The sequence below is a fragment of the Neovison vison genome, chromosome 5 (genome assembly GCF_020171115.1).
Source record: "Neovison vison isolate M4711 chromosome 5, ASM_NN_V1, whole genome shotgun sequence".
In the NCBI taxonomy this organism is placed as follows: domain Eukaryota; kingdom Metazoa; phylum Chordata; class Mammalia; order Carnivora; family Mustelidae; genus Neogale; species Neogale vison.
The window spans coordinates 83,947,473-84,008,313 of NC_058095.1; the positions used below are offsets into that span (position 1 = coordinate 83,947,473).

The window sequence follows — 60,841 nt, forward strand, 5'->3', positions numbered from 1 at the left end:
TTATCACCTGGGAATGTCTCCTGAACAGTATAGTTTAGCCTGCTTTTGAACGTTATAAAAATGGATTCCCAGAGTCAATTCATGCTGTTTCACATAGTTGCAGTTTCATGTAGCTGTAGTTTGTTCATTTTTGTTGCTATATAGTATTCCATTGCTGTTTGGTACTTTTGTTTCTGTATAGTACAGCACGATTCTTGGAATTATTGTCTTCATGATGGAACTGGGGTGGTTTTGAGCTTTTTGTTCTTACAAAATGGCCAAGAACATTCTTATAATGTCTCTGGATACCCTTGATCAAGATCTCCTATCTCTAGGGTATATACCAAGCAGTGAGATTATTGGATCTAATGTATACATATCTTCAACTTTATTAAATAATCCTAAACTACTTTCCAAAGTGGGTATACCAGTTTCTGCATTCACCACAAGTATTAGAGAATTCCCTTTAGTCTACCAACAAATGTCAGTTTCTAATTTTTGCCAACCTAGTGAGTATAGTTTGTTACAAACCAATCAATTAAAGCCAATCACTATGGCTTTAATGCATTCCCTGGTTGGTAATGAGTTTGAGCACCTTATATGTTTATTGGTCATCTGGATTTTTTCATTTTACAAGTATTTATTCAATTATTTTACTCATTTTCTATTGGGATGTCTGTCCTTTTCCGTATATATCCTGGATACTAGCTTTTGTCAATAACATGCATCATAGATATTTTTTCCCACTCTGTGGTTTTTGTCTTTCTTTCTTTAAGGTGTATTTTGAAGGTCAGGTTTTTTTTTTTGTGTGTGTGTGTGCGTGTGTTTTCAATTTAAATCTAGTCAAATTTATCAATCTTTCCTGGTTAGTGCTTTTTATAGCATGTGTTCTTTATTTATTTACTTTTTTAATCTTGGGATTTGCTTTTTATTGATTGATTTTTTTTCTTGGTGCTCCAATCCATTGATCATGAAGATAGTTTATGATGTTACATCCACAAAGTTCTAGGTTTGCTGTTCACATTTCGGTCTTTGCTCCACTGTGGTGCGGGAAGAGTCCAATTCACTTTTCCCCGGTACAGATCACTAATTATTTCGTGAGCACTTACTGCAGGGCATTTTGTCTTCCCCTCAGCTTTGCAGAGCGTCTTCTGTCTTCACTCAAGGGTCCACATACACGGGTGCATTTCAGAGCTTGCTTTTCCTTTATAAAAAGTAGGATACTTTGCTAATAAAGATATGCTTTTGCTTACTCACTTACCTCCTGTACCACTCTTAAGAGTTGTTAACTTCTTCATTGCGTAGGAAAAATGCCTCCGCAAGCTCGTGTGGCTTGTGCTCATCCCTGGTGATCATTTCCCAAACCACCAAAGACCCACCAAGTTGAGTATCCCTCAGAAGCTCCGCCCCGCGGACGCCAACGCCCGCCTTTTTCTGAGGACGCAACCCGCAAGCGCGGCCGGGCCCGGGCTCAGGCGCCGCACAATGAACTGCGCCTGCGCCAGCGAACGCCCCTCCCCTCCTCCCCCGGTCTTCTATAAAGCCTCGACTTTCTCCTCGCGAGAGAGTTCGTTCTCATGCTCGCTGCCGGGGTCGGAGGTCAGACGGAGCGTCTCGCGGGCCGTAGGAGGAAGATGGCGGTGGAGTCGCGCGTTACCCAGGAGGAAATTAAGAAGGAGCCGGAGAAACCGATCGATCGGGAGAAAGTATGGGGTCCGGAAAGAGGTGGAGGTGGGCCCGGCGGGGCGGAGAGCGCGGCCTGTGTGCGGAAGGCGGCGGTGTTTTGCTCCCCGGGCAGTTCGGAGGCCCCGGCATCTCCTGAAGGAAAGGGAGCTCCGAACTCACAGTCGTTTTCTTTAACTTCTGCCCTTCCTTTTCCTCCTCTCGCTCTCAGACGTGCCCGCTGCTGTTACGTGTTTTCACCACCAATAACGGCCGCCACCACCGAATGGACGAGTTTTCCCGCGGAAATGTACCGTCCAGCGAGCTGCAGATCTACACCTGGTGAGGGCGCGGGGGTGGTGGGGGCGCGGGGGCGCGGCCGTTGGGGGTTGGGAGGGTCTGGCAGTAACATTAAATAATTCCCTGTGCTAGTGGAGAAATATCCTCTCGACTTTGCTTTCTGTCACTTGGGGTCTTTGGGTCCAGCTCCCGGGAAGTTAGAGATTTTAGCTGGTAGGTAAAAGGGGATTCACGCCATCCGGTAATACTGTTAGGTTTAATGTTCAAAAGTTTTGGGTTGTGAAGAATTGATACCCCCAAGATTGCTATCACTGTTGTGGCTGCCTGGTACAAATACAATATGTAGATAAATAAAATGCAATAGCTGCCGTTAAGGGGCTCATAAATAAGTGGTACTGGAATAACATGGTAAGGAGGAATCATGGGATATTTATCATCAAGAGCATTTCTGTGTAATACTAGGCCTTGGGTGCATTAAAAAAATAAATATAACCAATTGGTTTCTGATCTGGTGCTTAATGGAAAAGCTTTTGATGTGTGTTTCCTGAAGACCTGCCCCTTAAAGTTTATTTCTTACCTGTAACTTCTATACCCCCAAGTCTGTCTAGGGCCATTACATATTACAAGCGTATCTTTAGAGCTGCATATATTTCCCGAGTTTGACATCATAATAGCTGTTAGTAGCAGTGAAAGGATAATAAGGTTTAAAAATATGTCTTGTGGTAGAATTACATTCACATTTGTGTAACCATTACCTTTTACCAAAACTTTTTCTTTTACCCCCTGGCAGAAGTTTTGTACCCAGTAAGCAATAACTCTCCATTTCTTTCTTGCCCCTGTTAGACTCTGATTTAGTTTATATCTATATGAATTTGTCTGTTCTAGATATTTGTGTCCACTTGTGTAGTGGACTCATACAGTATTTGTTGTGTCTGGCTTATTTCACTTAGTATAATATTTACAGGGTTCATCCGTGTTGTAGCATGTAACACAACTTCATTCTTTTTTATGGATGAATATTCAGTGTGTATCAGTGTACCACATTTTGTCTACCAATTTTTTTGTTGATAGGTACCTGAGTTTCCATTTTTTGGCTTTGTGAATAACGCTGCTATGAACTGGGTATACAAGAATCTGTTTTGAGTCCTTGATTTCAATTATTTTGGGTATAGACCTAGAAATGGGATTGCTGGATCATACTGTTATTATATGTTTAACTTTCTGAGGAACTGCCAAACTGCTTTTCACAGGAGCTGCACCATTTTACAGCCCCAGAAGGGTGTGTAATTTTAAACTGTGAGCCCAGCATAGTAAAACTTGATTCTTTTAAAGATTGGGAACCTATTTGTCTTTTGTAGGTACTTGTTAAATTTATGTAGTATGATTTTAGTTCAGCATCATTCCAGGATAAAGTTCCAGAAAGGTTGATTTAACTTAGGAGGAAGAACTGTTACTAATGTATTGATGAAAACCTCTGTTTGGAGATTAAAGTGTATACTTCTTCCAGCAGTGAGAGTTCTGTTTGCTAGGTGCTGTGGTTAGATTCAGAGGGTATGAAGGAAAGAAGGTACTGCCCCTCCCTGCAGTAAGTTCAGTCTAACGGAGAAAGCAGATGAATAAATAATAATTAGGTAAAACTTTAGGGTGAAGATGGCAGAGTGAGATTGTTCTAGAAGTCCTCTATTCCTAATCCAGAAAAAAAAATGCAGAAGAAATTCTGCCCTAAATTGCCCTATCCCTAAACTGCAACCAAATAAGGAAAGGCAACCTTGTGTTATACCTCAAAATGATGGCCAGAGACAAAGATTCTAAAAGATTGAGTGGTTGATGTGACAGCACAGAGCCCTGCCCCCTTTTCCAGAAGGAGTACTGAAGGAAGATTAGTGAACAAATCTTGGGAATTCTCTGTTTGTAGAAGTAGACTGAGAGACTAAATAGGCAGTCCTAAGATAATCAGAGAAAAAGGAGTGAAGTCCAGAGGAGCCTAACAGAAGCAAGTTGAGTTTGCCAAAGTTCAAGGCACTCTGTGGAGTTGGAGTTGGGGGAACAAGCCAGACACCACAGGAGTGGTCAATCTCCTGTGCTTGGGTGGTCATTAAACATGTTTAATAGAAAGAGAATTACCTAGGTAGCTCTATCAGGGTTCAGCTTGAAAAATGGAACCAGTAGGAGATCTCTATGAAGTGATTTATTGCAGAGAATTGGCTTACATGATTCCGAGGGCTACCTCGGTAACTCTTAAGTCCCCAATCTGTGAGGTGAGCTCTAAGGAAGGGCCAGGCAGGAACTTTTTTCTTTTTTTTTTTTTTTAAGATTTTATTTAGTTGACGAGAGGGAACACAAGCAAGGAGAGTGTGAGAGGGAGAAACAGGCTTACTGCCAAGCAGGGAGCCTGATGCCGGGCTTGATCCCAGAACCCTGGGATCATGACCTGAACTGAAGGCAGAGGCTTAACACGGGTGCTTAACGGCTGAGCCACCCAGGCATCCCCAGGCAGGAACTCTTTTTTTTTCTTTTCCCCAGGCAGGAACTCTTAAGAGCTAAGGCTCCCCATAGCAGCTTGAATTTCTTCTGCAGGGAAGCCTCTGCTCTCCTCGTAAGCCCTTTTCAACTAATAGAATCAGGCCTACTCTGATTGATTGAGTGAGGCTTACTCAGATTAACTGGGGTGATTTAAATTTAAAGCCAACTGGTTATAGACTTTGACCATATACACAAAATACCATCTAGTAACACTTTGTTATTATGATTGAATAACTGAGGTTCTAGCTTTGCCAAACTGACACAAAACTGAGCCTCACATTGGCAACACAAAGACTTCAGTCCCAAGAGAGCTCTTGTATTCCTTATTGTGTACTCTAGCTTTGGACCAGTGGTCAGAAAGCAATACTTGGCACTCCCAACTACTGATCTAGGGAGGTGGTCGTCAGGTTGGAAGCTTGTAGGAGATTCACTGTCAGAACTGATAACAGATGTAAACCAAATTCTGCATGTTCACTAGGAACAAGATGACAATATGGGAAGTGTTTTTAGAAAGGTAGAAAGGACCCTTTCTTGCACATATCATGTAAGGTGTACCAGGGAATAGCTGATGCAGAGTAATTAGCATCAGAAGATTGGGTTTAAAAAAATCAGTCTTGCCTCAGACTTCATTGGGACAGAGTTAAAATAGCCAGAAATTTTTGCAGAACAGAGTAGAACTCTGACAGAGTAAATAAGAATTTACAAAATTAGGTGGTGATAGGGGTAACTGAATCTTTATTGAAATTTTATAATTCCTTCAATTTTACTTGTTTTTTGTTCTGTTAAATTCAAGTAAATGTGAGTTTTATTAAAAATACATGTAATATTTGAAGCATGAATTACACTTATAATTATATAAAATAATTACCTTAATAATTGCATTATTCATTATTAATAATAAATAATTACAATTATAATCTTAGTATGTATAATATGCTTGATAATCTTAAGATTTTTTTCTGTAGTATTGTGTATATGTAAAAAAAGATGCCTACAAGTGATGTTAAATATCACTGGTTATTTTATTTATTTATTTTTTTTAAAAGATTTTATTTATTTATTTGACAGAGATACAGGTAGGCAGAGAGGCAGGCAGAGAGAGAGGAGGAAGCCTGAGCAGAGAGCCCAATGCAGGGCTCGATCCCAGGACCCTGGGATCATGACCTGAGCCGAAGGCAGAGGCGTTAACCCACTGAGCCACCCAGGCGCCCCTCACTGGTTATTTCTGATTGGTGAAATTTGGGATATAATTTACTACCTTTTTGCATATGGCTTTCCTGCCTCTTTAAGAAACATGAAGATCCATCAAGTGGAGAAAGGCAGTCATGCACAGCTTCTTACCCCTTCCTTGCATGGCCATGTAAAAGTGACCTGGGGCCCAGAAGGGTCTTTTCATTTGGTTTTTTGTTCTTGTTTTCAAAGATTTTATTTATTTATTTGATAGAGATCACAAGTAGGTAGAGAGGTGGGGGGGCGGCGGGGAAGCAGGCTCCCTGCTGAGCAGAGAGCCCAATGCGGGACTAAATCCCAGGACCCTGAGAGCCGAAGGCAGAGGCGCAGTCCACTGAGCCACCCAGGCGCCCCTGTATTTTTGTTGTTGTTTGTTTGTTTGTTTTGTTTTTTTGCAAATAGTTAAAGAGCTCTCACAACTGTGCTGGGTAAATGTCTTTGGGAGTATCTTTCCCTATTCTGGGTTTGATGTGATCTTTGTTCTGCCTGTGTGCCATTGTGTGGGACCTGACCTGCAGTATCTGTTCTCAGGGGTCTTTACCTGCAGCTCAAGAAGGGTACTGTCTGGGCAACAGCTACAGGGGGAGACCTGCTGGCCATGGGGGACCCACACTTCATGAAGCATATCTTCTGCTGTCTTTTCTCAGTGCAAGTAAAGCATTGTTCCCTCTGTTGTCTCTGAGTTGTGTCTGTCTTGGCAACCCCAGCACCTGCAAGCTAAGGCAGTAGGTTGATATTCTGGGATTGCTGCTCCTAGTGGAAGGCATTTTGGGGCTCTTGGCTATCCTCCAGGTGGTTGGTCTCCTCCCTGGGTGGTGGTAACAGGTGTCACTCATGTGACAACAGCTTTACACAGAAACTTTAAAAAACTGAGATGAAGATGAATCAAAGGCAGTTAAATAATAAGGTGTAGAAATCTGTGATGATGAAAAATGGAGAAAATTATATGCTCTGTATTTAGGAGGTAAGAAATAACGGGATGGACATGGGAAAAACTTTCAGGTTTATGGCCTGAGCAATGACGTGAGTGATAATAAGAGGTTTTTTTGTTATTTTTCTTTAAGTAGGCTCCACACCCATTGTGGAACACAACATGGGGCTTGAACTCAAGACCCTAGCTGAGGTCAAGAGTCAAATGCTCAACCAACTGAGCTATTCAGACGCCCCAGTGATGTTAGTTTTGATGGTACTAGGAGAGAGTCAGGGCATGTTTTGGGGAGAACACTTGGAGAGTATCTAGTGTCCCTTGTTTTCATTTTATGGGCCCCCTATAGGCAAAGTTGTTTCAGTTTCACATCATCCATTTCATTCTTTCAGTTGTCATGAAAGAAAACTATAAAAATTTACACTATTATAGTTTGTTAACTTTTTCCAAGATGCTCATGTTTAGAAAGATTTTTTTCAAGTTGTGCCATATTAGCTCAAAGGACTGTTTTAAGTTCTGAGTTCAAATAAATATTTGCAGGGCAAGAATATGTACTGTGAAAGGAAACTATGCTTAGTCCTAAAGAAAATTTCATGTTTCATTGATTTTATGGCTCTATCTAATGTAAAACTCTTAAGATTCCATCTTAGAAAGAAAAAATACTACATCTTAATGAAAATGCTTTCTTGGCATTGATTTTAAGATGCATTCCAACTTCAGACATGAAAGGTGGAAAAGTACATGCTTTAGAGATAAGGAAATATAATTTAATTGGATTACTTTGGAGTAGTTACTCTTAAAAAAGTAAATCACTATGCCAATAAGATGTTATATAGCAACGAAAGATAGCAAATATAATCCCTGAAGTGCCCCCCCCTTTTTTGATAGGTATATTTATTTTTTTCTTTTTTTTTTTTTATTATTAATATATAATGTAGTATTTGTTTCAGGGGTACAGGTCTGTGATTCCATCAGTGTTACACAACACACAGGACTCACCACAATACATTCCCCTCCCCAGTGACCCATCACTCAGCAGCCCCGTCCCAGCCCCCTACACTCAAGCAACCTTTCCTGAGATTAAGAGTCTCTTATGGTTTGTCTCCCTCTCTGGTTTCATCTTGTTTCATTTTTTTCCTCTCTTCCCCTATGATCTTGTTTCTTAAATTCCACATATCTATGAGATATGATAATTGTCTTTCTCTGACGTATTTTGCTTAGCATAATACCTTCTAGTTCCATCCATGTCATTACACAGAGCAAGATTTCCCCCTTTTGATGGCTATGTATATATACCACATGGTCTTTATCCATTCATCTGTCGATGGACATCTGAGCTCTTTCCATAGTTTGGCTATTGTGGTCCTTGTTGCTGTAAATATTGGGGTGCGGGGTGCCTGGGTTGCTCAGTGGGTTAAGCCTCTGCCTTTGGCTCAGGTCATGATCTCAGGGTCTTGGGATAGAGCTCTGCATTGGGCTGTGTGCTCAGCAGGGAGCCTGCTTCCCCCTGTCTCCAGCTGCCTCCCTGCCTACTTGTGATCTCTCTGTGTCAGATAAATCTTTAGGAAAAAAAACAAAAAACATTGGGGTGCAGGTGCCTCTTTGGATCACTACATTTGTATCTTTGCGGTTAACAGGGCACTTGTTGGTCAAGGCTAGCTCTCTTTTCAACTTTTTTGAGGAATGTTCATACTGTTTCCCATAGTGGCTGCACCAGCTTGCATTCCCTTTTAGCACTAATAGTCTGACTTTAATGTATTAACATTTCGATCATTGGGGCTGGTAAGGGGAGTTTATGGGGCAGATAGGATTATTAGCTGCTTTAAAATCCAGCATGGGGCACCTGGCTGGCTCAGGTAGAGCATGTGACTCGACCTCACTATTGTGATATGAGCCTCATGTTATGTGTTGGATTACTTAAAAATAAACTCTTAAAAAATAAAATTAAAGTATAAGACCTTGACAGCTGTAATTCTAACATGTCACAATTCACACATAATTAACTCATTGATATCAATATTCTTGTTATATTATTGTTATATTATTGATTAATCAAATATAATGTTTTCTTTTAAAAATTCAGGATGGATGCAACTTTGAAAGAACTGACTAGTTTAGTAAAAGAAGTCTACCCAGAAGCTAGAAAGAAGGGCACACACTTCAATTTTGCAATTGTTTTTACAGATCCTAAAAGGCCTGGCTATCGGTAGGTAACTTAATTTTTAATTCCTATAATCTCTTTTGTTAATAGATAGGGATAAGCCCTCACCTTTAAATAAGTCTCTGGTTTGGGGGGGGATATAAATTCTATTACTCTGGCTTAGCTTAATGCAGTAATTAATTTTTAATTGTGCCATAAGATACGGAGCAAATCCAGTCCCATGTTTACTTTGCAGTGTGTATTTAGTTTCATTGACTTGTGATCCATTAACAGTTGGGTCTCCTTTTCCGCAGAGTAAAGGAGATTGGCAGCACCATGTCTGGGAGGAAGGGGACTGATGACTCGATGACCCTGCAGTCGCAGAAGTTCCAAATAGGAGACTATCTGGACATAGCAATCACACCTCCAAATCGGGCACCACCACCTTCGGGGCGCATGAGACCATATTAAATTTTATTTACTATTTCTTGAATTATTTTTCATTCAGTTATGTAAAATAAATTCTTTTCCTCCCCTCGTCATTGCCATTAAGCCTTTAAAGTCTAAACAAATTGTAATGCGTCTATTTAGGAATTAGATTTGGCTGTGCTTTGGTATGGATATTAATAGAAAGTCTGTATGTTTCTGGTCCTTCCATAGAATACAAAGAAAAGTGCTCTTAGCATTCTTTGTAAAACTGTATTGTTAAATATATGTGTGCAATCAACTGGAGTGTGAAAATTCATGAAGGCATGGGAACAGGGTTTAATGTAGTATTTGGGGTTTATGCTGAGTAATGGAGGATGGTATTATTTAAGGCCAAATGGGGCTGACTAAGAGAGCCTTGGGATGAATTAGAGGGTGAGTTTGTGGCCTGGACTGTTGCCTGCAGTTAGAACAAGGATGAGGTGGCATTTTGGAATAGCATGAGCTGAGGCAAGTTGAAGAAGCTGTGTCTGCTCAAAGAAATGGACCTGCCTAAAAATAAGGTACAGCGATGTAAAAAGAGGAAAGTGGGTGCCATGGTGAGGGCTTTTTATGTTTGAAAAATGGGGAGAATAGGGCATTTTGAAGACGAACCAGTATAGAGGAAACAAGGGTTAGCACTTAGGATAAGTTGGGAAGGTTTACTTCGAAGATCTGAAAATGGAGGGACAAAAGAGGAATCCCAAGATCTGGGAGCAGAGCCAGGGATTTGGCGAAGTTGAGTAAATAGAGGCTATCGACACTTGGAGTTACCAGTGCCGGGGATTGGCTTGTATCCGTGTCTGGCGAGTCAGCGTGCGTCGTGCTTAAGACAAGCTGGGCTAAACATTTCTGCACCAGCAGCTTGGCAGCCTTGGACCAGTTACATGAATCTCTTGGTATTTATTTGTAAAATGGAGAGGACAGCCCATGGGATTGTGGCGATTAAATATTTCTAGAGGCTTGACCTGTAAGAAACAGTAAATATTAGCTAGTAGCCATAAAGTAGTCAAAGCTGGATCTGAATCTTCTGTGGCTCTATTACATTCGCCTCTTGAAGTTTCTAGAGTGTGGCCAGAGTGTAGTGAGCCTAAATTACCATAGTCTGTTACAGTAGGAAATGAAAAACTTATATTCCAAAATGAACAAAGAGGTGCGAGCACTGATTTTCAGTCAGATTCCAGTCATTTTATCTTGTACATAGAGAAGCAGCCTTTTAAATGTAATGGTTCTGTGGAATTGATGTCCCTTTAGCAAAGCCCATCACCAGGCGGCAGAGAACCAGCCCAGAACCTAGATCTAGTGCCTCTTCTCTGAAGTTCACCACAAACCCTTAGATTTTTTTCTTTCAGATTAGATAGACTTGAGTTCTATCAGTCATAAAAGTAATTTAAACCATTTTTTTTTTTTTTTTTTTTTGAGGAACCATGGTTATCTTCCTATTTGTGGGGAAGAAACTGATTTACTATGCAGAGAAGAAGGTAGGAACTAAATACAGGACCTTTGTAAGCCAGTTTTTTATATGGCATGAACTACAATGAGGGCTCTCCTGTAATTCCAGGTTATTCTCCCAGTAATTTTAAAGTGGTTTATTTGCCTGGTTCCAACATGGAATTTTTCCTTTAAAGATTTCAGTCTTCTACCAAAAGTACAGTTAAAGACTACCTGATGGATTTATTATTGACCGTAATGCTAAGAATCAGACGACTTGTACTTAGTCCTTATTTACCTCTGGCTTTGGTAAGTATGGCTTATAGGTAAGTAACTGAGCTGTTTCCTCAAATATAAAATAGAAATAAATGGTCACCGTGACAGTACCATGCTCAGTGCTTAGTGTCCTGACTGCCTTGTTTGCTCAGAAGGTATTTCTGGAGTTGAAATTTTCCCTTCGGAGTATGTGTTCTAGCTCATGTGTTGCCTATAATTTGCCTATCTTTTGAGTTTCCTCATAGTATACGTGAACTTAGTGTTTTGAGTTATTTACCAGATCTTCAGTAGCGAGTCTCACTGTTAAAATTATATTTGGATTTTACAAAATGTGGCTGTGGGACCATTACATCCACAGTAATCGCTGGCTCAGGTGATGTTTGAGATGGTGGCATGTGCTCATGTGTGTGAGTGCACACATGCATGTGAGGGGGAAGGAACTATTACACTGTTAGGTTAGGTTTAGAATTCTAAAAACTTAACTGTTATTCTTCAATAAAGAGCTGAGTTCAAACTGCCTCTTTCTATTCAGTCAAATTCCAGACTTGAGTACTTCTCAGACTCCCAAGAGGGTCACACCCTGAAACAGTTCATCAGAATTACAGTTAGTGGGGTGCTGTGCTGGGCATGAGGAACTTGACAGTGTTTCCCCTCAATGAACCTTCCCAACCAAGCTGCAAAGACTAGTTCCCATTTAGAGGTGAGATTGAAGCCTGCTTTAACAGGTCACAAGTGGGTCACATGAACCTAGGTACTGAACAGATGTTGAAATAATACATTTTCAAAAGTGGTGTTCTTTGACGGTTTACTTGATCCTCAACTCTGCACCCTGGCTTCCACCTGCACCCCCCCCCCCCCCCCGGTTACTGTTTGTTTAGGGAAGTTATCCTCTGTAACTGATTTCTGCCAAGGTGCATTGTCCTGAGTATGGACTGGTTTCAGTTTTTATACAAACCAGAACATGTGTCTTAAATGATACGGTCTCTGCTTCCAGTTGGAGGGCCAGAGCTGCCGAAAGAGGTCTGTGTTCAAGTTGTGTTCTTTTGCTTGCATACAGGTTGTTTTACCAACAGCTGTAATTTCTTGGGAGCCTGCAGTGGAACAAGCTTGAAGGAAGTATGTTTATTTATGGATTTTCATCCCCCCATACCAAGCAAATAAGCTAATGTCTAAAAAGCAATTTTAATACTTAATACTAAAAAATAATCTTCCTAAGCAAAAATGAACCCGGGAATGTTATGCATAATTTACTGTAGAAAGGTGTTCTTAGTAGTACCAGCCACAAAGGCTTGTTGGGAGGAGCTGATGAAATGGTGTTGAGTGTGCCTGATGGTGAATATTCAGTGAAGAGCAATTTACAAAGCAGAAAAAAGGCATTTGGTGCTTCCTTGTTTTGTGCTTTCAGCTGTCAGAATTTCCTGTCCAGGCTAGCAGCTCCTAAGAAAATTTCAGATAGGAGTTGATGAGATTAAAGCAGTTTCCACTGTGAATGAGTTGAACCTCCTGAGGCATTTTCAAAATCTGCAGCATGACGATTGGGAACTGTCAGAATTTGTAGGATTCCTGATTAACACTTTTCACTTTCCAGTACTGTACCATGGGATAAAATATATTTAGAAAGTGCTTCCCGGTAGTACTATGGGCTTGGTGTGGTACACAGATAAATCTGACCCAGATACAGGTCCTCCTCGGAAAGTCTTACAGTCTAGTCATGGATGTATAAACATGATAAAAGGTGGAGGGGAAAGGGTCATGCCAAAGACAGTTGCTACTGAAGGTGGCATTTGAGCTTGCTGAACTCCGTCCGAGAAGTTAGGTTGGATTTATACTCCAGATACAGATCTAGCATGAATAAAGGCAGGAATGTGAAAAAGGAACAGTCCCTAGAGCACTGAAGTACTGTTTTGACTGGAGTTGAGGATAAAAAGGAATGTCTGATGCTACTGCAATAATCTAGGTGAGAATTGCAATGGTGGTAGAGGGAATGGGGGAGGGAACAAGTCTCAGAGATCTTAGGCCGTCAAAAAGATCTGTGGCCAAGATCTGGGGTGGGAAATGGGGCACAGAAAAGTTAAGTCAGTCATTAAAGCCATAGTGTACTCATCTGAAAAGTTGGGACCATAGTACCTACTTCATAAGAGTTGATCTAAGAATTGGTTAATCTGCATAGTGTGCTCTCAGTGTTTGATGTTACCACGAAATCATTCAGGAGCTTAAGTTGCTAAGTCTCTGCATATTGAACAAAAGCAAACAAGATCCTTGCCCTTACTGAGTTTTTGGTCCAGTAGTAGATAAAAAAATTAAAACAACACAAGATATTTTCTAACAAATTCTACTAGGTATTGTGAAGGATAATAGGGAGCTCAGAACTAAGCAGGAGGACCTTTGGGCCAGGGAAAGTTAACAAAGTGACATTTAACCTGAGACCTGAAACAGATCAGCTAAAACTCCTTTCAGATAATAAGGAAACTCCAGCTAGCATAGTACAGTTTAGGAAGCATTTAACTGCGAAGTCTCCAGCTAGCGAGAGCTGGCTGTGGGCCCAGCTAGATGCTAGATGATGAGACTCCAAGTTGTCACACCTCAGCTCACTCTTTCTCTTTTCTGGGGTCCATTCCCATCATGGTGAGAAGATGGTGGCCAAGAGCTCCAGGTGTGCGTCTCTGTGCCCCCAGAAAAGAAGTGTTTCCCAGCAGTTCCCAAAGTCCAAGAATTGGCTCTCACTGACTTAATGGGTCATATGCTCATCACTGATCACACCAGTCAGGGATGGTGATACTGCTTGGTGGAGCCTGGAGGAGGGCTGTCAGTTCTTCAAGGAAAATAATATTTTTTTCCTTTAAAGGGCTAGTAGTGGTGGGCAGACAAACCTCAGGCATCTGGGGGCAGATGGATGAGAGGGTGTTAGCTAAGCAGAGCAGGTAGGGAAAAGTAGCGGTGTGCCTGAAGCCCCGAAGCAGAAAAGAAGGAAAGGAAAGGAAAGTTGGCCTGCGGGGCTGAGCACAAGGTGCAAGAGAACATGGAGAAGTAACCTAAAGGTCAGATTACATAGGATCTTGGATTTCATTTTGAGAGCAATGTGGAGACACTCCAAGGGCTTTAAGCAAGGAACAGGCTTGCAAGATCCTAACTTGATAACCTGGAAGCATCATAGTTACAACAGAAACTAGGATCATAGCAGAAAAGCGGGAAGTGTCAGGGAAAGAAAAGTTTTAGACAAATGGAACTTGGGGGGCCATCACAAAACAATTTGGGGATACTAGCAGACAGCCAGAAATGTTTACTACAGCATTATTTATTTCTCATTTTAAAATACCCCTTGCTCTTCATCCCACCCCCCTTTTTTTCAGCCCACTCTAGACCTCTGGTCCTAGGGTCCTTAGTGGACCTAGTGACCTTAGTGCTGTCAATCAGTTTCACCATGTCCAGTGGTCAGTTCTGTTTTTCCACTTAGATTCTCAGCAATATTGACAGAATTGATTACTCTCTGAAATACTTTCTTCCTCCTTCACTGGCCTCTTCTCAACCCCCTTTGCTAGACTGCTCTGCCTCTTTCCATCTTCCAAAGTTAGGAGAACTCCAGGGTTCAGTCCTCAGTTTGCTTTGAATCTGCCCCTCCCTCCTCAAGCTGTCTCGTCTGCTCTGTGGATCTCCGCACATGTAGCTATGGAAAACCGCGAACAAGAGTTTGACGGCAATTTGGACTCTGTCATATATAAAGCTGACCAGAGCCTTACCTTGAAAATAATTTGTTTTACACTATACTTAATAAATATTCTAACCACAAAGGAATTCCTAAAACAAAGAGCAAAGTTTTGTTTTAGTGATGATTTTCTGACAAGATGAAAAGCACAATGTGACAGGTTTTCACAATGAACTTCCAAGATACCATCATAACAGAAGGTAGTCTTTATTTATTTTTAGGATTTTATGTATTCATTTGTCAGAGCACATACAGGGGGAGGAGTAGGCAGAGGGGGACACAGGTTCCCTGCTGGTGAGGAGTCCCAAATGGGACTTGATCCCAGGACTCTGGGATCATGACCTGAGCTGAAGGCCGACCCCTAACCAACAGCCATCCAGGCATCCCAAAAGAGGGTAGTCTTCACTGCAATGGATTTCCCAAACCTAAGCCTTTGAAGCACCTTGTCACAATACTTGCAAACTGTTTCTTTTCAACATTTTAACTGCTCTCTGCAATAGACCAGGTCCTTATTTTCTCTTTGGCTGTAATCTGGAGTTTACCAATAATACTTGCATGAACTTTGAACTACTTCCTGCTTATACTTAAATGGGAAGGATCCTGGGCTCAATGGACAGGGCAGCCTGAAGCTATCAAAAAGCTCGAGAGGCAAAGGTCTCCTGCCTCTTGGGCTCTCAAGTAACAAGCCACAGAAGGGCACCCAGCCCAGGAAGAGTCATCAGAACCTTCCAGATAGAGGCTCAAGGTCTGCTGGGTAGCCAAACTGGAGAGGGCGCTTGGAGAGGTCAGCAGACATGTGACGGAAAGAGCTGATCTGAGAGGATAAAACTGACACGAAGTAAATAGCTGGGAGTAAAAACAAAAAAAACACATCCTGACGGGTGAGTCTGTTTCCAACTCTCTGAGACCTGCTCTACAGTTGTCCAGACCTGCAAATTCCTCCCTTTTCCTCAAGTTATTTGAGCTGCCTTTTGTGGACAGAGAGTCTTTTTTTTTTTTTTTTAAAAGATTTTATTTATTTATTTTTCAGAGAGAGAGGGAGAGAGCGAGCACAGGCAGACAGATAGGCAGGCAGAGGCAGAGGGAGAAGCAGGCTCCCTGACGAGCAAGGAGCCCGATGCGGGACTCGATCCCAGGACACTGGGATCATGACCTGAGCTGAAGGCAGCTGCTCAACCAACTGAGCCACCCAGGCGTCCAGAGAGTCTTAAAAGCACTGCTGAAATAAATGGTGTGAAAGGCTCTTGGGGCAGTTGTGAGAGGAGACAGGACAAGGGCAGAGCCAGAATCAGGGAGGAAGCCCAGCTCCAGCGAACAGCAACACCACCTCACCATAAGATCAGGGTGGCCCTGCTCGAGTAAATTTTAAATTTTTAAATTATTTGCCCTGCTTCCTGATATTACTCAGCCATTCTGTCAGATTAGGCAGGGTAAATGTGAAATCAGTGAAATACTAATGATCTTTGAAAAGTGAATAACTGATTAAGACCAAGGTTAAACTAAAGCAGATCTCAATAAAAAACATTATGACAGGGGCGCCTGACTGGCTCAGGCAGTAGAGTATGCTGCTCTTGTTCTCAGGGTTGTGAGTTCAAGCCCCACACCAGGCATGGAGCCTACTTAAAAAACAAAAACAAAACAAACCATGTTATCACACCAGTGTCCATGATCATCTTTAATATGGGTTGGTTTTTAAGAAGGGGGAAAATGTAAGGCAATGTGAACAACAAAGTCCCGATCTGCTTTCAATTTTCTGTTCAGTTTCTATTGTGGGTGGATCCATTAGAACTTTTGCAAAAAGATGCAATTTTTTAAAAAAATCAAGCATAATTTATAGACACCAATAAAATGTTATAATATTGTGGCTATATACTTTAACAATAATAAAATAACTGGGTATAGATTCCCAATGATGTCATCCAACCTGCTCATGAAGTCTGAATTCCAGGGTTAACAAGCTCTGTATCAAAAGAGAGAAGGCTGTTAACCTAAGCTGCGAAATGTCAAATAAAACTTTTTTACTCCCCCCCACCATATGAATGTTAATTTTTAAATGTTCTCAAATAACACAGGTAATTTCTTTAGAACGGTAACATACCTTCACCAGTTTTCTTTGTTGCCAACACCTCGGATGTTTGGTCCTTCATGTTTAGTGGGGAGCCCTTTGCTGGGTGGCATGGCTTTCACTGCTACTGGAGTTGCTAGGTTTGAGTTGTATTTTGATAAAATCTGAAACAAAACATACTCCTTTTTACCAAGTCATTAAAACAACACAACAAATTTGTAAGGTCTTTTAAAACATTCAAGAAAAGCCAAGGAAAATTGAAAGATACGAGTTTTTGAAACTAATAATTTTTCAGCAGCACAGACAGACGTTAAACAGCAAAGAAAAGATGGAGTTATGAGAAATTGAATTTGGAGGCTTGATTTCTAAAGCCTTTTAAAATGTACTCTAGGATTAATAGGAGTAAGCAGCAAATCATCCCTCAGAGCAAATTAAGCCTCTACAAAGTTGTTAGGGAAAATGTATGTGGGAAAAAGGCAAGATACATGCTCAAAAGATCATCAGCTCTTAAAGATTATAAAGAGTCTGAAATATCACCTATGATTTTTTTCATTAAATACAAGGTTTCCCCTCTTCCATGTAGAAATAAAGAGAAGGATCAACCACAGTAAAGTGGAATCTCAAGAAAACTCCTTAAAGACAGAAAATGCCCACCCTACTTCTTATAATGCCCAGGAAAACAGAAGACAAAGAAAAAAGGGTAACAAATACTTTGTTGATTTTCACAGGATGAGTCTGCTCTAATGGCATTTAGGTATTCTTCCAAGTACTTTCATCCTTCTCACAGCTCTACCAAACTAGGTCAGTTGCTAGAATGGTTCTTAACAATTCCACTTGCCTAAGCCATTCCACCAAGCACTGTACTTCCATTAAGGAGGGGAGAATGACTGGTGGTTATTTAACAGAGCTGGCAGTTGGTGTACAGACCAGGAGTAGACTAGAGGGAAATGATGATATACATGATGATAGATGATATTCATGTTAGATGATATTCTAACATTTAAATCAGTTTTTCTCAAACTGAGGTCCAAGATGTCTTGGGTTCAAGAAATGCTGATCTAAGTGGTTCAGGATACTCTACCCTAGAGAACGGGAGGGTAAACGACATTTGTGCTTTTTGCCAGCCATACCTCCAGTGGAAACAATGGCCAGCATGGCAACTGTGGTTGAACAATTATTACAAAATATTGTAAGAATACATTTCAGAACATGAAGTTAGACAGAAAATACAGTGTGAGGACATAAAAGTATGATGAAGTCATGAGCGTGTACTCAGCTCAGAAGAGCTTCAGCCAGGTGCTCTCAGAAGGGCACAGAATTTAGATTTTCTCAGTACACAAAACAGCACATTAGCCCACTGAGAAATAAGACCGTTTATATACAGTTTCAGGTCTTCAAATATCTAATTTTGAAAAGAATGTGTCAGAGAAAGAAATAGCATGGAAAAACAACCTGGAGAACATCTTCTGGAATGGTAGTTACTTCTGGAGGTGTAGGTGTTCTCAGCAGATTCTCATAAGAAGAAATTACAGGAGAAGAGGGATCCGCAAAACTCTCAAAACACTTGTCTGAATTTAAAACTAACGATGTACAGTCTTTCATTTCCAAATCATTTGATGAAATATTTGTTTTTGGTAATGGATAATCTGTGCCCCCCTATTGAACAAAAATAAATCATTAAATTATGATGGTATAAAATACAGTGAACAAAAATTGAGTCAGTTTTAGTTCTGTTGCACGAAAGTGACATAGAAGTAAGCACAAAAATGACCTCTTCTTCCTTGACTAAAGAAAATTGAGAAAACAAAGAAGTGGCATAGGAAGGACAAAATACCATCCTTTGTCACTAATAATGGCTGAGTTACAGCTTAATATGAAAACTAAACAGGCTTGACTGATCTAGATTTAGATCGATCCACCCACCAGTTTCAGGCAACCAGCTGGGCCAGGTGAGAGTAACGGCACGGATGAGCACAAGTGTTCCACACACCCGCACTCTCAAGACCAGGAAAGCCCATCTGACGCAGCTTAGCATGAAGCTCACACTAAACTCACCAATCCAGTAGATCCCCTCATTTCCCTAGGGTCAGAGTTAATAAAGAGGGTGAGTCACATCCGTATATTTAATTTTTTTTTTATAGATTATTTATTTGATAGAGATCACAAGTAGGCAGAGAGGCAGGCAGAGAGAAGGGGGAAGCAGGCTCCCTGCTGAGCAGAGAGCCCGACATGGGGCTCGATCCCAGGACCCTGAGATCATGACCTGAGCTGAAGGCAGAGGCTTAAACCACTGAGCCACCCAGGGGCCCCAGGGGCTATTTAATTTTAAATTCATCAAATTTTTAAAAATAAAAACTTAGCTCCACAGATATATGGTCACATTTTATGGACAGCATTACAGTTTTCTGGACAGTGCAGTCTTCTGCACTGGTTGTCTTTTAAGTATTCACAGCAACTTTAAAAAAGGGTTGAGATATGCTTAAAGTAAATTTGTTCATTGAGAAATATTTGGAAAAAGCCTAAAAAATCACCTGTAAATCTATCACCTGTAAATAATCACATTTTGATAGTTTTCATTCTTTTATTCTTTTTCCTTGAAATAAAGTATATTGTGTGTTTGTATATCCATATGTATGCATGTCATTTTCCATCATTAAATATTTCTTGAAAATATTCTTTATATGTTCTTATCTGTTCTTTAAAACATATAGTGTATTTCGCTTCTCCATTACCACTTGACATTAGATTTTTCCCATTCTTTGCTCTTATAAATAATGCTGTTCTTTCTTCTATAACTTCATTATTATAATTCTTTGTGCCAATGTGCCTTAGAATAAATTCTGAGATATGGTCAAAGTGTATGAAAAAATTTTAAAGCTTTTGCTATACACTGCTAAATTCCCCTCCAGACAGGGCACCTGGGTGGCTCAGTCATTAAGTGTTTGCCTTCAGCTCAGGTCATGATCCCAGGGTCCTGGGACCGAGCCCTGCATCAGGCTCCCTGCTCAGCAGGAAGCCTGCTTCTCCCTCACCCACTCCCCCTGCTTGTGTTCCCTCTCTTACTGTGTCTCTCGCTGTCAAATAAATAAAATCTTTAAAAAATAATAAAAATAAATAAACTCCCTTCCAGAAATAAGTAAAAATACTCGTAAAGCCTGCATTAATCTAAGTGTGTTTTTTTTAAAGTGAAGTATAGTTGACATACAATAATCTAAGTTTTTAAAACAGACTGTTGGAGTCTAGAAACAGTAGTATATAGGAGTCATCAAGAAATAGATTAGAGCTTTCAATGTTACGGAACCATACCAGAGCTATATTGTTCTTTGTAGGAGGAATTTTCAAACCAGGAGTGCAGAATGTAGGTGCTAAGGGAGAATCTGCACAGTCAGCATCTAAAAGACACAAACAATGGCATGAAAAGATATATTTGAAAATACAGTTGAAATGTTTATTTCAACTTTAGGTTATAAATGTAGTCAAGATAATTTGTGCACTTTATTCTTAATAACTTAAGAAATAGCTATAGTGTGTGCTTGACTAGACAGGAAGAAATAAAACTTATTTGCTTATCTAGTTATCATCAGCACTAATAAAACCTCAGCAAGGCTGCAAGATATAAGAACAATACATAAAAATGAATAGTTCTAGCAAAAGAGCAACAAACTATTAAAAACATAATTTGAGAAAAGCCACCATCTGGGTGGCTCAGTCAGTTAAATGTCTGCCTTCAGGTCAGGTCATGATCCCATGGTCCTGGCATCAAGCTCTGTATTGGGGTCCCTGCTCAGTGGAGAGCTTGCTTCACTCCCTCCCACTGCTTGTGTGCTCGCTCTCACTCTCCCTCTTTCTCTCAAATAAATAAATAAAATCTTAAAAAAGATTTTTTTTTACAACAACAAAGAAGACATGACACCTACATGTGACTCTATTAAAATCTATTATTTTTATGGAGAAAATAAAATTTCTGAAGAAGAAAAAGGAGGAGAAAGAGGGCAAGGAGATGTGCCTTCTAAGACTTCAACTGGGTTTTTCTAAAGCAGTAACTGAAGCAGTAATTGACTATCAGAACTTCTAGAAAGAGATCCCAGGAACAGAATCATGGGTATAGAGACATTTATACCTCTACCATATATAGTATCATGAAAGAAATCTTAAAAAGAAGAAAAAAAAAAAACAATGAGGGGCACCTGAGTGGCTCAGTTGGTTAACCCTTGGTTTGGCTCAAGTCATGATCCATGGGTTGTGAGATCAAGCCCATTTAGGACTCTGCACTCAGTGGGGAGTATACTTGAATATTCTCTCCCTTTGCCCCTCCCCCTGCACACACACGCAGTCTCTCTCTCTCAAATAAATGAACAAACCTTTAAAAAAAAAAACCAAAAAGAAAAATTAAATGTTAGAAAAATGACAAGACTGGCAAAAATTTATGAAGTCTAAAAATCATCAAGTGCTGGAAAAGATGGAGAAACAGAAATGTAAACACTGCTGGTGAGAATCAGAACAGCCACTCTCGAGTGGCAAGTTAGCATTTTCTAGAATAGGGGAAGATGTGCATCCCATCTGATTTAGAGGCTCCACTTCTAACGTGAGTAACTCGTGCGTACAAGGAACAATTTCATCAGAGCACAATTTTGTCAGAGCACTGCCTATAATAGTAAAAAAAACAACTACTCCTTAATAAGCAAGTAAATAAATAAAATACGGTTTATTCATACAACACTCAACAATTAAAATGGATGAACTGGATTTACACGAATTGAGTGAAAAAAGCAAGTGGCAGAAGAACACAAATTGGATGTTGCAACTTAAATGAAATTTTCAAACAACACAACTCTAGAATAATCATCACTTTAGGATAGGAAGGGAAGGAGAATAACAGAGTAAGGATTTAGCTTTAGGTATAACATGAAGATCTGGAGCAAATTCAGTAAGATGCTAACATATACCTAATCCAGAATTTCCAAGTACATATCCAAACACCTGGGATTCTAAGACCAGCATAGACAGAAGTTAAGGGTACAGGGTCTAACGTAGGAGGCACTGAAACAGAGCATGGTGTATCAAGCCAAGAGCCTGGAAAAGCAGTGAGGTATGTGAAGCAGAGACCGGAAAATACCTGCCCACCGGCGCCAGCTCCAGCGGAACAGGATGAAGTCAGCCAGGCTAAGTGTTAAGTCTTCAGAAAAGACTGAAAATCAGAATATCAACTCTACCAGTGCAGTGCTGTGGGGTTCTAAGTTCACCCTAGGAGTCCAGTGCAGGCATCCTGAGTCCAGCAGTTCACCTAAAAACCTGTGTGCAACTGGTAAACCGTGGGGCCTTAGCTGGGGTGAGCATGAAACAGCTCCACAGGACAACCTGTGACTCCCAGAACTTCACTGAAAACAGTGTCACCAGAAGAGGAGTTCACAGTTAAAAATTAAAGTCTTGTGAGGAAAGGCAAATCCAGGAAAGAACAGAGCAAAATAAAGAGAAGTATCAACACTTTAAACAGTCTTCCAGATACATATATTTAAAATATTCAAAGAGATAAAGGAAGGCACAGAAATTACGAGGCAAGAGAACAGTAATATGGAACGGAAAAAGAGCAGTCACATTTGAAAGAAAAACGTATAAAACAGAAAATATCACCAGAGTAAAAATTCAATAGATTAAAATAATAATTTAGACTCAGGGTAAGAGAAAAATAGCAAAATGGAAGAAAGTTCTAACTAAAGCATAAGGTAACAGAGACAAAAGGAAGGAAAATATCAAAGGGAAGTTAACCTGAAGAATAACATTCTAAAATACTGAAGAATAACATTCTAAAATACAGTGTACAGGAAACCCAGGAAAAAATTAGGGGAGGAATTAGGGGAGAGGTAATTTTGTTAAAGAGAGAATCTCAGAGTATTTTCAAAAATTAATGACGTGGGTCCTTAGTTTGAAAATCATACCAAATTCTAAGCATAATAGATTTTAAAAATAATGTTTTAGGGGCGCCTGGGTGGCTCAGTGGGTTAAAGCCTCTGCCTTCAGCTCAGGTCATGATCTCAGGGTCCTGGGATCGAGCCCTGCATCCAGCTCTCTGCTCAGTGGGAAGCCTGCTTCCCCTCCCCTCCCTCTGTCTGCCTACTGGTGATCTCTGTCAAATAAATAAATAAAGTATTTTTTTAAAAATATATATATATTTTAAAATTATAGAGAAATGTAGAATGTCAAAGATATTGACAAAAATCTTACTACCAGGAAGAAAAGACCAACAATCTACAAAGAAAAGCGAATCAGACCCACAGCATTCTGCTTATCAGCAATGGATACCAGATGACAATGAAATAATTTCTTTATAAAATATTGAAGAAAGTCAGCTGTCAACCTATTGTCTATAACCAGTTAAATTATTGTTAAAAATGAATGAATGAGAAAGAAAAATTAAAAAACGTCTTCAGACACAAAACCAGAGATGACTTCTCGCAGACTAGAAATAACATCTCTGAAAGAAGTGCTGATGGATGTACTTTAACAAGAAGAAAACTAAACCCAGAAGGAATGAGTGGGATATAAGAAGCAAGAGAAAGTAAAGAAAATGGTAAACAAGTTACTGAACTTTCCCAGGTATGGACTGCAATAATGGTACTTTTGTGGCCTAAGAATAGGGTCAAACTAAAATACAACAGCAACTCTCTTAACAAGGCTCCACTTAACCAAAGTACTAGTGGATAAACCTGAGCTTGCCATTCCTTTCACAAAATACACTGCCTGTGGTTACTGAAGACTTTCAGTCAGGAAGCTATTCTTTAAAAATCCATCCCACTTCAGAAGTTACACAGATATTCCCCTCTTTCATCATTTTCTAGAAGTTTGCCTCCACTGGGAATTAATTCTGGGTCTGCATGAGGTGGTGGTCGACTCTCTCCCTCTCTTTGGTACAGGCAGGCTCTTTCCAACAAGCTGAGGTCTAAGTTTACTAGAAGTCATTTGTATTTTTTTACTTCTGTGTATGCCAGAAGTACCTGATAATTTAATAACATATGTAATAACACATTTCATATTTAATAATTTAACAACATTTAACTTAATAACATGTCAGTGAAATTAGTACGAAAAGAGAATTTTTCTGAAAATATGTTTATAAATTTGGAAAGACCTGATGAAGACAAGTTACTTCAAAAATATGCCAATAAATTTATATGGACAATTGTAAATTTAAAAAATCACAAATGCTAGAATTTTTACATTTTTGTGAAAACTAATGTTTTCATGTTTCGTGGGACAAATATGAAAACACTACATGAAAATTTTCTTTCAGATCTTGTAGTATTTAAAAAAAACATTATTTGAAATGGTAGCTAATGTATTCTGAGTGTGGTTTATATAAGAAAAATAATGTAGAATTCTAATCATTAGGCTGATGCTAAATTTTAAAAAGGTACTACTGAGGGCAGCTGGATGGCACAGTCACTTAAGCATCCGACTCTTGGTTTTGGCTCAGGTCGTAATAACTGGGTTGTGATCTCAGGGTTGTGAGATCAAGCCCTGAAACCAGCTTTGAACTCTGCGTGGAGTTACTTAAATTTCTCTCCCTCTCCCATTGCCCCTCCCCTCTAAAATAAATAAATAAATCTTTTTAAAAAAAGTACTATTGGCTCTGTATCAAAAGTTTGGTAACTGAATACACACACACACACACACGTTTTTAGTAAACTTGTTAAAAACAACAAACCGAGATACTGACTATAATCAGGAAAAATATGAAAAACATACCAGAGAATTATATCTTTCTACAGTATGAAATCATGTTGCACCTGATGGGATGATACTTTATATAATTCAGTGTCATGAACTAAAAAGATGCAGATACAGAACCATTTCTTTACAAAGATAACCTAGAAAGAGGATAGCTGAGAAGTAATGTGATCGTTATACTTACCATTTTTTTTCAACTGCTGGAGGCCAGGAGTGACAAAGAAATTATCACTGGTCATTGGTTCTGGTTCAGTGGCCTCTTCCCTGGTGTGAATCATAGGGAAATTATAAGTTTAAAAAAAGTTAATATTGAACCTCTGGGAAAAAAGTTAATCTTACTATATATCAAGAAGTCTGGACAAACATTCAGTTCTGCTTTTAGAAACAGAAGTCCCATGGAACTAATCTTTTTTTAAAATTTTTTTAAATTAATGTATACCCACGGGTCAAAAAAGGTTATACACCATTTTGTATCGACAGTTGTGACTTAGAAGCAGGTTAAGAAACTCTGACCTGGGAGGTCTGGGTGGCTCAGTCAGTTAAGGGGCTCAGGTCATAATCCCAGGTCATGATCGAGTCCTTCATCAGACTCCCTGCTCGGTGAGGTGCCTGGTTCTCTTCCTCCTCTGCCTACTTGTGCTCTCTCTCTGTCAAATAAATAAACAAAAATCTAAAAAAAAAAAAAAAAAAAGAAAAAAAGAAAAGAAACTCTTGACTTAAGGGCAAGCCACAAGTTTAACTCATTAGTTCAAATATAGGAATTATATAGCTCATGGTTTCAAAACCATGAAGTGGAATTTTGCAATCATAACCAGACATAGATTAAGAACTTTTCATTTTTTTGGACTAAAAAGACTGATCCTGTCATCTAGTTACTAAGGGTATTCCAGTCAATTACCCAGATGTCTGAAATATGGTTATAAAGAGGAGTGTCATCAAGTATTACAAGCTGGTTCAATTAACCAACTGTCCTAGCATAATTTTTTTTTTGAAGATTTTATTTGTCAGAGACAGAGAGAGAGAGAGAGAATAAGCTAGGAAGCGGCAGTCAGAGGGAGAAGCAGGCTCCCCACTGAGCAAGGAGCCCAATGCAGGGCTCAACAGCCCCCACCGGCCAAAGGTAGACAATTAACTGAGCCACCCAGGCATCTCTATCCTAGCATAATTTACAGAACATTCTTATTCAAAAACACCTTCTTATATAAATTATATAAATTTAGAGTTGGTTCCTGGGCTATTCTATTCTAGTTACAGATCTATTCTGGGACAGTTTTATACTGTTTTACTTATTATAGCTTTATATATTTTCATATTAGGAGGCCAAATTCCCTCATTATTCTTATTTTTCATTATTTTTTTAAGTTACTCCTAGTTTCTATTTCTTCCAAATAATTTTTTTAATAAGATTTTATTTATTTGACAGAGCTAGAGAGAGAGAGAGAGAGGGAACACAAGCAGGAGGAGTGGGAGAGGGAGAAGCAGGCCTCCCGCCAAGTAGGCAGCCCAATGCAGGGCTCGATCCCAGGACCCTGAGCTGAAGGCAGTTGCTTAACAACAGAGACACACAGGTGCCCCTATTCTTCCAAATAAATTTTAGAATCATTTTATCAAATATCCCTTTCTCCTTAAAAAATCCTAATGAAGCTTTGTTATAAATGCATGACATCAGTAAGTTAATTTGTTGTGATTAAACATCTTAGCAATATTCAGTCCATCTTCAGATGAAGAAAAACATTACATTCCCCAATTTCCCCTTTATATAATTCAGAAATGTCTTACGGTTTTTATCACACAGACCTTTTTCCCTATCACCGATGTTGGTATTTTATTTTGGTTTTTTCCACTTTGTTTAGAAATTATTATTTTTTAAAGATTTTATTTATTTATTTGAGAGAGAGAGCAAGATCCAGGAGAGAAGCAGAGGGAGAGGGAGAAACACACTCCCCACTGAGCAGGGATCCTGATGTGGGGCTCAATCCAGGGACTCCGGAATCATGACCTGAGCTGAAAGCAGATGCTTAACAGACTCAGCCACCCAGGTGCCCACAAAATTATGTTTTAATAAAATAAAGGAAAGCACATTATTTTACATGGTTATAACTGTATAAAATATATCAGTCTCTTTCTTGAAACTTTAGATGAGTTTCTTGAGTAGCCCAGGTACAAAACATGGCCTAAACATTCTTACTGGCCAGATATCAAGAATGACATTAAATGATGGAGACAGATAGCTTCATTATTGAGATACCCATAGTTTATCATGTTAATGAAGTATTCTATTTTGACTTTGACCAAGCATTTTAAGTGAGGAATGAGTGTCAGATTTTCTCAAATTCCTATTGGTATCTATTGAGATTATCCTTTCTCTTATAAAGTCATTAAAATAATGTATTTTATGAGTTTCCAAGTATTAAACTATCTTTGCATTCCTAGGATAAGCTTAACTTGAAAGTTGTTCACTACACTTTTAATATTCTGCTAAAATCAATTTGTGAGTATTTTAATTGGGATTTTACATCCATATTCTAAATTAGAATGGCTATACTTTCCTTTTGTGTGCTTTGTCAGGGTTAGTATCAAGGGTATGTCAACCTATAGTTTAGTTTATAAACTAAACTATAGCAATTTTCTGTCTTATTCTACTTTTAGAAAAAGAATTTTTTTTAGTCTATGCTCCAATAAAACTTTATTTACCAAAAAATGGGCAGCAGGCTGGATTTGGCCTGCAGCAGTAGTTTGTAGACCCCTGATAATGAGCTCCTCTTAAAGGCAATTATTTTTATAGCATCTCATTCTTAAGGCAATTTATAACTTTGTTATCCACTCTATTCCACTGACTCAATGTGGTAAGCAGCAATGGGTATGGTTATATGCATTTTACTAGTGAGGAAATGGAAAACGGAGGTTTTATGAATCTGAAGAGTCCAGGTGAAATGCTGGGACCCACAATACAATGTATATCCCCTCCTCAGGAAAATAACTTTTTATGTAAGATGAAATGTATATATTCTATGAAATTATGAAAGGATTCATCCAGAAAACCATCTGTGCTCAGAGCTTTTTGTAGTTCTTTGATAGCTTTTTCGGTTTTCTTCTCTTTTGGTCTGTACAGGTTTTCTATTTCAAGCTGATTTTGATAACTGTGTATTATTTCAAAAAATTTTCAATTATCTGAATTTTTCATATTTCCCAATACTATCCCCTATAGTATTTCTAATAGATTAAAAAATAATAAATATAGCCCTTCGTTCCTAATTCTGCTATTTGCATTTACGTTTAAGTATGAACCAGTTCTTAGATTTATCAACGCTACTCTTCTAAAAATCTTTTATAATCACATTTTATCTTTGGTGTTTACTCCCTTCTCTTTGTCCCACAACAAAGATTTTTGAGGTTTTTAATTGACTCCTTAGGTTGAATGTTTATTTGACTTCTCTAATAATTACAGTTCTTAACGATACGGATTTATCTTTAGCTCTTGCTTGGCTGCTTTAATACGGGGCATTTTCATTTTCATTGTAACTCTTTAAGTACCACTTCCACACTATTCACTCCACAAAAATGGGTCACTGAGCTTCTAATTCATATTAAAATACCTACACTCAAGAACACTTCTACCGGGACCTCTAGATCAACATGGAAACACATCCACCTTTAACCGAGGCTGCAGGTTTTCCTGTCTTCATTGTTTTCCCAAGCATCATCACAGGTAACAAAACCGAAGTCTGTGAATTATCCTGGATCCCCAAGTCTTTCCCCACATCTCCATGCAAAATCATTCACAGGTTCTTACTGACTCTACCTCTTCTCTATCCCTCCAAATGCCAAACCCTATCAATTACTCCTACAGCATCTAACTGGAAATCCAAGAGCTCACACTTTACTTATGGAATTGGTGATTCAGGGAAGTTTGAAATGTAAAGTTTATTTGAAGGGAAGTTACAGTCTGAAATGTCATATCTCTTCTAGGAAAAATCAATAATACAAAAGATTTAGAAAGTCAGATAAAATGTGCCTTTTTTGAAAGTGGCTTACCTTTTATTCTCCTTCATATTTTTAAGTCCCATTGTGTAGTCTTCATTTAAACAGGCAGTATAGTCAGAGATACCGAAGTGTTCTAATTTAGGAGTTACACACTCAAAATCATCCATCTTCAGAGCACATTTTGGAGTTTTTAATACTTTAACTAGTGACTGTTTAGAAGATGGAGTTAAATTTTTTGGCTCTTCCTCATGGTCATTTACTGCCTGTGGAGGGTTTGGTGGAACTTGGGATATCATGTACCGTTCAAGTCCAAAATCGGAAAGTTGCGGACTCCGTGGAGACTTCTCAGAACCAGAAGTCCTCGGAATAGCAGGATCAGATAGACTGTCCTTCACATCAGGCATTTGAAAATTTTCATGCTTAGTGGACTCTGATTCAGAGTCAATGATTTCTTGTTCATCCACTGTGAGGAAGAACCAAGGAGGTCATATTTTGGTCAAACATCAAACCACAAAATTCCATGTACTAAAACCATATAAAACAGCTCCATTTGAAATGTCCCAAATCAGCAAAGGTCCTGATTCCCTCCTTAGTATCTAAAGTTGGTTTGTTTTTTTTTTTAAAGATTTTATTTATTTATTAGTCTCTAAAGTTTTATTTCAATTGTTCCTTTAGGAAATTTCTGACATGTACCTCTTGTGTAGCCATATCCCATTTGGAGGACATTTAAGAAGTAAACTAAAATGTTAAACGATGAAAAATCAATGCAAATAAAAGTCCAATATCCTTACTTTCTCAGTTACTGTGATTTACCCATCTCTCTTAATAGATTGTAGAATCCTTTTACCATTTATGACATTAAGCACAGGGTGGAATTAACGATGATCTAGATTTAACATGAAGTATAGTATTATTTTAGATTTTTCATTTATAGATGCCTAACTTAAAAAGGAAAGACTATTACACCAAGATAAATTTTTATCCTCAGTCTGGAACACATGTAACAAAAGTCTGGTTGAGGAAAATGACAAGAGAGCATTAGAAAGACATATAGTTTCTCAACCCTGAGTAGGTTATATCTGGCTCCAGACCCCATATGCCCAACCACCACCCTGAGCATTTCAGACTAAATAACTGAGAAACAACTACACTTTTCCACCACAGTCCTTTGCCATTCCTTGCATACATTAATGGTTTGGGGTTTTTTTTTTTTAAGATTTTATTTATTTACTTGACAGACAGAGATCATAAGTAGGCAGAGGGACAGACAAAGAGAGAGGGAGGAAGCAGGCTCCCCTCTGAGCAGGGAGCCTCACGTGGGGCTCGATCCCAGGACCCCGAGATCATGACCTGAACCGAAGGCAGAGGCTTTAACCCTCTGAGCCACCCAGGTGCCCCGCAAACATTAATGCTTAATGAATTTAGTGTGGGACCCAAGTGGCAGTTAAAAGGTCTGGGATTGCACTATGATGCCAAGAAAGATTAAGAAAGAGAAATAACAGGTTTTAGTGCAAGACAACAGAAAGTCAAAGAGGATAACCAGAAAGAAGATAACTGGATTTGGCCAGGATCTGGGCAGAGATTAACTTAAGAAAGGAAAGGGCTTCAGTGAGATAACAAGGTATGGAGAACGGAACAGGTGTAAGAAAATGCAGGACAGATGTAAAATGTGTAGCATGTAGTGGAGAAGAAAATGAACCAGTAATTAGAAAGGGTACCAGAAAGGAAGAAAAAATGGAGGAGTTGAGATGAAGGAAGACAAATAAAAATGTGTTTAGACACCTGCCGCCCCCCCTGCCGGGACAAGTGTTTGAATGTTTCACTCCATTTAATTTTTTTTTAAGATTTTATTTATTTATTTGACAGACAGAGATCACAAGTAGGCAGAGAGGCAGGCAGAGAGAGAGGAGGGGAAGCAGGCTCCCTGCTGAGCAGAGAGTCTGATGTGGGGCTCGATCTGAACCAAAGGCAGCTGCTCAACCAACTGAGCTATCCAGGCACCCCTGTTGCATTCTTTTTAAGAATAAAGTATTTGGGGAAAAAAAAAAAGAATAAAGTATTTGGGGGCACCTGGGTGGCTCAGTGGGTTAAAGCCTCTGCCTTCGGCTCAGGTTATGATCCCAGCCAGGGTCCTGGGATAGAGCCCTGGATCAGGCTCTCTGCTCAGCAGGGAGCCTGCTTCCCCTCCTTCTCTCTCTGCCTGCCTCTCTGCCTACTTGTGATCTCTGTCTGTCGAATAAAAAAAAAAAAATATATATATATATATATATATATAAAGAATAAAGTATTTGTACTTTTCTTGTTATGAATTGGAACATATTTTTGCAAATCGGATAATGACCTTTTTTGTTTTTCTTCACTTCATCTTTTAAAGGAATATCTGTAGTTAAAATGGGGTCTTTCAGGGGGACCTGGGTGGCTCAGTGGGTTAAAGCCTCTGCATTTGGCTCCGGTCATGATCTCAGGGTCCTGGGATCAAGCCCGCATCAGGCTCTCTGCTCAGCAGGGAGCCTGCTTCCTCCCTCCCTCTCTGCCTGCCCCTCTGCCTACTTGTGATTTCTGCCTGTCAAATAAATAAATAAAATCTTTAAAAAAATAAAAATAAAATGGGGTCTTTCAGACATTGGTACAGATCTGTCTCAGAATCCTTTGGATCCAAAGGAATAGAAAAGGGATAAATTTAGGCTATACATTTTCTAGTCCAGCTAAGAGATCCAACAGACTGGAGGAAGTGAAGAGGAGCACATTTTTTTCTTTCAAGATAGGATTTTCTTTGTTTTGACTGGTAATAGGAAATGAACTAGGATAGGGTACTATTTTTGTATGCATGATAAACAAGGATGTGTTAAATATGGAGTATGTACCATACCAAAAAAAAAAAAAAAGTTACAGACTTTGGTTTCTTGACTTTTGGCCCCTGGAAGAGCTGCTGATTTACTTTCTGTTTAGGCATCGTGCTTTCTGTTAATTTGGAGAAATGTTATAAAAGCTACCAAAAACCTTTTCGTGTATTTATCACAAGGTTATCACTGATGAGATTAATAAAATCATCATCATATCAGTGCCTCTTGGGAGATATTATCATTCCCACTTTGCAAGTGAGGAAAAAGCAATTCAAAGAAATTATCCAGGGTCACACACATGTAGTAACTGGTGGAGCCAGAACTTTAATCTATAGCTTGTTTACAATTAAGTCAACTGAATTCTTTCCACTGCACCGTGCAGACTGTTCAATTTACCTTCCACACATATCCTCAATATACATTCGCTGAATTTAATTAATGGTTTACTTATGTACAAAGATCATTCTCTTCACAGAAACAAAGACAATGAAGCATACTGAAATTAGTCATTCATAGGTATGGGCCTAACAGTACTTAACACAGGGTGATTAACACGCCAGGTACTATTTTAAACAAATTGTATCTCATTCAATCCTTATACAACCTCAGAGATAGATACTATTAAACATCTCCACTTTACAGATGAGACACTGAGGTACAACGCTCAGTAACTGGTCAAAGATAATACAGCTAATAAATGACGGAAATAGAGATTTGCATTCAGATTGTGGGTGAAATTCTAAACCACCATGCTATACTAACCTTCATTAAAACTGTAAAACTTAAAAAGGCCTTTTCAATTTATAATGCCCCAAATTTCTCATTCTACAGAAGAGAAAATTGAGAAGAAAAAGGAAATAGCATACTTTAAGATTCGTCCCTCAGCTATTTACTGGCAAAGCTGACTAGAAACCAACTATCCTGAAATCATGTAGATTTATATCTTGTACTCTTCTTTTACCTAGTACTTTGGAAAGGAGAGCAAGGACTGTCTTTGTTTTACACCACCAATCAGCACTGCATCCACCACGGTGATGAATAAATAATGATCATGCATGACAGTCATAATGGCAGAGCTAGAACCAGAAAGGATGGCCAAGCCCAGAGTAGTCATATTTAATCATGCAGGCTTCCTTCTTTAATACTAAACAAATACCATAAAATACAAGTTGTCCACACCTGAATCTTTCTTGACACGTGGATTATATCCATACTTCTGGAAAAACTCTCTTATTTTCATGATATCCACTGAATTTTTTTTCATCAATACTTTTGTTGCCTTTATGAAACCAATGCTTTCTTGACTTTCCAAACTTGCTTGATCAAGAAGAACAATGACATCATCCTTTTATAAGGAAAAAAGTACATTATAATTTCTGTCTTTTGACTAAGTCTATTTAGATTTTAAAAATTATGACACAAAGATGATACATTAATATTGCAGAAGCTATACCTTTAGAGTCTGGACTTCTGAATGAAGGTTATATAAAATTCTCATTGGATAATCTTCACAGTCTTCAATATGAATAGAGAAAGGAAAAAGTGCAAAATAGAAAATATAATTTAGTGTTGTTTCCCAGAATCATAAAATCCTTGTCAATATTTACTCATAATTTATCCATCAATTACAAAAAAAAAAAAAAGTTAAGGCCTTTCTTTTAAAATTTATGAAATTATAACATACAAAAATCATAAGTATATAGCTTCATGAATTTTGAGAGCAAACATACCCTACATAATCAGTACTCAGATCAAGAAGGAAAGAAGGGAAGAAGGGAGGGAGAAGGAGAAAATGTAATTTGACTTAGCAATTTTTTTATGGTGAGAAACTTCTGGTTCCTAGTTTTAAAATCTTTGCCAATGACAACACTTACATTTTCTTCTAAGTGCTTTATTGTTTGCCTTTTGCATTTAGAGCTCCAGTCTACCTGTAGCTACAAGCTACAATACAATCTAATTGATTTTTTTAATATAGCAAGAGGTAAGGATCAAGATCCATTCTTATTTTCCATATGAGTGTCCAACTAGCCTGACACCATTTATTGAAAAGACATCCTTCACCCACTGTACTGTCACCTTATTAATCAGTTGCAGTATGTATAATATACATCATGTAAAAGCAGTTTTCTAAATAATTATATTTTTCTTTCTAAAACACACCTCCTTTGAAGATGTCCCTTAATTGCTAAAAGGAGACTAATTTTCATTTCAGAAGGGCAAGTCAACACAATGGTGATACCCACTAGAATGACTATATTCAAAAAGACAAATAATAATAAATGAGGATGTGGAGAAACTGCAACCTTCATTCATTGCTGGCGCAAATGTACAATCATGTATACACTTTGGAAAATAATTTGGCAGCTCTTCAAAAAGATAAACATAGGGTTATCATATGACCCAGCAATTCTACTTTGAATCACATAGCAAAGAGAACTGAAAACATTATGTTCACCCAAAAACTCACTCATAGATGTTTACATACATTCATAATAGCTACAAAGTGGAAACAACCCAAATGTTCATGAACTGATAAATAAACACAGTGGGCTGGTATAGCCATACAATGGAATATTATTCAGCAATAAAATGAAATGAGGTACTGATATATGTTTATGACATGAATAAACCTTACAACATTATGCTAAAATAAGTCAATCACAAAAGCCCACAAATTGTATGATTTGTTTTATCTGAAATATCCAGAATAGGCAAATTTATACAGACAGAAAATAAATTAGTGTTTGCATAAAACTAGTGTGGTATGGGGAGTGGATATTAACAAGCAAGAGAGTTTCTTTTGAGGGTGATGAAAATCTAAACTTACTATAATGGTTGCACAACTCTGTGAGTATATAAAAAACCATTGACTTGTATCCTTTATTTCTTTAAAGATTTATTTTAGAGAAAGAGAGAGCATGCGCAGAGGGAAGGAGCAGAGGGAGAGAGAATCCCTAGCAGACTCCATGCTGACTCATCACTGTAATCATAATAGGTGAGATTTTCTGGTGATCATTTTCTCTATCACAATTCCATATTTTCTGTAATACATGCTGGCTGCAAATAGAAAAATCATCCTAACTTTTTCTTATAAAACCAGACGAAAATGCAAAATGTCTGTACACAGTTAATATGCTGGTAAGAGGGTAAATTGGCACAAGCTTTGTGGAAAGCAATTCAGCTATATCTCAAGAATCCAAAAAGGCACCAAGTTGGCTCAGACCCTTGAGTATGTGACTCTTGATCTCAGGATCATGATTTCAAGCCCCACATCAGGCACAGAGCTCAACAAAAAAAAAAAAAAAAGAGAGAGAGAGAAAGAGAGAAAACAAAAAATAATGAAATACTAATAGTGGTGTCTTTAAGTGGTTGAGTTACAAGAAATATTTATTTTCCTCTTTCTACTTTTGCATATATATCTCAAAATTTTGCCATGTACACGAATTGTTTTACAGTCAAAAGAATAAATATTTTTAAATAGCTGGAGCACTTCATAATATAACTAACGTAAAAGGAGTCTGTGTCTACAGGATGCAATATTTTAAGGCAAATAACAATTATGACATTTATAAAATAATCTCAAAATCTGAATGAAACAATTAAAAAAACTCTAGCATAAAGATTAGTGGTGAAGAATTCTGCTATATTTATTTTTTAAAAGAGCAGTATTCAGGGGTGTCTGGCTGGCTCAGTCTCATAAGCAAGTGACTCTCAGTCTCTGGGTCTTGAATTCGAGCTCCACATTGGGTGTAGAAGAAGGGAGGGAGAAAGGAAAAAGCAGTACTGAGTCCTAGTGTTTGTGTTGGCAATACTGTTTGCTGAAAAAACACGGGCATTTCCTGCAACTGTGGACAATTTGGGTGAGACAAAGTCACTGTGCATGTAAAGAACCCTGCTAAATAAATGCATTTTGTTTTATTATATTGTATTTTTATTGATAAATACCCATTATATGTGACTTGAAAGCATATCATGCACGCATTATGAGCTCAATCTGTCAATTTACATTCTTAGTCTAGACTGTTTCTCTTCGCAACACAGTAATAGCGCTATTTCATTATTTGAGGAGAGCAAATGTAGTCGTACATAAAAGTGGAAACAGCCACAACATACTTGAGGGGCGCATAAGAATAATGAAAAGGTGACACTTGTCTCCTCGGAACTCTGCGAACGACAAACATCGAGCATTTTGATAGGTGTACCACGCCCCATTCCGTATCTCTTTCGAAGCACTCCTCACCATTGTAGACAATAACCTTTCTGCAAGTGTGTGCGTTTTCACGTGTTAAGGTCCTTTTCAAATGCCGCACTCCTGGCTGGCTGGGGCGGCCGGGTGGGTCGTAGTAGCCGCGATCTCCCGGATGCCCGCCCACTTCACTCACCGCTCTCCTCTCCGTCCAGTGCTCGCTGCAGCCGAGCCGTCTCGCTGTCTAGGGTGATGGCCAGCGACCGTAGCTTCGCGTGGAAGCTTCGGATCAGATCCATGGGTAAGGACTCCCCCGCGGGACCCTAGACGCTGGAAGATCCCACCGCTCCGCTCGCGCCCGCCACTAGTTTGAATCTCTTTGCGCCGGAAGCGTCCCTGTGTCCGCGGAGCCGCTCAAGTCCTCTCTCGCGAGAGCTGAAGTGTCGCGAGAAGGGGCAAGGCCGTTCCGAGGGACCGGCGCACCTCCGGGATCGCGACCGCCAGCCTGCAGAGGACAGGAGGTCACCTGTGGTCTCCTGAGGGCCGCAGCCGGTGAGTTGGTTGGCATATTTGGTTCTTTCACGAGTCCCCTTCTTTTCCCTGTCGCGCCTGGCCGGGATCCCCGCTTTGTATGGGGTGCGGTGTGCGTTGTCGGGGTTGGCCGAGTGGCAAGAGAGCCGGTTTTGCGCTTGCTCGCCTTGCTTCTTCCGCGGCCAAACGCGGCGTCAGTGTTTGTGCGACTTCTGCCGTCTCAGCAGGTACCATGTTCCTGACCGCCCTCCTCCGCCGTAACCGCATTCCTGGCAGACAGTGGATTGGGAAGCACCGGCGGCCGCGGACCGTGTCTTCCCAGGCGAAGCAGAACATGATCCGTCGCCTGGAGATAGAGGCGGAGAACCATTACTGGCTGAGCATGCCCTACCTCACCGCGGAGCAGGAGTACGGCCACGCCGCGGAGCGCAGGGCGGCGGCCTTCGAGGCCATTAAGGCGGCCAGCATGTCCAAGTTCCCCCCCCACAGATTTGTGGTAGACCAGCTCGACCATCTCAATGTCAGCAAGAAGTGGTCCTGACCCGGAGGCAGTCACAGGGCTGCCACCTCTGGACTGATTCTGGAACCGAAGGAGGGAGGGAAACGATCCTTTGGACCAGTCTTCCTGAACAGCAAGCATATAGAATATCTGGGGCTCCAAACTCTTTAATAAAACTTCATAGTTCAGTCTCTGTGACAGTGTTTCCTTTTCCGTCACCCTGAAGGGAAGATACAAGAGATTTCCTAAGTCACAGAGGATATAGAATGTATTCCGGATGAAAGCTTCAAAAAAGCTACGAACTATGGTTTGGAATCTGTGTTTAAGTATGAGATACTTGATGGGGCCTTAGCTTTCTTACGAAGAATGATTGCCTAAACATAAGTGGAAAAAAAGTTTTTTTTTTTCCTAAAAAATATACTCCTAAAAATAGCATTTTCTTCTGGGATTGCTACTAAAAGATATTTAAATGAAGTAAAAGGTATTCATCAGAACTGCTACATGAAGTATTTTAAAAACATTTTGAGGTGCCTGGGTGGCCCAGTCCTTAAGCATTTACCTTCAGCTCAGATCATGAGCCCAGCGTCCTAGGATTGAACCCTGGGTCAGGCTCCCTGCTCGTGCTCTCTCCTTTTCTCTGTCAAATAAAACCTTAAAAAAAATAAAATGTAAAAACCTCTTCTGAGGTACCTGAGTGGCACAGTCAGTTAAGCCCCTCTAACTTGTGGTGAGATCCAGTCCTGCATAGGGCTTCATGCTGAGCGGAAGGGTGTGGGGGCAGGCGCTTCTTAAGATTCTCTCTCTCTGCCCCTCCCCCTACCTCAAATATTTAAAAATTTTTTAAAAATTTAAAAAGACCTTTCTGGGATGTAATTAATAACCTTACAGTCCACCAGTTGAAGATGTTTGTTGTTTCAAATTACCTTTTAAAGAATATTAACCGTCAAGCACTTCATAGGTGTTACCAAATACAACAATCCTATCACCTGGGGCTATTTCACATGTGAGGACATATTTAAGCAACTTGTCCAAAATCATACCCAATAAGGAGTGTGACTTGGATTTCAGTTTCTGTGTAGTCTAGAAATAATAACTGCTATGTATATATTTAATAGAACACTTTCAAAACACAAGAAAAATAACTCAGCCCCATTACCCAGAGATGAAATATTGAATTTACATGCATAAACAGAATTTAGAGCTAAAAACTCTTAACATTTAAAGATCGTGATGCGGGGTACCTGTTCAGTGGGTTAGAGGCTCTGCCTTTGGCTCGGTTCATGGTCTCAGGGTCCTGGGATCAAGCCCTGCATCGGGCTTCTCTGCTCAGCAGGGAGCCTGCTTCCCCCTCTCTCTCTGCCTGCCTCTCTGCCTACTTGTGATCTCTCTGTCAAATAAATAAATAAATAAAATCTTTTAAAAAAAAAAAGATCGTGATACATATTGCCAGTGGTTTTCCAGGAAGACTGTAGAACAGCAAGATCATGTATAAAGTGTGCCAATCTCATTTGCCAACATTGACTGTTATCTTCATTAATAAATAATTTGTGATTGATATTTAAATGTCTGCCAATCTCATTTGCCAACATTGACTGTTATCTTCATTAATACATGATTCGTGATTTATATTTAAATGTCTGCCATTGGAATGTATAGGCTTTGGTGCACATATTGGTTTTTTTTTAAGTCATTGTGCCTAAAATGTACCTGCCACGTGGTAGCTGAATGTTTAACCAGGCTGAACCCTTATTTATTTATTTTTTTAATAGGATGCTTTCTTTTTTTTTTTTTTTCCTTAAGACTTTATTTATTTATTTGACAGAGAGAGAGATCACAAGTAGGCAGAGAGGTAAGCAGAGAGAGAGTGGGAAGCAGGCTCCCCACTCAGCAGAGAGCCTGATGTGGGGCTTGATCCCAGGACCCTGAGATCATGACCTGAGCCGAAGGCAGAGGCTTAACCCACTGAGTCACCCAGGTGCCCCTGAACCCTTATTAATATGTCATATTCTTGGTGGTGTATACTTTATTTATTTATTTATTTATTTATTTGACAGACAGAGATCACAAGTAGGCAGAGAGGCAGGCAGAGAGAGAGAGGAGAAGGCAGGCCCCCGGCAGTGCAGAGAGCCCAATGTGGGGCTCCATCCCAGGACCCTGGGATCATGACCTGAGCCGAAGGCAGAGGCTTTAACCCACTGAGCCACCCAGGCGCCCCTTGAATGCTTTTAATAGCTTACAGAAATGTCTCTGGTTCTTGTGAGCAATTTAGTACCTGTGACCTTTTATTTTCACACCTGGAAATGGTGACAGCTGATGCTGTTTAGGAGAAAGTTGAAGTGGGCCCAGGGGATTTGCTTATAACCATAATTATATTGCTTTGATATTCATGTAACTCAGAAACTTTCTTTGACTTTGGAGTTTGAAAAAGTAATGGTTAATTCAATATTGGAGAAGGAAAAAGATGCTAAAATCTTGAGTCTGAAGAAATAGAAAGCAGTTCATGAGAAGAGAGGTGTTTCATCCCCATTATGCAGGTTAGAAGCTGAAGCTCCGAAATGTCAGCAACATTCCCATGTTCACACAGCTAATAAACGATAAAGGTAGAATTCAGGATAAGGTTTTCCAAAAGACCATATTCATTTTATATTTTATATTTTATATTTTCATATTCATTTACTAGCTGCTAGAAATAAAAAGATTGTAGCTTTAGGGGCGCTTGGGTGGCTCACTGGATTAAAGCCTTTGCCTTCGGCTCAGGTCATGATCTCAGGGTCCTGGGTTTGAGCCCCGAATCCGGCTCTCTGCTCAGCGGGGAGCTTCCCTCTCTCTCTCTCTCTCTCTCTCTCTGCCTGCTTCTCTGCCTGCTTGTGATCTTTGTCAAATAAATAAATAAATAATCTTTAAAAAAAAGATTGTAGCTTTGTTTTAATCTGTTCTTGGTCAAAGCAATACTACTGAAACAGCTGAATTTTCTCCTTGAAACTCTACAATTATTACCTCCACAGTCATCATAAAGTTAATCTTTTTTTTATCAACAGAGTTCATTGCCACACAGCTGATTATAATTACATTGTAATAAGATATATCTATGCCAACCTGTACATTAGGAACAGTCACTCCTTTCTATCTGTAATACAGCTCCTAAGGCTCTGTGTGTCATCCAGTTGTTCACTTTGCAAATATTTATGGAAGATCTATCATGACTCATTCTGGTGCTATTGATCATTAAGCTCAAGGACTCTACTGGACTCTCACTGGATAAAATGCACAATGTAAATAATAAACATGATGATTGGCTTCATGGATATAAGTATAAGGTATAATAAGAGTCCAGGGAAAGGACCATTTGTTAATCTTACCTGAAGAGTCAGGAAAACTTCAGAAGAAGTGATCTTTGAACAAATTCTTCCTTTGCCTGGCAGGAAGTAAAGGTAGAAGTAACAGTCTAATGATTAGTCATGGAATTGCCAGTAGTTTAGTTCAATATAGGGTATCTGAATGGGGCACAGAAGTGATAGACAATGAGGCTGAAGATGTAAGCAGGCACAGGAACGTGAAAGTTCTTGTATGACACTTCAAGTGGTTTGGCTTTTATCCTGTAAGTAAAGGGGAGCCATCAAAAATGTTTAGTTAAGGGGCGCCTGGGTGGCTCAGTGGGTTAAAGCCTCTGCTCAGCAGGGAGTCTGCTTTGCCCTCTCTCTCTCTCTCTCTGCCTGCCTCTCTGCCTACTCTGTCAAATAAATAAACAAAATCATTTTAAAAAAATGTTCAGTTAAATAATGGGAAACATTGTGAAAAGTGGCTTGAAAGAAGAAATGACTAGGAATAGAAACACCTGGTACCTATTAAAATAATCAGATTACATATTGATATTTGGGTGATGGAGGTGGAAAGTAGTTAAGAGAATTAACAGAAGTTTATGACCATTTGTATAACTGCTAATTTTCTGCGCTGGGTCCCTCAGTGGAGGGTGCTTTATGATTTAATTTGGATAATCCATACACCTTCAGTGTCTCCCTCTCCAGCATATTCCCTGAAAAATCCCCTGGATGACTGGATCATTTGCCTTTTGTTGGAAACCCACTGAACTGCTGAATATTGCTGGAGAAAATAACTTAATTAGGATTATTAGTTTCTGTTTAAAACTCTTAAATGACCACAAACCTCAGATTGGAACTGAACACTGCCCAGGAACTTGACCATGTGAATTAGTTTGCTAGAGTTGCCAGAAGAAAATTCATAGTGGCTTGAACATTTGTTTTTTCATAATACTTGGAAGCTGGATGTCTGAGGTCAAGGTGTTGGCAAGTTGGTTTTCTCTGAGGGCCAAAGGAAGGATCTGTTCCAGCCATCTCTCCTTTGCTTACAAATGACTACCTTGCTGTGTCTTCACATTTGTCATGCTGTGCTTACATGTGTCTGATACCAGTCTGTGTGTCTAAATATCCTCTTCATATAAGGACAGCCATATTAGATTAGGGCCCACCTTCATAGCCTCGTTTTAATCACCTCTTTAAAGACCTTAACTCCAAATATGATAACATTCTGAGGTACTGGGTGTTAGGACTCCAACATATGTATTTGGGGGTCACAAATAAGCCCATAACATGTTTCTCTGATTGCTGTAATTCCTATTCAGTGAGATGACGTTTTTCTCTCCAAAAGCCTTTTACCTACAGACCTTCCAACATCATCACTCTCAGCTGGGGACTCATATTTTACTGATAAAACTAAAGCCCATGGATGTGAATCCCTTCATCTTCACAGCACCAAATTTTCTCTCCTTTGTTAAAATCAAGGTTATATCCCTTGTTCCAAACGCAATGCCAGGGTTCCAATTTTATGATGATTAATCAAACACATAGGTTTCTCTCACAATACCTTAGTGAGGTGACAGTAAAAACATTTTTAAAATTATTAACCCACGAGAAGAAAGGGAGAGAAACCAATAGGAGCTATTTCAATGAATATTTTGGAAGAAATAAGGATGTCTGGGATGTTGACATAACAAAGGGAAGAAAGCTGAAATCTAAACATCTGAGGAGAGAGGTAAAGAGCCCCCAAGAAGCTCATGTGGAAAGCAGCTGGATGATGAACTCCAGGAAAACCAGAAAGTAAAACAAGAATGAAAAAGGCACAGAATTGACATAGGAGAGCAGGGAAGGAAAGTACAAACATAACTGTTTGGGAGTTGTCTAAAAGTCAATAGGTCCAGATTGGATCGAAGGGTAATTTCCAGGAAAGTACAAGAAATGATGTCTTTGACTTTATGGAGAGTATTACTAATGGACATGTGGCAGAAATACTAGCCAACAAACTGGGCTAGTAGATGAAATGTACAAATCTTTTAAAGATGCAAACTATTAAGTTCACTTACGAAGAAAGAGAGAAACTTAACTTAGAATAAGTCTGAAAAAAATGTACACCACCACACAGTGAAAATTATAAAGTGTTTGAGGGAAATCAAATAAATCCTAAAGAAATGAAGAGATATTCTATGCACATTGGTCAGAAGAGCCAATAAGGTAACTGCTAATTTTGCCAAAACTATAGTATCAATACAGTCCCATTTCAAGTCCCAGTAGGATTTTTTTCTTATTTTTAGAAATTGACTAGGTAATTCTAAAATTCATATGGAAATTCAAAGGACTGAAAATAGCCAAAAAACTTTGAAATAGAAAAACAAAGTTGGAGGACTTAATACTACATTATTTCAAGTCTTACTATAGAGCTTCAGTAATTAAGAGGGTATAATGTTGACATAAAGATATATAGGGGCACCTGGGTGGCTCAGTTGGTCAAGCATCTGACTCTTGATCTCCTCTCAGGTCTTGATCTCAGGGCTGTGAGTTCAACCCATGCACTGGGTTCCATGCTGGGTGTAGAGCCTACTTAAAAAAAAAAAAAAAAGATAAATAGATAAATAAAATGGAAGGTCCATAAACAGACTACATGTGTATAGTCTTAATTTTTAACAGATACACACAGGAAACTCAGTGAAGAAAGGATAATCTTTTCCAAAACATGGTACTGGAACAAATGAATATTCATATGCAAAAAATTGCTCTCATGCCATATCCAAAAATTACTTCAAAATGGATCATGGACTAAATATAAAACCTAAAATTGGTATAAAACTTCCCACATGGGGCACCTAGGTGGCTCAGTTGTTAAGCATCTGCCTTAGGTCATGATCCTAAGGTCCTGGGATAGAGCCCTGCATTGGGCTCCCTGCTCTGCGGGAGGCCTGCTTCTCCCTCCCCCACTCCCCTTGCTTGTGTTGCCTCTCTCACTGTGTCTCTCTCTGTCAAATAAATAAATGAAATCTTAAAAAAACAAAAACAAAAATCTTCCCACAGAAAACATAGAGGAAAACTTTTTGTGACCTTGGGTTAGGCAAAGATTTCTTAAATGTATATGAAGATCACGATTTATAAAATCCAAATTTGATCAACTAGAATTCATCAAAATTAAGAACTTCTGTTCTTTGAAAGACACTCTGTTAAGAGAATGAAAAGAAAAGCCAAAGAAAAATACCTGATGAAGGACTCATATCCAGAATATGTAAATCATTCTTAAAACTCAATAACAAGGGGCACCTGGGTGGCTCAGTGGGTTAAGACTCTGCCTTCAGCTCAGGTCATGATCTCAGGGTCCTGGAATCAAGTTCTGCATTGGGCTCTCTGCTCAGCAGGGAGCCTGCTTTCCCCGCTCTTCAACCCCCTCTCTGCTTGCCTCTCTGCCTGCTTGTGATCTCTGTATGTCAAATAAATAAATAAAATCTGGGAAAAAAAAACTTGCTAACAAGAAAACAACCTAATTTTTTTTGAATAGGCAAGATATTTGGACAAACACTTTATCAAAGAAAATAAATGGATTGCCAAAAAAAACCAACCAACCAAACAAACAAACAAACAAAAAAACCCCACCAACCCCATGGGTAAATGCTCAATATCCCTAGTCATTAGGGAAATGCAAATTAAAACCACCATGATTACACTACCTATCCATTAGAATACATATTTATTAGTGTAAGATTTAAAACACTGACAATACCAAGTGTCATGAAGGGTATGACGCTCCTGGAATACTTATATACTGGTAAGAATATAAAATGTTGCAGCCAAGTTTGGAAGTTCCTTAAAAAGTTAAACATTCATTATTCATAACTCAGCCACTCTACTCCTGGATATTTACCTAAGACAAATGAAAGCATGTGTCTATAGAAAGGCCTGTACCTAAGTGTTCATATCTGCTCTATTGTTTTAATAAAAAAAAAACTAGAAACAATTAACTTTCAATTGATGAATGGGCAAACAATTTGTGGTATATCCTTGTACAAATGAAACAAATGAATGATCTGGTAAACACAATAATATGAGTGAATCTCAAAACAATTAGGCTGAATGAAAAAAGCTAGATGACCCCATAAAGTACATTCCATTTATATAAAATTCTAGAAAATGCAAGCTAGGCTATAGTGACAGATCAATGCTTGCCTGGGTTTAGAGTGGGTAGGCAGGGAAAGGCAGGGAGAGGACGGGATTACAACCTGGTGTAAGGAACTTTTGTGCTTGATGGATATTTTTATCTTAATTGTGGTGATGATTTTATGGCTCTATATATGTAAAATATTAGCAAAATGCACATTTTATATAAGTACGTTTTATTCTATGTTAACTATTCTTTAATAAAGCTGTTTTAAAAATTGTCAAGTATTTTCCAAAGTGGTTTTAAAGCAGTTTACAGTCCTACCAGCAATGTATCAGAGTGGTTTTAATTTGTACTTGTCTGATGACTAATAATGATTGGCACATTTTAACATACATCTTGGCTATCTGTGTAGCTTCTTTTCTGAAGACCCTATTCAAGTCTTTTGCACATGTTTAGATTCTTCTTAATGAATTGTAGTTGTTTTCTTTTTTTTAAGATTTTTATTTATTTATTTGGCAGAGAGTTAGAGAGCACAAATAAGCAGAGCAGCAGGCAGAGGGAGAGAGAGAAGCAGACTCTGCTTGGCAGGGAGCCCGATGTGGGGCTCAATCCCAGGACTCTGAAATCATGACCTGAGCCTAAGGCAGAGGCTTAGCCAACCGAACCACCCAGGCACCTCTTGTAATTGTTTTCTTAATATATATTCTGGATACAAGTCCTTTGTCAGAAATGTTTTGTGAACATTTCACAAATATCATCAACTTCATGATCTGAGACTTGCCTAACTTATTTTCTTAACAGTTTTTCAGTTAGAATTTGGCGATTTTCTCAAAGTCTAACATCAATTTTTTGGTTATTGCTTTGGGTCCTCCTTCTCCTTCTCCTTCTTCTTCTTATTCTTTTTAAAGTAAGCTCTGTACCCAGTGTGGGGCTTGAACTCATGACTCTGAGATCAAGAGTCACATGCTCTACTGACTGAGCCAGCCAGGCACCCCTTAGATTCTAAATCTTTATCTGTGACCAAATAATGAAGATTTTCTTCTATTTCTCCCTCTGAAAGAGTTTTAGTTTTACCTTGTATGTTTAACTTGATGCTCTCTCTCTCTCTCCTATTCTTTTGTGTATGATATCAGATAGGAATCAAATTTCACTTTTGTTTTACATTTGGACACTGTTGGTTCAGTACCGTTTGTTCAAATACTTCCCCATTACATGTGCATTACATTTTTACTGAAAATACATCAACTGTATGAATGTGCATATATTTCTGGACTCATTCTGTTCAATCCATTTGTTTTGCTCAATTATTTTTACTTCAGGGTAAACTTTGAAGTGTAACTACTACAATATTCTTCTTTTTCAAAGTTGTCTTGGCTCTTTTAAGTCCTTTGTGTTTCTATATACATTTTATTTTTATTTATTTTTTTAAGATTTTATTTATTTATTGGACAGAGAAATCATAAGTAGGCAGAGAGGCAGGCAGAGAGAGAGGAGGAAGCAGGCTCTCTGCTGAGCAGAGAGTCCAATGCGGGGCTCGATCCCAGCACCCCGGGAACATGACCCGAGCGAAGGCAGAGGCTTTAACCCACTGAGCCTCCCAGGTGCCCCTCTAAATACATTTTAGAATCAGCCTCTCAATTTAGTTCTTTCTTTCTTTCTTTCTTTTTTTAAAGATTTTATTTATTTATTTGACAGAGAGAGATCACAAGCAGACAGAAAGGCAGGCAGAGAGAGATATATAGGGAAGCAGGCTCCCTGCTGAGCAGAGAGCCCGATGCGGGACTGATCCCAGGATCCTGAGATCATGACCTGAGCCGAAGGCAGCGGCTTAACCCGCTGAGCCACCCAGGTGCCCCTTTCTTTCTTTTTTTAAATTTTATTTATTTATTTGACAGAGATCACAAGTAGGCAGAGAGGTAGGCAGAGAGAGAGAGGGGGAAGCAGGCTCCCTGCTGAGCAGAGAAGCCCGATGCAGGGCTTGATCCCAGGACCCTGAGATCATGACCTGAGCTGAAGGCAGAGGCTGCGCTCACCACAAGTGTAGCTATGATCTGTAACCATGAATTCACTTAGAAAGTGAATTTTATTCCTAATCAGTATTTTCACCAGACGTATGTAGGATTCCGCATTGGTGGTTCTATCTTTCAGTGCTTGAAAAATGTGTCACTTCCTTCCTGCTTCTTATTTTCAGGTAAGAAATCCAAATCCACTGCCATTCAACTTGTTTTTCCCTCTAGGTAAAGGTGTCATTTCTCTTGCTGTTTTTAAAGAATTGTTTCCTTTGTCTTTAGTTTTCAGAAGTTTGATTATTATGGGTGTTGGCTTGGATTTTTTTTTTAATCATTTGGGGTTCACTCAACTTCTTAAATCTGTAGATTTATGTATTTTGTGAAATTTGGGGGCATTTTCAATCATACTTCTACAAATACTTTTTCAGCCCCACACTCTTCTTCCTGTTCTTCTTGACCTCCAATAATAGGAATGTTAGATATTTTGTCATAGTCCCACAGGTCCTTGAGGCTCTGTTCTCCCCCTTCTTCCCTGACCCTGAGTTGATTTTCTGTTGTTCAGATTTAATTTCTATAATTCTATTTTCAACTTCACTATATTTTTCTTCTGTTTCCTCCATTCTACTGCTAAGTCCATCCATTATGTTTTCTATTTTATTTATTGTATTTTTTGTTATTGTATTTATTTATTTTTTGTTATTGTATTTTACAGTTCAACTATAACTTCCATCTGTTTCTTCTTTGTATCTTCTATTTCTTTGCTGGGACTTTCTATTTTTCATTTATTTCAAGAATATTTATAATTGTTCACTGAAACATTTTTATGATGACTGCTTTAAAATTCTTGTCAGATAACTCCTACATCTCAGTGTCAGTGTCTTTATATTTTCTCTCAAGTTGAGGCTTTTCAGGTTCTTGGTATGATTGATTTTTTATTGTATCTTGGACATTTTAGGTATTATGTGACCTTGGGTCTTACTTCAATCTTTTGTAGGGTGTTATTGCTATTAATTCCTAATTTTATTCTGTCATGGTAATAAGACATTGAAAAATATTTGTTTTTCAAAAAATTTTTTTAAATTTTATTTTGTTTATTTGAGAGAGACAGAGATAGCAACAGAGATAGCAAGAGAGAGCATGGGTGGAGAGGGGAGGGAGAAGCAGGCTCCCTGCTGAGCCCAGAACCTGATATGGGGCTTGATCCCAGAACTCTGGGATCATGACCTGAGCCGAAGGTAGGCGCTTAGCCAACTGAGCCACCCAGGTGCTCCAATCTTTCAAAATTTGGAAATATTTTTATAGTTCACCATGGGTCTTAGTGAACATACCATGTGTTAATGAAGATCAGTGCATTCTATGGATAATGGGTGTACTGTTCTGTAAATGTCAGGTCAAGGTGGGTGATAGTGTCACTCAACTCTTTATATTCTTATATTCTGACTTTTGGTATAGACATTTAATCAATTATAAAGAAAGTGATTTAAAATATTGCAATTATGCCTCCAGTTTTGTCTATTTTTCCCTTTAGTTGTTTTTACTTCATGTATTTTGAAGCTTTGTAATTAGGCACATATAAATCTGTATTATGCCTTCCTGAAGTATTGATCTTTTATCATTATAAAAGCATATTTTATCTGAAGACTAATGTTGCATGACATGTATATTTATTTCATTCTTTTACTTTCAAGTTTTTTTGTGTGTGTTTAAAATACATTTTTTAGAGACCTCATATAATCATATAATCGGGTCTTGCTTTTTTTTTAAAGAGAGAGAGGGCGAGAGAGTGCATGTGTAAGTGTGGATCGAGGGGCGGAGACAGAGGGAGAGAGAGAACCGTAAGCAGGCTGCATGCCCAGCACAGAGCCAGATGCGGGGCTGGAACTCATGACCCTGAGATCATGACCTGAATTGAAATCAAGAGTTAGATGTCCAACCGACTAAGCCACCCAGTTGCCCCCTAGGGTCTTGCTTAAAAAAAAAAAAATCCAGTTTTGACAATACTATCTTTGAATTGTAGTATTTAGTATATTTACATTTAATTTATGATTAAGGTCTGCTTTTTGCTATTGTTTTCTACTACTCTCATTTGGTTTTTGTGTCAGTTCCTCTCTTGACTTCTTTTGGGTTAACATCTTTTATTATTCCACTTTAGCTCCTCTGTTCACTTTTAGGCTATATTGCTCTGCCATAATTTTTAGTGGCATCTCCAGGAATTAGGAACTACATCTTTATCAGTCTACTTAGAGTTAATATTACACTATTTTCATTACAACTATATAGTTTCATTTACCAACCCAATTTTTTGTGCTTTTAATGTTACAAATCTCACAATATAGCATTATAACTTTTTTTTAGATTTTCTTTATTTATTTGACAGAGAGAGATCACAAGCAGGCAGAGAGAGGAGGAAGCAGGCTCCCTGCCAAGCAGAGAGCCCGATACGCGACTCCATTCCAGGACCCTGGGATCATGACCTGAGCCAAAGGCAGAGGCTTAACCCACTGAGCCACCCAGGTGCCCCTATAATTTTTGTTTTAAAGAAGAACAGCTTTTAGAGAAATTAATAAAATATAATTTTACATACTTATCTATGAATTTGCCATTACTGGTGATCATTTCCAGGCTATAGATCTGATGCACAAAATTTGTACTATCTCTTTTAAGCTCCATATTGAAACATCCCATTATTTGATGTCTTTTTCTACATGTTATCTCAAAGTTAAGATGTTCAAAACCAAACTCTCTCTTCCACCTCAAAGAATCTACTTTCTTACTAGCCTTCTCTATTATGGAAAATCACATTTTCTCATACCAGAAGCCAGAAACTTCAAATCATTGATTCCTCATTTTATTTTTCTTACTTGCTGCCCTTTTTGTTTTTCTTTAAAAAGGGTGTTGTTAAAAAGGAAGACTTTCCAAGCAGAGAGAGTCAATTATCATATGGTTTCACTTATTTGTGGAGCATAACAAATAGCATGGAGGACAAGGGGCGTTAGAGAGGAGTAGGGAATTTGGGTAAATTGGAAGGGGAGGTGAACCATGAGAGACTATGGACTCTGAAAAACAATCTGAGGGGTTTGAAGTGGTGGGGGGGGTGTGGGAGGGTGGGGTACCAGGTGGTGGGTATTATAGAGGGCACGGCTTGCATGGAGCACTGGGTGTGGTGAAAAAATAATGAATAATGTTTTTCTGAAAATAAATTGAAAACAAAAAAAGGAAGACTTTCTATTCCAGCCATTTTTCATCCTTCTTTGTACCTTAACTTGAACATGAATAATTTACCCACATAAGCTGCATGAGCAGCGCAATAAAGATCATATATATTGTTTCACATTAACTTTACTTCTAGCCACAATCCTAAATTCCTCTTATACTATGTTCAATAAATTGTCCCTAACTGAAATCAAGAGAGTTATTTGTGGTGTCAGCACAGATCCTGAAAGCCTTAGGGCAACTAGTCTGATTCTAGCCAGGTAGCTTTATCTCCACAGTCAAGGTTGTTTCTGTTGACTATTCTCTTTATTTATGATGACAACTAAGGTTCATTGAAATTTCTTTTTTAAAAAATTAACATACAATGTATTATAATGTATAACATATAATGTATTATTATTAGGGGTACAGGTCTGTGAATCCCCAGGTTTACACACTTCACAGCACTCACTATAGCACATACCCTCCCCAATGTCCATAACCCAACCACCCTTTCCCTACCCCACTACCTCTTGGCAACCCTCAGTTTGTTTTGTGAGATTGACTTATTTCGCTAAGCATAATACCCTCTAGTTCCATTCATGTTGTTGCAAATGGCAAGATTTCATTTCTTTTGATGGCTGCATAGTATTCCATTGTATACATATACCACATCTTCTTTATCCACTCATCTGTTGATGGACATCTAGGTTCTTTCCATAGTTTGGCTATTGTGGACATGGCTTCTATAAACATTTGGGTGCACGTGCCCCTTCAAATCACTACGTTCGTATCTTTATGGTAAATACCCAGTAGTGCAATTGCTGGGTCGTAGGGTAGCTCTATTTTCAACTTTTTGAGGAACCTCCATGTTGTTTTCCAGAGTGGTTGCACCAGCTTGCATTCCCACCAACAGTGTAGGAGTGTTTCCCTTTCTCTGCATCCTCACCAGCATCTGTCATTTCCTGACTTGTTAATTTTAGCCATTCTGACTGGTGTGAGGTGATATCTCATTGTGGTTTTGATTTGTATTTCCCTGATGCCGAGTGATGTGGAGCACTTTTTCGTGTGTCTTTTGGCCATCTGGATGTCTTCTTTGCAGAAATGTCTGTTCTTCATGTCCTCTGCCCATTTCTTGATTGGATTCTTTATTCTTTGGGTGTTGAGTTTGGTAAGCTCTTTATAGATTTTGGATAATAGCCCTTTATCTGATATGTTGTTTGCAAATATCTTCTCCCATTCTGTCTGGTGTCTTTTGGTTTTGTTAACTGTTTCTTTTGCTGTGCAAAAGCTTTTGATCTTGATGAAGTCCCAATAGTTCATTTTTGCCCTTGCTTCCCTTGCCTCCTTGAAATTTCTAAGAAGCAGACATTACTTTGTATTTATTTTGATGCTGCGGGAATTTTACTGAGCTGATTCCCATGGTGTTTAGATTTCATTATTTAAAAAGGGAGGTGACAACTTCTTGGCCATTCATACAGCCTTAGTCCTCCTGTTTTTTTTTTTTTTTTAAAGATTTTATTTATTTATTTGACACACAGAGATAACAGGTAGGCAGAGAGGCAGGCAGAGAAAGGAAGGGAAGCAGGCTCCCCGCTGAGCAGAGAGCCCGATGTGGGGCTCGATCCCAGGACCCCGGGATCACGACCTGAGTTGAAGGCAGAAGCTTCAACCCACTAAGCCACCCAGGCGCCCCAGTCCTTCTGTTTTAAAGGCACCACTCAAAACATTTTTTATTGGTTACTGAAATAACATAAAAGTATAATATTTCCATTGAGAAAAAAGTCTAAACAGGGTGAACATGTGGAGGAAGCAGTGAAATCTTCCCTCCTGTGTCAGCCCATTCCTGCTTGCCCTTCTCGTCCCCAGGGCTAAGTAGTAGGAACAATTTGCTGTGTACCCTTTAGGTGTTTTCCTATGCATATAAAATTGATATGCTAACACATGTGCATGTGTGTGTATAACACATGTTTATCTTTTTATAGATTTATTTAGTTTTGAGAGAGAGAAGGCAAGCTGGGGGGAGTAGAGGGAGAGAAGATCCTCAAGGAGACTCCCCGCTGAGCGTGGAGCTTGACACAGGGCTTGAAGCCACGACCCTGAGATCATGAAATGAGCTGGAGTCAAGACGACTGACCCATAACATACTTTAAAAAAGGAATCATACTATATACTTTGTTCTGAAACTTGCTTTTTCCAACTTATTATTTGGAACTAGAGATTCACAGAAAGTTGCAAAAAATACTAAGGGGCCCTGTGTATCCTTCACTCTGTTTCCCCCAGTGGTAGTATCTTACTTAACTATAGTACAGTACCAAACCAGGAAAGTGACATTGGTACAACCTAGGGCTTACTCCAATTTCATGGTTTTACGTGCACTCACTTGTTAGTGTGTATAGTTTCCTATGAAATTTTGTCACGTGTGGAATTGTGTAACCACCACAATCAAGGTACGGAATTGTGCTATCACCACAGGGCTTCTCACACTCTCCATTTATAACTCCAGTCTCCACTTCCCCAACCCCTGTCAACCACTCATCTATTCTTCACTTCCAGAAGTTTTTTATTTCAAGAGTGTTATATAAATGGGATTATGTTGGCTTGTTTCACTCAGCGTAATTCCTTGAGAGCCACTGGAATTGTTGCAGCTACTGATAGTCTGAACTTGCTTGTTCTTCACTCAACAATGTATCATGGGCCTTCCCTGTCAGTCTATATAGATACTTCTTTTTGCTTAAAAAAAAAAGGCATAGTATTGTAGAGAATGGATATATCCATTAAGTACTTAATATCTTTCATTATGGATAATTAGTTATTTCTAATTTTTTTCCAATCTCAAATGATGCTGTCATGTGTATCTGTGTGCAGGCATACTCATATAGCTGCATTTCCCAGGCACAGGTCCCACCAAGTGGAACTCCTGTATCAATGCCTGGCACTGGTACTGGAAGATAATCTTCCAGTCAGAAGGTAGTACTGAACGTTTTTTCCTGATTACAAAAATAATATCCTTCCAGATTTCCATGTCTGCACAGTTATTGTTTTCTTTGTAGGGAATTACACTGAGAAACTACTGAGTGCCTACTATGACTGGCACTATTTTTAGGTATTGGGAGAATAGTGAAATAAGATAGTGTTATAAATTTTTCTCACAAAAACCTTTTTTTTCACTTTCTCATCTGGTTTTAATATACATACATTGAAAGATTTACATAGGGATGCCTGGGTGGCTCAGTCAGTTAAGCATCTGACTCTCGATCTTGGCTCAGGTCTGAGGATTGTGGGATCCAGTCCCGTGATGGCTTCCATGCTCAGTGGGGAGTCTGCTTGGGATCATCTCTCTCCCTACCCCCTCCCCTGTTCTCTCTCTCTTAATTAAATAAATCTTTAAAAAAGAAAGATTCCTGTAGTATATAACATATAAAGCAAAACACAGAAGATCCCTTCACTACTGCCCTGCTGACCCCTCCCCCTTTTCCCAACTGTTTTGGTGTTTCCTTCTAATCTCCTTTGATGTTTCTATGTATGTTTTTCTCCACAGATTTAAAAGCAATGTGTTTATCACAGAAAACTGAAAAATAATTAAATAATAAATCCACTTATTTTTTTAAAGATTTATTTATTTTTTTAAGAGCGGAAGAGCGTGTGAGCCCCGGTGGGGAGAATCTAAAAGCAGACCCCCTGCTGAGCCTGGAGCCTGACTGGGGGTTCGATCCCACCACCCATGAGATCATGACCTGAGCTGAAACTGAGTCAGACACTTAACCGACTGAACCACCCAGGAGTCCCAAAACAAATTCACTTAAAACCACAATATCAGAGCATGGTATCTAGGCAAACACATTTTTTATATGACTGAGGATCATACACATGGTTTTGTACCTCACTTTTTCATTTGTCATGAATAATGTCCTGTATCAAAGTTTGGAAGCACTAGTTTTTTTTTTTTTTAATCAGTATGAGTGAACATCACCAACTCAGTTAATAAAGAAAGGTAGTCTAGTCCTCAGTAGGAGAATAAAATGTTTCATTTTAGAAGCAGGAAAGAACATCAGGCCCCTATAAATATTTCAATTAGAAGAGTGTCTTCTCTTTTAATAATCAGAATAAAATAAGACATTAAACAATAAAGCACAGAAAATATCATTGAATGCTTCTAATCAATACTTGACCTATACTACTAGAGTATTAGCAAGAAAGCATGTTTTCCATTTAACTGTTTAACAATGTATCTATAGGGCGCCTGGGTGGCTCAGTGGGTTAAGCCGCTGCCTTCCGCTCAGGTCATGATCTCAGGGTCCTGGGATCGAGTCCCACATCGGGCTCTCTGCTCAGCAGGGAGCCTGCTTCCTCCTTTCTCTCTCTGCCTGTCTCTCTGCCTACTTGTGATCTCTCTCTGTCAAATAAATAAATAAAATCTTAAAAAAACCCAATGTATCTATAGAGTATAGCTGTATCAAATGCTGATTGATACAGATCAGTCTGCAGCTATAATCTACATAGAAACAAATCTGTAGAACCTCAACCTTGTACTGCCTTATATCTCACTCACAAACCAATAAAAAAGCACTGAATGTGTACTTCCCAAAGTGGTTTAACAATTCTACCTCTAAAATAGTTCTCTAGTTTTACATAAAATTAAACAGGAAGATATTTATAAAATGTTATTCCACTAGCTCTATATCATGCGTCATCACCCAAGACACCTAGGTTGTTTCAAAACAAGAAACTTAATTTCTTTTATTTATTTATTTATTTGAGAGAGAGAGAGAGAGAACAAGCAGGGGGAGTGGCAGAGGGAGAGAAGCAGGCTCCCCACTGAGAAGGGAGCCTGATGTGGGATTTGATCCCAGGACCTTGAAACCGTAACCTGAGCTGAAGGCAGTTGTTTAACAGACTGAACCACCCAGGCACTCCAAGAAATTTAACTGTATCCACTACAAACACATATGGACCTTTTGGGTTGGGGTTCTGAGGAGTGTTCTCTTCAGTCAGCCACCTCCACCACACCCCCTAAGTTCGACCCCAGTGAGATCATACTCATGTACCTGAGGTGCTCTGGTGCCACATCTGCCCTGGCACCTACGATCAGTCCCTGGTCTGTCTCTAGAAAAAATGGCTGGTGATGACATCACTAAGGCAACTGGTGATTGGAAGGGTTTGAGGATGACTATGAGATCGACTATTTGGTACAGGTAGGCCCAGACTGAAGGGCTACCTTCTGCCTCTGCCCTGATTATCAAAGCCCTCAAGGAACTACCAAGAGACAGAAAGAAGCAGGAAAACATTAAGCACAGTGGAAATATCACTTTTGATGAGATTGTCAGCAATGCCCGACAGATGTGGCACCAATCTTTAGCCAGAGAACTGTCTGAAACCATTAGAGAGGTCCTGGGCACTGCCCAGTCTGTGGGCTGCAATGCTGGTGGTCGCTGCCCTCATGACATCATAGATGACATCAATAATGGTGCAGTGGAATGCCCCGCTAGTTAAGAACTACAAAGAAAAACATTTCAATAAAAGATCATTTACCAACCAAAACAAAACAAAACCCCCCAATCCCCCACACATATGGAATCAAGTGTAATTTGGAGTGTTTTCTAAAAATGAATAGATGGCATAGGACATTTCCTTTCATACATTCTTTTGTAATTTGTCCAGGAAAGAGTTCAAAAATGTGATACAGCTCAAAGAGATGGAAATGACATCAGTTTCAGAAGACAGTCCTTTTTTTCTTTTAAAATAAACTCCATCACAGGATATTAGGTTTTGAACTTAACAACAACAAAAAAAGTACCAAAAGCACATTACTATGTGTAACAAACATCTTCACTTCAAAGTATCTAGAAAGACTAGATGTTAAAATATGGACCTACAATGTTAACTCTATGTATAGCTGTTTGGAATAAAATGCACAGGGGGAAGGATGGTTATAATCTGAAAGTGTCTCCAAAATATGACATTTTGGCAAAATCTCTCCTTGTTTTTTGTCTTCCCAACCTAACTAAAGGACAAAATACAGGCATGCTGTACTCCAGAGGTAGGTTAAGAATTTCACTTCTAAAAGTACCGTTTAAAAGTCTTCTTACAAATTTAACCAAGAAAGTATACAAAGTATACAAAATTTTATCAATCCTCTGTCATATTTTCATATGAGCCACCCTTTTCTAGTGTATACACCATGTATACAGTAACATTATAGGAAATGTGTATAATTCACTTCCCAGTCTTCTCCATCTACTCAGTGAAAAGTATAGATGAATTATTTTTCAAAGTGGTTCAGTGTTTCTATTAGAAAGACAAGCTAAGAAGAGCAAAATGTTAACCCTTTCTGTAGCTACTGTTAAATAGGATGAGCACCTCTAAACATCTAGAAAAGCAACATTAATTAAGGACTGAAGTTTAATCACTATATATACTACATACAGGAGTGCTGAGTGATAGCACACATCCAGGGAAATGGCTCCAACACACCAGTTCTGGGGAAACCTTTCCCTGCCTCTCATTCATTGTCTTCTCTCCTTCCCTCCAACCCTGGACAAAATATGTGGATGTGAATCCAAAACGTGAAGTAGAGGCTGCATTTCCAAAAGTCATTTCCAGATGAAGTGTCTCTTGAGTGAATTTTAACAAAAAGTTCAAAAAACAAGTCTTTTCTCTAATTGTCCTTTTAGCATATGTTGATAGCTTCTCTGCATCTAGAAAGGTCACAGGTCGCCGAAAAGGGCTTCAAGTTTAAAAGGCTGTGGGAAAGGCTTACAGAAGCTTATCTACACTATACACACAGGTTTACAGTTGGTAAATCTTCCAAACAGGTGGTCATCACTTCCAAGCAGCCAGAGGAGGCACCTCATAAGCAGCCATTTTTCATCCCCTGTACCAGAATGCCCAGAGGCCTGCTGATGTCCTGGTCCCTCGCACTGCCTTTTTGGGCCCTGGCGGATTCGGAACTGGGAGCTTTCTTTACCATCTCAGTGTGGAGGTAGCCACGAGGGTAGGAGCAGCTGCCCCCCACCCCAAGTCAGCCCTGGAAGGCAGGGCAGGCTGTGCCTATGCGTTCTCTCTGGTCCCAGCACTCACCCAACCTCTGGAGCAGATGCTCAACAAATTGGCTGAGTTTGAGCACACAGGTACACATATATACTTTGAAAGCTCTAGGCGGGAATCATACCATGTAGGTAGAGTAATGTCTTCGAGATCTTTCCCATGGAGATACTTCAATTTTTATGTATATAGCTATCCAAAAACTTCTTCAAATGCCTTCACTGTAGTCTCTGGAAAAGAGTAACATAATTTAGCTGATTCCCTATAAATGAACATGTGCCGCTTTCCCAAAATCCTCTCAAAAACCCAGCCTTAGGTGCATATCTCTAAATAAACTCTAAGAGTACAGTGGCCTGTACCAAGATTATGCACAGTGAAACTTGGACATATATTGCCAAATTACTTTTTTAATGAAGTTAACTCATTTTACATTCCCAACAAAATTCTTCTTTGCCCGTATTCTCAGCAAAACTGGCTATTGGCTGTCTTAGACAAAAATAATCTTATCAGTGTTTTCACTTGTATTTCCTTATTTAATGAAGCCAAGCATCTTTTCATATGCAATTATTGATCCCTATTTCTTTTGTGAATTTCTTGTTCTACCTCCATTTTTTCCTTGGTGCTAGTTTTCCTCTTAAATTTGCATGTACTCAAATCTGTTTTCCTTCATGAGCACTTAGAAATATCTTTCTGAGCCCATTATAGAATTTGTTGCGCATGCTTTTGCTGTAGCACTTGTTTTCGTTTTCTAATGTTTAATTAAGTTCACGAGCCAAGTGGAATTTGTTCTGATGTAAGATGTGAAGGATAGAGCAACTTCATTTTTTCCCAAATGGCTGGCACGCTGGTCCAGATTCACATCTCAAACAACCTATTTCTCCCTCACTGATCTAGAATGCCTAACCCATTTTTCTTTTTTAAAAGTAACAGGTGCACACAATATAAATAGTATGAAAGGGCAAACTGAAATGTAACCTATTCCTGACCCCTTAATTCTCTTGTGAACATTCTGCCACCATAAATAGCAGTGGAACATGCTGTTTCCATTCTTCCCTTGGTTTAAACAGCTCTGCAACTAATATCCTTAGGTACTGCTCACAATGAAGAAGTACATCTACAAAATTCCCCAAAGTAGAACTGATAGGTCAGAGAATATGGGCATTTGAAAACTTGGTATTGCCAAACTGCTCTGCAATGATGCGGCACCACAAATTTATACTTCCACTAAAATGTGTCAAGGATTGTTTGACTAATCTTTTTCAAGTTTGGGATAATTTTATAGGCTATGATGCTCACTTTTCTTTGAGAACTTGGGACATGACAGAGTAATGAACATGAAATTCCTTACAATTCTTTTCTGAACTCCAGTGTTCATTTTGTGGGTAGGTAGTATCAAAATAAAGTCCTCAAGGATTTATAATTTAGAGCTGTCTTGAAAGCATGTGTGACCAATATATGGCTAAATTTGTAATGGTAGTGTAGTCCTTCAGGCAGCACAGAGCCCTAATAACTTGGTTTGGAGTCATGGGGAAGTGTGATGGAAGCATGCTACTGGATTGGAAATCCTGGATGAAAAGAATTACCTTACTGGTGAATGGGCGGAGAGGTAACATTCTTGCTTGAAGAACAACAAAAGGTTAGATTAAGGAGTGGAAATGGCACTTAAATCCTCTGTATCAGATGGAAGGCACTGATATGGAGGGGTTAAAGAAAATGAGGTTAACTTCACAGGAGTGTTAAAACATTCATTAAAACCTGTTACACAGAAAAAACTGTTAGTTCTCATCCCTCTAGATTCTGGGGTGCATGACTGTAAGATAGATAAAAGAGGCCAACATCAGTCAATTTTCCAGAATGCTTCTGAGAAGTTAGCTTATGAGAAGTGAGAAAAGTAAAGCTAGCATGATGTCATTAGTGCTTTGGGTGTCAAAATGGCCATTTGGCCAGTTAATGGTCTATTTTCCTTCCTACCCCAAACATATCGCTCTAAATTCCCCTCCGCTTCCCACCCCCCCCACAAAAAAACATAAAGGTTGCTTCATCTATACTGGTTCCTGCGAGTGTTTTGAAATTTTGCTAGTCTAAAAACTGGGAATCCTAGCTCTCAGAGCCTTCCTGTTTTATTCAGCAGCCTCAAATATCAAAACTTTGTTGACTGGGAAGGGAATTATAACATAAATGTCAAAAAGAATTCTACATAAGATAAAACCCATTATTCAGCATTTTGACAGCCACAATTCAACAATGCTTATAGGGTTTCAAAGGTACTTACAATCCTAAAGTGACTTTTGAATTGAAAATCAACTTATGTTCAGTAAAAGCAAATTTAAAATCTTTTGAATAAAGCAATCTATACCTCGCCTATGTAAACTAAAACATCGCTGCACTCAAATAGTACCTGTCTTAGATGTGGTTACTCCCAAATTATTAGCTAATTCTCTAAACACTACTTTACCAAATTTGCAACATGACCAAAATAATAGTTATTCTCTCATTTGGTAAATACCACTTTATAACAACAACAACAACAACAACAACAACAACAACAAACCTGTTCTTTCAGGACTTTATTTTGTTTATTAATAAAGTAAATCATTATTATGATTTTTGAAAAAAAAGTTAAAAAATGTTCAGCCTTCATGTTAATGTAGATTAGGCCATCCAAAAGGCAAAGCAAAGAGTTAACATTAAGTCATGGTCCAGGATTATACCTATTAGAAACAAATACAGGACTTACAGTACTTGATAAGTAAAGACAACCAAAATAAACTGTATTTCAAATTTGTTTCTATAAAAACATATTAAAGATTACTTTAAAATAGTGTCCATCTTTTCTTTTAAATGGGCATAGCCTCATCTGCAGTCATGTACAAATATAATAAACTTGACTAATAGCTTTCTTAATCTTTTAATACAAATACGATTCCTTGCCTTTATGCAACTCAACAAAATAATATAAAGTGAAGTCATTAGAAAAATATGGACCTTTCTGAATCTATATTGCATTTTTAATTTATATTGGAAAATACAGTTCAGATCATATGAAACACATGGATTTCAGGCTTACATATTACCTATGTCTTACAAATTATCAGATATGGTTCTTTATTTTGGCTGAAATGCAAAAATATGATAATTTCTTAATAACAGATTAGTTATTTGAAAAATAGTTTCCATTGATAGCAGTGCTAGTCCTAGAACAAAACATAAGCAAAACATATTTGTAAGTCACTGTCTATTCAGTGCCCCAAATACACAGATCCTAACACTAAGCCCTTACTACACATTTGCTTTAAAGATTACTGAATGAACATCTCATGTGTCTGATAATCTTTAACTTGAACAATCCTGTAAACATAGTCAAAATCTTCTAAAGGAATTAAAATTCAAGTAAACATTGCATATTTGATTTAAACTAACCTTACAATTAAATTCACCTATGACACATTGGATCAAAACCATTTAATATGGTAAAAAGGTTTTTAAAAATCATCCACATGTAAAGATGGAATTAAACTCTGTAAACATGTTTATGTTTAATAACTACTGTACTGCAGCTGCTCTTTGGTTTGGCAAAGTGATATTGGTCAGATGCCCAGGTACTGAATATGCAAGTAAATCTGTACCCAGGTAAAACCAAGACTCCTGTAGACTTTGTCTTTAATGGCAATGGCAAGACCTGAAATTCAACTTTATTTTCCTTAAATATCACACCACAACTATTCAAGTGTTTGATGGACCAAAGATAGCACTAATACATTTTGAAGGCTTTCATTTTGACCATTCCCCCCCCCAAAGAGTTGATAGAACTAATCAATATCAGTTCAAATACCAAAGAGGCAGCCTTGCCCTGACTCCCATGCAGCTTGTAGGCCCTTGCTGAATGACCAGTAATATGTATGAATAAATCAGCCAAATATTTAGAATGTGGCAAAATGTTGGCTATAAATTAAAGCAAAGGTGACTAAAGCAAAAGGCTTCAAGTGAAAATTTCTGAAAAGGTGTTTGCTATGCTATTAAAGATGATGGTGAAATACAACTTAAAAGAGAAAGATACACCACCACAAAAGTGCCTGGATAGGTTAAAGGGGAAATTTACGTTTCCTCGATTGTTAATCATGAAAATGCATGAAAATCCTTTGATCTAAATGTAAAAATGCTCACAAAAAGTACTAGGAGAATAATTCTGAAAGTAGTCAAGTAGGTTTAAACATTCACTATTTCCTTATAATACCCAAAATGCCAAAATGAAGTGATATTTTGTTATCCCTTAACTCTCAGTTCTAGAGTCAAGATTATTGGGACGACAAAGTTGAAATAAAGAAAGAAGAATCATAATAATAGTATTCCAAACTATATTTTCAAAGCTAACTCATTCCTTTGGTTCAAAAGGAAAAAAAAAACCCACATAACTTCCTTTTAAAATCTAATATTAGTACGGCCAACAGAATTAGACAAATCCTCTGAACTGATACCTGGAATAGCTGAGTATAAAATATATGCTACATTAGGAAATCACAGCACTATCCCTAGCATATGTTTGGCATACAGAAGATACTCCAAAAATATTTGCTGGATGAATGAAATGTAAGGTTAATTTTGCAAAATTAGGAATCAAAGAATGTGAGAGGTCATCTAGTCCAACTCATGCATGACATGCTTTCCCCCCAATTCCATTTTACAGATACGGAAATT

The 60,841-nt window shown here is 38.7% G+C and overlaps 3 protein-coding genes and 1 pseudogene across 5 annotated transcripts; 3 read left to right on the plus strand and 1 right to left on the minus strand.

Moving 5' to 3' along the window:
- The first annotated feature begins 1,532 nt into the window (after positions 1-1,532).
- SAP18 (Sin3A associated protein 18) lies at positions 1,533-11,450 on the plus strand. 2 transcript variants are annotated; one of them, XR_006384636.1, is made up of 5 exons: positions 1,533-1,685; positions 1,874-1,983; positions 8,703-8,825; positions 9,074-10,705; positions 10,786-11,450. XR_006384636.1 is itself a non-coding variant. In XM_044249402.1 (4 exons), exons 1-4 carry the CDS (start codon positions 1,557-1,559, stop codon positions 9,228-9,230), a joined length of 519 nt encoding a protein of 172 aa, XP_044105337.1. In that variant the 5' UTR covers positions 1,533-1,556; the 3' UTR covers positions 9,231-11,450. The 2 variants fall into 2 exon arrangements, 1 of the variants encoding a protein (XP_044105337.1); XM_044249402.1 differs by having other exon boundaries at positions 9,074-11,450.
- Positions 11,451-16,282: 4,832 nt separating this feature from the next.
- SKA3 (spindle and kinetochore associated complex subunit 3) lies at positions 16,283-35,825 on the minus strand. Its single transcript, XM_044249403.1, has 9 exons — positions 35,634-35,825; positions 32,705-32,766; positions 32,431-32,596; positions 28,460-28,871; positions 24,609-24,688; positions 20,006-20,091; positions 18,152-18,355; positions 16,733-16,863; positions 16,283-16,594 (listed from the first exon to the last, which is right to left on the minus strand). The coding sequence occupies exons 1-8, from the start codon at positions 35,734-35,736 to the stop codon at positions 16,735-16,737; spliced, it is 1,242 nt and encodes a 413-aa protein (XP_044105338.1). The 5' UTR covers positions 35,737-35,825; the 3' UTR covers positions 16,283-16,594; positions 16,733-16,734.
- A 56-nt stretch (positions 35,826-35,881) lies between these two features.
- Positions 35,882-36,655, plus strand: MRPL57 (mitochondrial ribosomal protein L57). Of its 2 annotated transcripts, none has more exons than XM_044249404.1 (2): positions 35,882-35,989; positions 36,193-36,655. In XM_044249404.1, exon 2 carries the CDS (start codon positions 36,201-36,203, stop codon positions 36,507-36,509), a length of 309 nt encoding a protein of 102 aa, XP_044105339.1. In that variant the 5' UTR covers positions 35,882-35,989; positions 36,193-36,200; the 3' UTR covers positions 36,510-36,655. The 2 variants fall into 2 exon arrangements, with proteins under 2 accessions (XP_044105339.1, XP_044105340.1); XM_044249405.1 differs by having other exon boundaries at positions 35,883-35,989; positions 36,196-36,655.
- Positions 36,656-54,108: 17,453 nt separating this feature from the next.
- LOC122907813 lies at positions 54,109-54,595 on the plus strand (annotated as a pseudogene).
- The last annotated feature ends 6,246 nt before the right edge of the window (positions 54,596-60,841 follow it).

What these genes read in the sequence shown, in the direction of transcription:
- SAP18 (XM_044249402.1), top strand. Translation starts at nt 1,557, where the DNA reads ATGCTCGCTGCCGGGGTCGGAGGTCAGACGGAGCGTCTCGCGGGCCGT. An exon ending in GAGCTGCAGATCTACACCTG is followed by an intron (nt 1,984 to 8,702) that starts GTGAGGGCGCGG and finishes TTAAAAATTCAG; the next exon opens with GATGGATGCAACTTTGAAAG. An exon ending in CCTAAAAGGCCTGGCTATCG is followed by an intron (nt 8,826 to 9,073) that starts GTAGGTAACTTA and finishes CCTTTTCCGCAG; the next exon opens with AGTAAAGGAGATTGGCAGCA.
- SKA3 (XM_044249403.1), bottom strand. Translation starts at nt 35,736, where the DNA reads ATGGATCTGATCCGAAGCTTCCACGCGAAGCTACGGTCGCTGGCCATC. An exon ending in CAGAAGTCCAGACTCTAAAG is followed by an intron (nt 32,597 to 32,704) that starts GTATAGCTTCTG and finishes TCCTTATAAAAG; the next exon opens with GATGATGTCATTGTTCTTCT. An exon ending in CAAAGAACAATATAGCTCTG is followed by an intron (nt 18,356 to 20,005) that starts GTATGGTTCCGT and finishes TTTGTTCAATAG; the next exon opens with GGGGGCACAGATTATCCATT.
- MRPL57 (XM_044249404.1), top strand. Translation starts at nt 36,201, where the DNA reads ATGTTCCTGACCGCCCTCCTCCGCCGTAACCGCATTCCTGGCAGACAG.